This window comes from Colossoma macropomum, unplaced genomic scaffold (assembly GCF_904425465.1).
Source record: "Colossoma macropomum unplaced genomic scaffold, Colossoma_macropomum, whole genome shotgun sequence".
NCBI lineage: Eukaryota > Metazoa > Chordata > Actinopteri > Characiformes > Serrasalmidae > Colossoma > Colossoma macropomum.
Window position 1 is genome coordinate 16,094,154 of NW_023494799.1, and position 72,089 is coordinate 16,166,242.

Consider the following 72,089-nt stretch of genomic DNA (forward strand, 5'->3'; position numbering starts at 1 on the left):
TTTTAGAAAATGTAATGCCTATAGGCAAATCCAGCTTAGACCCGGAGTTCCTAATATGGGCACAACACCAGAATTACGCATGACTTCTATAGAAGTCATATAGAGGTCTATAGAAGCAGTTAAAAGCATGAAAAAGAACTCTACTCGTCAACTTGTCCCTGTAGAAATCTGGATATGTTTGCACAATTGTCCCTACTTATTTCACAAAAGAGGATGTTTATGACATGCTGGACATCTCTATTTGCCTGATTAAAAAACACACAACTGCTTTACAAAGTGCAGCTTTTCATGAACTAGGGCAAACAGAATTCCGTTTGTAATCTATATTATTTGAGTGTACATGAGGGCGAGAGCCTGCAGCTGTGGATGTTGTGTCTCACACCACTGACAGCATTAAGGCTCCTGCCTTTGTTCTGTCCTGTTGGCATGGCAACTAAGTCAAGCCTGTGTTGTTATCAAAGCAAACCTATTGGGGCAGAGCACGCCAGCGTCAATGTGTGTGTGTACATGTGTGAATGTGTGTCTACTGTTCTGCAGAAATGAACACTCTGCAGTTGTGGGCAACATGATAGTAAGATGCATTTAGGCTCACCATCAGTTATGCCATTTTGACAGGCGACACATCGGTCTGCACTAAGGCAGCATGTAACATTAAGACAGCAAAAGGGAGGACAGGAGGTCACACTGCTGAACACTGACCAGCCACAGCAGTCCAACAGCCAGTAGAAGGAACTAATCCAAAAGGTTATGCACGATGCAAGATGATTTGATATATAACAGTCAATAATGATAATGAATGAATCATAGTATGGTGCGTATGTGAGTGGAAGGTGGATGAACATTACAGTAGTTTACCTCATTCTGACAATAGACAAGCTCATACTAGAAGGAAACTTTCTTTGCTGTTTCCAAACTGTTGAACATTCAGGGCCAGATGTATGTACAAGCGCAAGAGCAGCACAAAATGCGACTTTATACGACCACAATATGCACCCAAGATGTGCCTGTAGCTTAACGTTCGATTTACTAAGACTGCAGCTCATGCAAACTGAGTACAGGACTGCCTACTAACCATTTATTTGTTAGGGTTTAAAACAGTATAGTATAACAATAGTATGGACTGCATTCTATTGTGGCCACATCACCACATATTTTGTGCTGCATCTTCTCACATGCGTACATCTGGTCTTGAGAATTTAAAGAATGTTATTCTCATAGTAAACATTCTTTCAGGATGTGTTTAAGGCTCGTGCCTCTGTCTAACCTCTGCAATTGTTAAAGGAAATCTCTTAACAATACATCTTTTGAGACCCTAACATTAATTTTCACCCGCTTTTAAAAGGCAGAAGAAAATAGAAGTAAACCCGGCTGAATTGCTCAAACTTTAGGAAATCCAATACATAATCAGCCTCTTGTGTGTCTTCACCCACTATCCCTGAAATGCATATGCATGAGAAAGAGAAGCGAATTTTGCATTTTTGTCCAGGCAAAAGGCCCATTAAGTGCATATTTAAGCTGGTGTGGACGTTTTGTATATAATACATGGGCAGAATGTGTCCAATTTGTACTGGCGCAAACAGCTTAGTGCATCCCCTGTGTTTCAATGTACACTATGCAATGTAATGTTATAGTTTACAACTGAAGTATTTCATAATTCCACTATCCGGTGTAGGCCAAATGAGGACAGATTCCTCTTTTGGGTCTTGGTTCCTCTCAGAGTTTCCTCTGCTTGCTCTTAGGGCGTTTTCCTGTTACTGTTACCCTCAGCTTGCTCATTATGTGTGAGGTGGATTCCTGTAAAGCTGCTTTGGGACAATGTCAAAAACACCATACAGTCACACACAAAAGTTTGACTTCCCCCTTGTCAAATTACATGTCTTGCTGATTTTCTAAAGGAAAATAAGATAACACAACCACTACAGGAAACCTAAATTTCTGCATATCTTAATGCACATTTTCTATTTATTTGCTAAATTTAACAAATTGGAAAAAAAGAAAACATAAAATGTAAAATGTGTCATAACTAATTTTTTTTCAAGTATGTTAAATTCAGGGCATAAATAGTAATTGTTTGCATGTGTGTTATCTGTAGAAGTTTTTATTTCTTTACATCACTTGAAAATACCAACTGCCCTCAACATTGTGTGCATTTAAAATGCCCATATAATGGAAAACTGAATTTCCCTTGCTTTTGTACATTCAAAAGTTTGATGTAGTATGTAAACATTGTTTAGGTTCCACTACCAAGTCCATAAATGGAAACTAAGCTGCAAAAACAGCCCGTTCTGAATTAGTTGTTTCTGCGATGTCACAAGAACCAACTCATTTACTTATATCCACCTAATCCGCCTACAGCAGTTTAGCCCCGCCCATTCATATTGAAGTTCTAAGGAGTGTTTCAGCTCTGAGTGCTTTTTGAATGAGGTACAATATAGAGCAGCTTAAATCAGTCTTAAAGGCACAGTAAAAAATATAGCCAGTTTAATTCTAAGGGACAAAGAGAGTTTGGAAAATGCTCATATAAAAATTAATTATAACTATTTTTGGTACATAAAACCGCTCAAATGTTATAAGTGGAAAGAGAAGGACAGAATAAAGTAAAAGTAAACTGAAGTTAAGAACATTTTCTCTATCTCTAATAAAGTTACCATTTTGTAAATACAAGGTTTTGTTACAGGATTAATGGTGTGTCAAATGTAGGAGTGATTACATCATCTAGCCTGTCTGCCTTGACCCCAGAGGCGGTTTCTGTTTGTTTCCAGTGTGACGTAACAAGTAAATGACTCGATAATCAGGGCATTTTACGCTTTTGTTTAAACTGGAGTCATCCATGCCAATTGAAGACTAATCTTTTGTTTCTTGCTGGATTCGGTTAGTGTTATTAAGGACCCATTTGCTTTCATATTCCCCTTTCACCTTGTGTAAATAAGTAGAAGCAGGTCTTATGTAAATGCACGTCATTCTCAATTACTGGCCCGAGTCTAGAAAAGGTGTGTCTGAGAGAGAAATAGTGAAAGAGACGGAAAGAGCAGTCTGCTTTTAATTAAATAATACACTTCCACGCTGGCATTTCCCAGAAGCTATGTGACCGGTTGCCATGGGAATGGTGCGGAGAAGATTCAGTTCGGCTGCCTTTGTGCTGCTGCAATTTTTTCTCCTGAAGAATCGCCTACGAAGCAAAGGATAATACATATATCAGGGCTTCTCCTTTCACTGCCTGTGTTACCAAAGCAATCTAGTCTATGTTTGAGTCTAGGTGTTACTCTTATGTGGCATAAGTCTGAACAAATTGCCTGTTCTGCTTCAGCAAATACTCTAGTTTGCCTTTAATGTGCATTAGGTTGGCAGTGTTCGTTGTTGGCCTCCCAGCCCCCAATGCCCACCCCTCCACCTCTTTAGAATCCATGAGGTGCTGGACATTTTCTCCCTATACTCTCGTGCAAGTGGAGGCGCATTTTTACAGCATTGCATAATTTCTGGCTGCAGCGAGTGACCTACTTCTCCTGAATCATTGCTGGGCTTGTCTGTGTTCGAGGGAATGGGGAGAGATCACACCACTCATGCGAGACAGCTTCATGGACTTTTATAGCAGCGAGAGGCGAAGCTGTGCTGAGACAGTGTGAATCTTTTACTGCTTCTGATGGAAGAGTAGTTTTATAACCATGATGGGACAATGAACTTTGAACAGCAATTCTCAATTTATCATTTCATATACTCAGAGAGCACACAGTGCACTCACAGAACTATGCAGTCACCTGGGATAACATAGCAACCACTTAGCAACACCCTAGCAACCATCCGGAATACAAGAGCAATCACCTCACAACGTCTTATCAAATGTGTTCATTTGAATCTGGACTGGAATCTGGAATCTGTTTTACAGAACACTACCAAAAATCCCCTTCAACCTAATAAAAGACTGTAGCGCAGGACTCAGTAACACAGTTTTTGTCAAAATATGTAAATTACTCAAACTGGACTGCTGTGTGGCCACTACTTATGTAGTCTCTACATAACATTAAGTGTCCAGTTTAAATACTATGCTACTGAGTCAGACTTTGTTGTTGCAGCTAGGCAGGTTGGAAAGGACAGCAACAAAGAATTTCCTACCATGCTAACTATAGCTTGATATCACTGGATCCATCCTAAATGTATGAGCTGCCACATGCAAACAAAATAAATATTATATGAAATTAAAATGAAACTCACATTTAGGTTTTGTGCACCACAATTTATTTTTTAGGTCAAAAGGGTAACAGTTGCTATAAATAAATGCATTTGTAGACCGAACATGAATAGGCCAATTAATTTAATATTAGTCCATTGCAATAAAAACAGAAACAAATAGCCTAATTGTCTCTTATTTCCAAAAGCAATAAAACATACAGTTAGAATAAGAATTGTGTTTACATTATGATAATAGATGGAAGACAGCAAACCAGACATTACATGTTTTTGAGTGAATCAGTGCCGGAATATTCTGCCACCACCAGCGGCAATGGCAATGCACCGCAGTTCCGCCAAGACTTCAAATTTCCCAACTTTGGCCAGCCACAGCAGTGGATTAGACTGGTGATTTTTTCAGAAACGCAAGAGCTGAGCCCTAATAGTTCATGTCCAAGTGTAACCATTTATGTGCAACAAAACCAAACTTTAACAAAAACACACCACTAGAAATATTATTGTGAGTTCAAAACATTTTTAGGACAAAACAGTGGCGAACATCATCCTGTAAATGGATAGGAATACCACAGTTATTCCAGTAATGCTATCACGTTTAAACAACGTTTGAGATATCAACACAGGATCAACTCCAGAATGTCCAGTCTTATTGTAAGATGTTGGCCTGTACAGAGATTTTTTATCTGACATGACAGTTTTTTCCTATAGGAGTGAATGGTGGAACTATATGGCCAAATGTTTGTGCATTCATCTTATGAGACCATATTACAAGTACACTAGTTACTCCCTAGCAATCATGTGGAATACCACAGCAGCTGTCTCGCAACACCTTAGCAACCACCTGGGATACCACAGCAACCACCTAGCAACACCCGAGCAACCACCTAGCAACCACCACAGTTACAATAGCAACTGGTCAAGAACACCCTAGCAACCACCTGGGATGCAAGAGCACCCACATAGCAGCACTGCAGCAACCACCTGGGATACCACTGCAACTCTCTAGCAACCACCTAGCAACCACCACAGTTACCATAGATACTGATCATCAACACCCTAGCAACCACCTGGAATGCAAAAGCAACCTCAAAACAACACCGCAGCAACCACCTGGTATACCACTGCAACACCCTAGCAACCACCTGCGATACCACAGCAACCACCTAGCAACACCCGAGCAACCACCTAGCAACCACCACAGTTACCATAGCAACTGGTCAAGAACACCCTAGCAACCACCTGGGATGCAAGAGCAACCACATAGCAGCACTGCAGCAACCACCTGGGATACCACTGCAACTCTCTAGCAACCACCTAGCAACCACCACAGTTACCATAGATACTGATCATCAACACCCTAGCAACCACCTGGAATGCAAAAGCAACCTCAAAACAACACCGCAGCAACCACCTGGTATACCACTGCAACACCCTAGCAACCACCTGCGATACCACAGCAACCACCTAGCAACACCCGAGCAACCACCTAGCAACCACCACAGTTACCATAGCAACTGGTCAAGAACACCCTAGCAACCACCTGGGATGCAAGAGCAACCACATAGCAGCACTGCAGCAACCACCTGGGATACCACTGCAACTCTCTAGCAACCACCTAGCAACCACCACAGTTACCATAGATACTGATCATCAACACCCTAGCAACCACCTGGAATGCAAAAGCAACCTCAAAACAACACCGCAGCAACCACCTGGTATACCACTGCAACACCCTAGCAACCACCTGCGATACCACAGCAACCACCTAGCAACACCCGAGCAACCACCTAGCAACCACCACAGTTACCATAGCAACTGGTCAAGAACACCCTAGCAACCACCTGGGATGCAAGAGCAACCACATAGCAGCACTGCAGCAACCACCTGGGATACCACTGCAACTCTCTAGCAACCACCTAGCAACCACCACAGTTACCATAGATACTGGTCAGCGACACCCTAGCAAGCACTTGGAATGCTAGAGCAACCACAAAGCAACACCTCAAACAACCACCTGGGATACCACTGCAACACCCTAGCAACCACCTGCGATACCATAGCAACCAACTAGAAACCCCTTGGCAAACTCATGGCATACATATTTTGAGCTCTGCTTTAATCACAGCTGTATGATTTGTTGGTTGTATTTTGAAGGTGGTGTTTTTTGTTGCTCTCTTCATCACAGGTGTGCGAGCCCCAGATGAATGATTAATTCATTGCCTACCAGGTAACAGAAATGAGATGCAGCACTGACTCTTTGTCCCCTGGTGCTGAGCTCATCTGAATAAAAGACCTTGGAGTATTTAACTTTAATGACACATTGAGTTTCCGATCACGAACATCACGGTCTGTGGGTAAAGATGGATGGATTATCTCACTGCACATTACTGAATTCTATTATGGTTTGTTTTGCACAACGGTCGCCTAGTAACCTCTTGCAAGACCATTTGTGTATCACTATCATGCTCAACTGGGATTCTCTCTCTCTCTCTCTCTCTCTCACACTCTCTCTCTCGCTCTCTCTCTCTATCTATCTCTCTTCCTCCCTCTGTCTCTCTGCTGGCATCGTGATAGCAGGAGATAATCATCCCACACACTCCTACACTAATTCTGCCTTGGACGGACAGTTGTGCGCAGGAGGCATCTCACCCACACAACCACCTCACTGTCTGCCAGGACCAACTCAGTCAAGCGCATCAGGCTTAACTGTAGCTTCGAAGTACAAAACCAAGTGTTCCAAATTTATACACTTACATATAAACATGTATGTAGCCACTCAACAGACCCACTTTTTTGGGAGAAAATTGCTAGTACAGTGTACTTTTATACATACTATACAGTATAATACACATATATATAAACATATGTGGCTGCTGAATGTAACTGCATTTCGGGAGAAAATTGCTAGGCCTGAGTCTCATCTGTGTGTTTCTACAGAAACATTGTGCTTCTACAGATACCATGCAACATTTCAAATTTAAATGTGTACATATAAACACACATATATATAGCCACTCACCCACATTCTGCTAAAGCAAAATTGCTAGGCCGAAGTCCCCTTTTGCCTCAATGGTTTGTTATTGTATCTTTAGAGATATGCCTATGTTGGGCTTGTGGCCATTTCTGGACGATTCCTTCACTGACATTTGATTGGCCAAAAATCTGGCACCGTGAGTAAACACATTAATTAGTATGCTGTGTGTCAGATTGATAAACGCTGTTCAATTACTTACATATGGTAATGAGTAGGAGACTAAGCAGAACACATGCTTGCAGCATTCCATGCTAGCAAAACCTCATTCTGTGCTTCCAGCAGTTTAAGGAATTATCATTTTCTTTGCTTCTTATGTGATGTCCAAATCCGTTGTATTTGGCAAGAGTAAAAGCTAAAAGAGAACTGATATGAAACTAATGAAAGAGAAAGTATAGCCTGGTCCTTGAATGATTGGCTAGAAATCCAATAAAGTAGACAAACACATTTACTAGTATTCTGTGTATCATTCCCTATTAATAATGGTACATGAGATGCTCAGTTCCTTACATATGGAGTTGAGGAAGAGACTTAACATGGTTTTTATGCTAGCAGCATTCCATGCTAGCAAAACTGCAGTTTGTGTATAAGGAGCTAACACTGCACAAAACTGTCACACATGCAAGGAGAAATTCTGTGTCTATGGTTTTTTTGAGCCTATATATTTATTATTTAGTCTACATCTTTTGTAGAATTAAATGTTTACATTACAATGACATATTACATAGCATCGAGCCTTAGTTTTAGCTAAAAACCATTTCACTTCATGTTTGCAACTGTAAACACGTTTGTATCTATAAACACACATGCACTTGTGAGATCATGCTGGTGTGGGGTCATGCCAGTTTCTTCTCTTTCAAGGATGCACACAAAATTGATTTGAGTGCTAATTGTGCCTCCTTGTGGGGAATCTGAATTGAAAATGAAAATTTGTTCCACTAATAGCAATCAATACGTTAAAAACCATAATTTTTTTTTTTTTATTGCACTTGCAACTTTTCTAGCCCCAGTGCTACTTGCTCAAAAATGTTCCACTAAGCCCCACATTTTCTTCTATTTTTATTAAATTCATTGTATTTACAACCCGTTTCCAAAAACGTTCGGACACTGTGCCAAATGTAGATAAAAACAGAATGCAATGATGTGCAAATCATTTAAACTATTTAAACAAAAGTTGATTGAAAATAGTACAAAGACAACACATTAAATGTTGAAACTGAAAAAAATATATGCCCATTTTGATTTCAATACCAGCAGCAAATTTTTAAAAAGTTGGGACCGGGACAACAAAAGACTGGTAAAGCTGTGCAATGCTCAAAAAAAAAAAAAACAGCAGAACATCTCACAACTAATTAGGTTTCACTCTGTAAAAGCCTGTCTGGCCATTAGCGCAAAAACTCAAGAATAATGTTTCTCAATGTAAACTAGCAAAGAATTTGTTGATTTTGTCATCTTCACAGAATCTGGAGAAATCTCTGCATGCAAGAGATATAGTTGAAAACCAATATTGGCTGGCTGTGATCTTCAGGCCCTCAGGACCACTGCATTAAAAACAGACACAATTCTGTAGTGGAAATCACTGCATGGGTTTAGGAACACTTGCATAAAACCACTGTCTGTTCAGTTTGTTGTTGCATTTGCAAATGCAAGTTAAAACTCTACCATGTAAAGAAGAAACCATATATAAACAGAAACGCCACCACCTGCTTTGGGCCTGAGCTGAGGATGGACTGAGGTGAAGTGGAAAAGTGTCCTGTGGTCCGATGAATCAAAATATGAAATTCTTTTTTAAAAATCATGGACACTGTGTCCTCCAGGCCAAACAGGAGAGGCACCAACTGGTTTGTGCGCAATTCAAAAGATAGCATCCGTGATGGTATGGGGACGCATTTGAATACACGATTAATGCTGAAAGATATGTACAGGTTTTGGAGCAACATATGCTGCCATCCAGATGACGTCTTTTTCAGGGAAGGCCTTGCTTATTTCAGCAAGACGATACCAAAGCACATTCTGCACGTATTACAACAGCATCACATCAGTTTTGTAGTAAAAGAGTCCAGGTGCTAAACTGGCCTGCCTGTATTCCCGACCTGTCACCCATTGAAAACATTTAGCACATTATCAAACAAAACATACGACAAAGGAGACCCGAACTGAGCAGCTAAAATCCTATATCAAGCAAGAAAGGGGAACACATATCACTTTCAAAACTACAGCAATTGGTCTCTTCAGTTCCCAAATGCTTACAGAGGGTTGTTAAAAGAAGAGGTTATGGAATGTGGAACAGTGGTAACATGCACTTGTCCCAGCTTTTTTGAAATGTGCTTCTGGCATCAAATTCAAAATTTTTGAGAAAAACAATAACATTTCTTAGTTTCAACGTTTGATATCTTGTCTTTGTACTATTAACACATCATTGCATTCTGTTTTCATTTACATTCTGCACAGGATCCCAACTTTTTTGAAAACGGGGTTGTAATGAGAGTAAAAAAAGAGGCTTGGTTCAGATATGATGCTAATAAAATATGGTGTGTAGCCTATTCCTTTGCTGAAGTGGAAAATATGACATTTATTATAAATATTTATATGTGGGGTAAACATATAAAATTCTATGTGTCGCATTGATAAGTGCTGGCAAAAAGATAATGTGGTAACAAAAAGGAGACAAAGCATGGCCCTTATGTAAGCAGCATACATGCAATGCTTGAGTGTTTAGTGGTTAGCATTTTCTTTACTTTTTTATGCAGTGTCCAAATCCACTGCATTTAACAAGAGTAAAAGCTAAAATAGAAACTCGGTTTTGATATGGAGCTAATGAGACAGGGTGTAACACATGCTAACCCTTAATCATGCCACATGTTTGTGCACTAGCCTCAGTTTGAGTGGCTTTTACTGTAAAATGGGCCACAGGAGCAGTGATTTGCAGCCATGCTGTTAGTCTTATTGTCTGTTCCGCCATGCTACCCGCCCTGGAACAGTGCGTTCCTGTGAGAGTGCTGTTTCTCTCCCTGTCTCATTTAAACTATAATTACTGATAATGTTCTCGGAGGCACTGCATTTTTATGACGTGCTGGCGCTACGACTGAAAAAAAAACAAAAACAAAGGGAGAGTGAGAGAGAAATAAATGAAGGAAAACAGCAGCAATCTGAGGCAGTGGCTCAGGGGGGGAGCCTGACCACATTAGTGTCACACAGGGTTACCTGAGCCGCTCTGGTGTAGCTAGCAGGGGTGTCACTTTGGGAGCGCTGTGTTACTCTCCTCCACAGCCGGCCCTGCCACTACAGAGGCGCAGCGACACCCCCTATGGCTGAGGCCACCACAGGATTAATTAAGAGTTCTGAAGCCCTCGCTCATCACGGCTCACAGTTTAAAGCGGTGATCAGCTAAGCACGCTAGCCTGTTAACGCGAGTTTACGCGGTAACAGCCCCCCCAAGTCACAGTAAAAGCTCAGTTAACAAAAACGTCTTTCATTTATTGATTTTTTGGTAACATTATAATAATGTTCTTTAATAAATAAACTAATAATTGACAAACATGAACAAATCATTAGTTCATCAAGTTTTGAAAATGTACAAATGTGTTTATAAATAGCAGTTTCCAGTGCATCTATAACAAACTCTTTCATTAATAAATAATGAGTTGTACAACATCCCTTCATGTATACAAATCACTGCAGCTAATTACTGAAATGTATTACTTTCTAATAGAGACATAAGCTTTAGGCTTTATTCAGTATGATCAGCATGTCTCTGCTCTTGTACAATTTGAGTTCAGGCAAAACAGCCTCCAAAAAAAAAGGCATCAGCCTAAGTGGCCACAGACAAAACAACATCAGACCACAATGTTCATGTGACATTCTTTAATACTATTTTAAAGCTACACTATGTAAGATTTGGGGATTTGGAGACCTCTCTGGTGAAAATGTGCAACTGCACACAATGTATAGAACATTTTGTAATGTCAGTTGTGCTTCTGTCCCCTTCCTCGAACGGAGGAATTTGATGACTGTGAACACTCGGAAAGAACTCAAAGAGAACCTGGTGGAGGACACATGTTCCAAGGATGTAAGTTAATTTCTATTATGGTCGTCATATCTTCATCAGCATAAAGTTGATTTTGCGTGTGGTTAATACATTAAAACGCATGATGTGGTCTGAAAAACTCCTATAAAATCCAAGCCAATGCCTCTAAATTTTACATGAGTATTCCAGGCTTTACAGGGCAACACACGTTAGCGCATTTTTTTAACAAAAAATCTTACATAGTGCAGCTTTATTTACAGTTTCGTGGTCACACCGAAGATGACAATAAACTTTAACCACAACTTTTACTGAACTGCAAAATTGTACCCTTACCCAAATGTAGTTGAATGTAGTTTGTCAGCTCAAACATGTCTGGCATCCAGAATTTGCTTCTTGAGTTTTGAACAACAAGTACTAGACAAGACTAATGCAGCAAACAAGTTATGAAAGCTAATGAAAACCAATTAGCATTGTGCAAATGCATGCATAAATCATACTTTTGCCTCAAAGCCTTAAAAAAAATAAAATGTCAAGCAGATTGCTTGTGTGGTTTTTGACATAGCTTGACATACAGCCAAGAAAAAGATAAACAAAAGTAGGCTGCCTAGCTTAAAACAGCAATAGCATCCATCTTGATGCCTGAATTTTGTCTGTATTAGTGTGAAACTCAACCAAGTGTATTTAGATGTGCAATTGGGGTACATAAGCTGTTTGTTATCTACATTAGCCCTGTAGCCCCAGTGCAAAACTAAAGAAGCAAATTTCAGACACATCTTAGCTGACTGACTACATTTGAGGTTAGAGGAAAAATTGTATAAATAGATTTTTCACTGAACTGTTATTTTAGAAATATAGGGAGCGCCAGAGTCACCCTGTTCAAGAACATCACAGATGTCTCTCAGCAATTATGAAAGGCTCTGAAAACTCTGATTGAAAATGTGAATAGACTTCTTAGTGTGAAAGGGGTACTGAGGTTATTCCAGTGCACGGCAAGACATAAACAAGCGTGCGGCACATTGCACAGGAAATACTGAGGGATAGAAACTGCTGGTGAGTTGTTTGTCTGCGTAAAGAGCTCAAAATAGCTTCGCTCTACCCTCCCCCAACCCTCCTCCTTTGCTTGTTCACAGGCTCTGAGCTTTAACCTATTTAAGCTCCTGCACTGTGGCCCAGTGTCTGTTCACATAGGCTGTCATTTCCTCGCAGCGCGTGACCGAGTGTTGGGGGAAAATCAATGCGCCTAGCACGTAAAGCCATAGAGGACGTATGGTCAAAAGAGTGTTCATAAAAGCACACTGCATAACCAATCATGGGTGTTGGCGGGGGCGGTGCATGTCGCTCTCTCACACATTTCCAGTAGCAGGAGCACAGATAGATCAGGCTCTGAGCGAGAAGTGAACTTGGTAACCTCCTTAAGCAGGGGAAGTCCTAAGCTCGTGATTAGTTTTTTTCTTTGAACACTTTAAGCTTGTCCTCGCCTGTCGCCAAACTCTGGGAGCCCACACACACCAACGTGGGATGATTGAAAGTGCCAAGTTAGGGGATGCAAACCACATTGTTAGTGAGTCCATCCCGATTGCCAAGGACAAAAGAGAACGAGCCTTTTGTTATGACTGATGAATGTTGTTGATAGGATTAAGCCGATCTTTTGCTTAAGCTCCTGAGGACATCACTCGTTCAGCCAAGGCCATACAAATACAGATTAAGCCACACACAGGCCATGGAATTCAGGTGACTAAGTATTGTCACATGAACTGAACAAAAGAGACCTGTCAGGTCATTTTTTTCGCTCAATATTGTATAGCATATTTAAACATTGAATACTATAGGTTTAGCATGTGGAGCGTATTTATATTATATATCTAAAATAAGTACACCAAGTGAATATGAATTGTCACATGACCATGAAGTGCACCTAGCAGGTCATTTTTGCTTAATATCAGTTAAACTGTTTAGGACTGTTATTATCAATCAATCAATTAACCTGTTTTTTAGGCTTGACTGAACAATACCGTACTATGCAGAGCTTTCCAAAGATTAAAAAAAAAGAGAAAAATATATAAACGAAGCCTTAGAAAATACCTCATACAATAATCATTGAATAAAAATGCATAGAAATATGTGCGTCCCTCAGTTTTTTACTGTTAGAGAGAGCAGCAGGCTAATAGAAAATACAGAAATCTTTACATTATAAGTACCACCACTAAGATTACGCTAATTTCTGCTACCACTTTTATCATAATTTCAATGTAATCTTAGCACCAAGCTTGCAACACGTTTCAAGCATGGTGTGCATTCACTTCCACTTATGCCAGTTCTAAAACACAGACATTTGAAACATTTAAAGCTTGTAGCAGACATTCAAGTGTCATGTTCTTTACTTTGTATGTTTTACAGTGAATCTTTGATTAAGCCTAACTTTGAATATTATTGGTGTAGCCTGTTAGCCTGTTAGTTGTCTGCCAAGGTGTTCAGTCTAGACCTAATGGAGCAAAATATACATTTTGCTCATATACACACACAATCTGTAACAGCAATCGTTTCCATTTGGAAGATCCTGCTGGTGTGGGTTTCCTCTTTTTCTGTGATGCTCACAAAAGACTTGACTGTCATAGCTCCCACCTTGTGGAAAATCTGCTACACACAGCTTTATAATGACCTGCGGATAGCCTGTATATTTGTTTTAATTGTTTTTAATGAAGTAATCAATTTTAACTGAGAAATCGTGACAACCTCACAACTATTAAAGGTTGCAGATGTCGAATGTTGGGAAAATATGGAGATTTCTGAAAGCTAACTAGATCTGCAGTCTCAGTCTTTTCATAACTCCAGTGGCCTGTAAGCAATTTAGATCCATATTTTTCTAACAGTGAGGTATACACATAGTTTTGTGGTACTGTACTTCTGACGGATAATTTCCCTGGGCTACTGGATTAGGAGAGTTGGGTCTAGGGTCAAGGATTGGGGCTGCACCTAAGCCCTAGGCGTGCAGTTCTAATCCCTGTGTCAGTCCTCATTAGTGCTAATGAATGGAGAAAAGCTGACTATGAAACCACGACACAGTGGATGTGGGGCTTTACAAAGACATCACTGTGACCAGAAGGCAGTGAAAGATATGCTGGTGAGAAAAAAAAGGTCAGAATTGAATAGACTGAACCATGTCCAAAAAAATATGAAAAAGTTTTCTTGCTGTAATAACATTTCTGCTGGACCGCTTTTGAATAAATTTCAATGGATGGACCATTTTTGTAAATGATGAGTAAGTGTGGAGAGTCTTTTGAGTTTAAAGAACCTCTGCATAATATAAAGGTTGTATGCACTTTTAAAAATAAAGGTTCCTATATAGTTATTGGCTTGGATGTACGGTTTTGGGAACAACTTTTAATTAGTATGGAAATTTTACCTTATGTAGAGGTTCTTTAATCTTTATTTTTTAATCTTTAAAAGAGTTCTTTACACTTGCAAACTCATTGTCATCAACAAATGGTTGAAATGTTTTTTAGAGAACAGAACACCTTTGATGGCATTGCCTCAAGAACGCTTTTGGCACCTTCAATATTAGCAAATACTGACTTTTTACGCCATATACTAGTAACAGTGGACCTGAAGGATGGTCAGTACGTGCTTTCTTGCTTTCTTGAAAATGATCATGCTAATATTTATTTTGGGTAATAATATGGTGGAGAGTACAAAACTTACTAATTAGAGTGAGACTGTTTCCTCTGCAGGAGATAAATGGATGGGTCTGGACACTATAGTACACAGTGTGGTCAGCCTCTTCCTTTTGGCACTGTCCAGAACCGCACAGTGGCCACAAATCAGAGCACGTCCCACAAAAAGAAAACAAAGGCAGCCTGCATTGTCTCAGACAGCTTGAAGGGGAGCTTTACACAAGCAGCAAGAATTTTCCAACAACTTCCTTATGGCATATTCAAATTAGGACTTTGCACAACTCTGCAGCAGTCGTCGTTTATGCCACTTTGTCCAATTCATCCCTCTTCCCTTACACAAATACAAAGCACAGGCATAGCATAGCAGGAGAAGGCTTTTGTAATTTCTTGCTGGTTTTGCAGAGTTTTACGTCTGAACACGCTGCGGTGAGGAAGCAGAATGTAGTCTGGCTGGATTCCCAGAATCAACAAAGCTCTTAATAACATGTTCAAATATAAAATTGCTGCGGTGAAGAAGTAGATCTAATGCCTGATATATACACATTGGTATTAAAAAGTACTCGGAGCTGTTTTGATTTGGAGCAGAGATGTGGGTAGAGGCACAGCTGGGCGTCCATACACAAGCATCAGCAAATCGCTGCGGTCTCCAGTGTCTTGCTGCATTGCTTACTGTGGAGAATATGGCGAGAGAAAGAAAAGGCATTGCAGATCCTAATTTAGGAAAGAGCAAGAGAGGCTGAGAACTGTTATAAATCATCGTGACCATATGGTGCTTCAAACTATGCACTTTATGAACTTTGACAAATTCAGGAAGAATACAAAAATGATGAAATATATATTTCGAAAGATAAGGCCATAGTAACTTAATTTAATTATGCCAGATATCATTGATGAAGCATGACTATTTACACTAGGCATTCATCATCAAAACTCCGTCAAAATATAAGGAAAAATCACCTCTAATGTAATGATAATGCTGATTTCTGCTAGCACCCTTTTGGGATTTCTAATAGTATGTTAGCACTAAGGTAATGCTGGTGCACATGAACACTTTTTGGCTACCATAGATTAAACAAATACATTAGAAGCTTGTGAAAGACATTAGTGTATGTTTTATGTAGCAGTTCTACAGTCTTTCAGTAAAGAGTTTCCCATTTCTAATAACTGACTGATGGCTGGTTAGGATACTGCTCTTATTCACATTCAGTGACATCCAGAAGGCCAAGACTGATGGTTTACTCACAAAGTTAGTCCCACCCATTGGAAATCAAAACATGATAGGTTGATTCCTCTCTCACTTCCTAAAGGGACACTCTGGCCAAAATAAAAATAACCGTCACTACATCAGTTGTAAACAAGGCTTCTCATGTTTTACAGTGGTGCCACATTAGTTTCTAGAGCAACGTGTTCTAGTTTAAAGACCAGAAAAAACGTCTTTCTGATGATGTATCATGAAGGTGGAACTTTAAAAAACTACAAGCACTTTCGGCCTTTGTTGATTTTCTATTCAACGTACGGAGAAAAGAAGTAAAACACACAATGTGGCCAGTGCAACAGTTATGTGTAACATTAGTCCAAGTAGCCAGACACTCGCGAACGTAAAAATTCAAAGAGTATTTATTAACAATGAACGGCTTTATAAAAGGAGTGTCAAAATCAGGCCAATTCAGAACAGCATGGAGTAGAAATACAAGCATCATTGCTAACCGAAAAGAGAGGGTCAAATACATGCATGGGTCAAAGCCAAAACAGCAATCAGTCCAAGCTATACTTCGCAAAGGACAATACGAACAGACAGGTATTTATACATGGAGTGGTAACAGGGCACAGGTGACAACTGTTCAATAATCAGGTGACGTGGATCTAGGAAGTGTTTCATGGTCGAGTCTATGGTGTGAGAGTTCAGTGAATCATGGGAATTGTAGTGTGTGGCATCGACGGAGGCATGGAAAAGACCCAGAGGTGTGACATGTCACATTTTAGATTAATGTGTTATTTTTCCAATAGGTTAAACTCAGCAAATAAACAGAAATTCTGCACTAATACCTGCAGAAAAAATATATTTATGTGTGTTCTCTATAGAGAAAATCAACAAAACGTCATCTGAGCAATGTGTGCACATTAGCACCACTGTGAAGGAATACTGATCAACAGAAACACGAAAAGGAAAATGATGAATTCTGTCAAACTGATAAGGCTGAGAGATGCAATGCTGTAAATCAAAATACTGCATGACATAACACATAACATATAAGACATTAATACTAGTTTTAGGCTGTGATGCTGCTTAATTATGTTGGGAGTTTTGCTGCACTGACTAATGCTTATAACATGAATTTTCCGACTTCTGACTAAGAATAACCATGCCCCATGAACTGAGAGTTCTTACTGAAAAAGTCAGAAAGGTGTTCTCAACTCTGAGTTCAGCTTTAGACATCATGTTCACTTTAGATCAATCAATATACAGACACAGTAGTTGGTTGAATCTGACCATAAAGTTTGCTGTTTTGAGAAGGTAAATACATCACGAATGTTAAAGCTGTCACTCATATCACTAACTAGCTTGCTGCTAACAATATTCGCTTTCATGGATGCAGCCATGTTTTCTCCCACTTTGTAGCTCAAACTTGCAGCGATAAATTACAGAATTTCAAACTCCAGCTTCCCAAAGTTAAGTTGAATGCAGTATAAATCTACAGTGTAATCTCTTCTGTCTAGCTTCTGTAGGACTAACCAATGGCAGAGCTCACACAGCTGTATTTACCTAGACACGATGGGGAAAAAATCCAGATTGGGCAATTTTCAGTTGAAACAAGAGAGTTACTGGAAATCTTGCATAGTTTAAATACAATAAAAATGAACTAAAATAGATATTTTTCCCCAGAAATATATTTCCAAGAATCATTGGGCCTTCTTTTAAGTCCTCGCTTTCCATTCAGTTAACTAAAGTTGATTCAGCATACATGCAGATTTCCTACATACTTTCATATTTTCATACTTTCATTCATTTTTTTTCAGTGTTATCTGATTTTCCATCAATTTCGCTGAGAAACAATGGGGAACAATGTATTACTATTATTGATATCAAAAGTTGATCTATTGCTCATTCCCTTGCTCTTCCTCTGCATGCTTTACGGTCTTTTACGCTCTCATAAATATGCTCCCACTCTTGCTCATGAAGAAAAAAGAGGAGTGATCAGTCCTATGCCATCATTCCACACTGCTGCCTGCCAACAGTGAGAGAAAAAAGAAACACTCCAGCTCTTCCCCACTGGGACGCACTCCCCTCTCCTACCGCTTAATCTGTCCAATAAGACGGCGAATATATCAGGCCAAACAGAGCGATAGAATACAGCCTGAAAGGGAGATGAACTCACTCGTACATAAGCAAGAGCCTCCAGAGAAATGTTGCGAATAGAACCGCATTGTTTACCTCGTTCAAAAACCTAAATCGACAAGCTTCGCAAATATGAAGGTGGATCACCACGATCTGAACTCGCACAGTGGAAATAATGACGGTGGTAACAGTGGAGCATTATACCAATAATCTGAATTTCCATTGTAAATGCGCAGCCATGAATATGCAGAGGCAGCAGGGCCTAGGCTGCTTTTGTTTTCAGGCCCAGAACGCCCTGTGGTGTGGTATTTATAGCTGACATTGCCAGCCAGTGTTGGGTGTAATGTAAGGACACATCAACTGTGCAGCAGTGCGATTAAATGTCTGAGTAATTGGCAGTGGCCCTGGAGGTGGAGAGAGAGAGAGAGAGAGAGAGAGAGAGAGCGTGAGCAGGGAGTGTCTTCATGGGAAACTGTATTTCCTCCATGAGCATTCAGTTTTAGACCTCCGATTCTTACATCTTAAGATAGACATCTCTGCCTGCTGAACAAGAAACATTGCATGGATCACATAGTTCCACACGTAGTGGTAATCATATAGTTCCACAGTATTTTGAATCATCAGTTCATTACAGGAACAGCATGTATAGTCAGGCAAATACGGGTATTTTGCTTCCAGTGTCAGCCACTATATCTTGTGAGCAAATTCATCAACACCGCTAAATGTCTTGTGTTGTTTCTGCCTGATCACCCCTTTCTGTTTGGATGGGTTTCACATTTTGATAAAGTTAGCTTCACAGTTGTGGTGCTACCATTCTGAACCATTCTAAAAACAATTATTTCCACAACTGAATTTTCTACATTTTTATTTTTGTGTTTCAAAACAACACTATGCCATAGGGCACTGAGAGCTTTTACCAAGAACTGTGAAGCTGCTCCAACATAAACTATGGAACATTACACTAGTATCTGTACTGTTCCACCATAAAAATGAATCTTAATTAAGCCTAATCTTCATGAACTTGCCATGCCAGTCCTTATATAACAGTGCTTGATGAGAAAATCTTTACTTTATTAGTAGCCGTTGTTGATCAAAAACATCCATGACTTCACCCAAGATTTCAAACTAATAGCGGTGGAGTCTTTTTTCCCCCACATTGGGTTCAATACTGCATGGCTCAAGTCTACACACAGACTGGACAAATGAAGACTACAGATATTTGGATACATTTTTTTACCTTGTATGTTCCAGACATACAGTAAATCATTCAGTAAATGTTTCAACTTAAAACTAAACTGCTTGTTAACCACTTAAAATCCCAGGCTTATTATACACTAAGACTTATTATTCAGTAACTACAATGCAGACTGGTTTAGCTATTCTTAAGCTATAGAAGTGTGTAATAATAACTGGTGGGCCCTGTTCTGTCTTCTTTCATAACCTACATGCAATGCAAGCATACATGTATTCATGAGACTGAACATTTTAGTCCTTCTCAGAGCTGAGTGGGAAAAGTGCAAAAGACAGCATAGAGTAGCATGGCTGGTCACCAGCAAAACCAGCATACGCTGTTTTTTAGACGCTGGTATGGTAGTCAACCAGCTAAACCAGCACCAGACCTGCATAAACCAGCTTAAACAAGTGTGGAATTCATGCTGGTCTGTGCTGGATTTACAGCAGGGCTGTCTGCTCCTCCATTCTGCTGTGCTGTGGCTCTTCATGTTGTGATTGATTATAAGCTCTGTGTCTCGACTGACTTGCAGTTGGCGGTATTTCAAAGTGTCAAAGATAAACCAAAGTCTCCTTAGTTGTACCTGACTGACTACCTGTGAGCAACCTAGCTAGCTAGCATTTTGGTCCCTTAACCCATGGCGAAATTACTGTAATACGCAGCTTCTTGAATGAATTAAGTTAAATCTAGATAATTGATTAGCTAGTCTAATTTAGCCAACAAATGCTCACATTGCTTGAAAGAATTATTACCTATCATAGCCACCCAGCCACAGTACTTTGCTCTAGCAAACGCTGTGTTTGACCAAATTCCTACTTGCTTACCTAACATTTACTACCATGATTACTGTCCTGTCCTCTCCTGTTTGAATGTAACTTTACCTCCGTAATCATCCCTTCATATCTCACATAGATTCAAAGACTGACTTCCAAAGTCTATGCAGTTTGAATTGCCCATACAGTCTACATACAGAATGCCCATACAGCCCATACAGAAATTGAGCTTGATTGGTTTTTACTTTGATTTGAAATATGGTTTTGAATGTTTTTTTTTTTCTGAACCACCAGTTAAATTTGATAACCTATTAAAAGTTCAGCTTATTACAGTATTGGTGGTTTCACACAGTTGTAGTACTCGAGTTTTAAGCTGCTACGCTAATATACAAATGAAAGCCATGTGTAACAGCAACTAACAGAAAAAAAAATGAATAATAATGGGTGAATTCCCAAGTAGAACACAGAACAAAGCAGAGGTTTTTCCACCCAATAAAAGTACTACAGCTCCAAGAAAAATACATTCATTATCTTGGTTCAACATGTAGATGAATGAATATATCTGGTATTCACCCATGACAGCTTAAAGTGATTTGTTGATGGTCTTTCCCAGCACCCCACCAGTTCTGTATTAGGTCCCAACCAACATATTGTTTGGCTGGTGAGTTTCCACAAATGTATCAATATGCAAATATCCTACTACCAAAGCACAAATATTTAGGCTGTAACAGCTAAATATTATAACCGACTTGTAATGTGAGGAGAATGGCTGGTGGTTGGTATCCCTGGTATCCCTGGTGGTTGCTAAGGTGATGTTAGGTGGTTTTTGTGGTATCCAAGGTGGTTGCTAGGGTATCTCTGTTGGTTGCTTGGGTGTTGCAACGTGGTTGCTATGGTATCCAATGTGGTTACTTAAGTGTTGCTGTTTGGTTACTATGGCATTTTAGACAGTCGCTAGGGTGTTGCTAGGTGGTTGCTACGGTACCTCTGGTGGATACTAAGGTGATGCTAGTTGGTTGCTTTGGTATCTCTGGTGGTTGTTAGGGTGTTGCTAGCTGGTTGCTATGGTATAATGTATTTCATGCCAGACATGGGGCACGCTTAAAACCATGTCATGATCTTTAAAGCCATGCGTTTATGTCAGCCTTATATTATACTGATAGTTTTAATTTGTCGAGTGAAGGGCTCATATCTCAAAGCCTTAAAATTTACATAGCAAATCATGAGGCAGTTTTCACCACTCAGAAGGATTTCACAGCAGTTGTTGTAAAATCACAGAGCCTTGACCACAGCCGGTGGCAAATATACAATTTTTTTTTGCTGTGTCACATTTCTCAGGGCAGCGTAAACCATAGCACAAACATTCATGGCAATGCTAAGCTTCATTCTTATTTTGTGTTTTGTTGCTCATAGTGAATTCTCCTGCCTCTCTATGCCCTGCAGGCCTTAGTAGCTGCTGTTAATCTGAGAGCAGTGCGGAGGAGCTCCAGCAGTAAGATCAGGATCAATAGCACTCAGAGCCCTTTTATGATAGCAGGAGAATGGCCTGGATCTGTCATATACTATTAAATCACTGCTGGCTCCATGCAGGCCTCCAGAATCCCCAAAGGGTCGTCTGCATACTCTCCTCCTCGCTACCATCCTGGTCGCTCTGAGATGGCCCCTATTACTGCTGGAGAAGACATATGCTGCATCCACTCTGAGCAAAGCATATAACCATATCCAAAACATGAAATATCTGCTCCATATCAAATGTCTCAGTTAGTGGATTATTAATGCTTTCTATAATGGACCAAGACAGTTTCCTAACATGAGTAATTTTTGGGTGGAATACATATTGTAGACATATGTCCATAAAGTAATGTTACCACACTGCATCTATGATAGTTATAGAAGATTTGCATGAAATATGAGATTTCTGTATAAATCTCAGAGATGGCAGGGTCTACTCAATCGTAATTTCTACGATTTCAACCATCTACCTAGCCTGCTGTCTTTATTGTAAGGCATCATCATAAGAATTGTCATTAGGGAGTTTACAGTCATCCATCAAAATCACCACGTAAAATCTACAACTACTTAGGGTTATTGCTGTCCTATTTCAAGTTTTAGTGTTCGGTGTTGTACACTTGGCTTATGTCAAAACTTACATAAATAACTATTCCATTGAGTGATTCTATTATTAAGAAAAAATGCAAATGCTAAACTAAACATAACAGAATATTTGCCATCATGGCAAGTCAAAAGGGAATGAAATAACGTTTTTTACAGTCCAGTTTATGAGCCGCTGTAATCTTTACAGACATGAGCATGTCAAGTCCATAAAAAGTTACTGACTGACTAATATGCACAGGACTAAAATCACAGTGATACTCTGCTGTTAATTGACAATCAATGCTCCACCCACAAATGCATTCTTTTGCAGCAGCTGTTGCCAGGTTGGACAAGCTTTACACAAATTTGCAAAAATTCTATTCCACCTACAAACAAAAAGAGTTTTTTGTCAAAATACAAAACGTCTGTTATTAATTTCAAATTGTGTTATTTATTTTGTGTGTGAAGAATAACACTATTAGGTTACATTAAGTTTAATCTCAGCCTCAGATGCTCTTCGCTGACATATATTGAGTGTCGGACATCTATTGTAAGAGAAGCTTCCACTGTGGCTGTCTGCACTGCCATGAGATATCTTTCTGAGATAGGTACAGATATAGTAACTGGGTTGAATAAAAGCTTATGAAGTTCATGATATAACTTTTTTCGAAAGTGATTCAAGAGTTTTCTTTGAAGCCCTTAAGCGAGATGTCTCTGTGTGTTTGTCTATGCATATATCAATTTTTTTCCTATGTGGATGTTTTTGTTGTAACCCTGCTTTGAAAGTAACCTTCCTCTACTAGTCACAGTGTGTGACTGGTTATTGCATGTCAGTCAAACAGCCTTTTCCTGTCAAAGTAAGTGGTTCTGCCACGGTAAACTGACGATAGACAGTCTTGCTTGTGAAACTAGATTGGGTATAGATTCTTTGTTGTGTAATCTAGCTAATGTTACCATAGTGGCCAATTTGTTGTTGCTTCCATCCTACCATTTGCATTTCAACCTCATAGAGGGGCATTTTAAACTTGAAACTTAACAACACATAGTGAATCTAAACTCCAACCTGTATTCATCAGGTGGAATGGGACTTTTTGATAGCATTACAGGAAACTTGTCCAACTGCCCATTCTAACATGCCCTTGAGGAAATCTTTGACACCATCTTAAGTGTTCCATTACTTTATTAGCTCAAGTAAAGTGTGTTAGATGGGCCTTCAGAGGGATCGAGTGAACATCAATGTCATCTTCAGCAGCAAAACATGCCCAGAAATCACTACATCTGACATATATTTCTTTTTGAACTCAAAAAAGCCGTGGCGATTAAATATTTTAAAATGCTTATTTAAAAGCCATAACATGTGATTTGCTATGTTCAGATTGGGTTTTAGGTAGCAAACTGCTCCATGTGTTATACATGACTGCTGATACAGCTTCTTTACTTCCTCATCTAGCTTGGTAGTAGTTTTCTCAAAGCCATCATAGCCTAACATTGCCTAACATGGACGTGAGTGTGATGAGGCCTGCCTGAGGAGCCTGACTTACTCAGCGTTGTGAACTCCCGGCCTTCAGCATGCAAGAAGCCATGGGCCAGATGGTGCTGAGCACATGAATGACTATTATTCGAATTTCTCGTTCCACCTTAACTTGTGCAACAGTTACATTCAGGCGCCTGCGCCAGAATGTGTCGCAATTAGGGCTGTCAAAGTTAACGCTATAATTATGCAATTAACGCAATCTCACTTCAATGCAGTTAAAACAAAATAGTTCATCTCTTTAATTCTTTTTTACCCTATGAATCAAACGTAGTTCAAGTTGCTAATTGAATGTGCACCACACTAGCCTTCAAGTGAATCAGATTGTACTGGAAGTCACTCTACACTCTTTGAATCAGTGAATGATGGAGAAAGGCCTCTTGAATGGGAAACTCCATTTCAAACTTTTGCCAAGTGGCTTGCTCAACAAAACTATGGCTGTGTGTAGTTACTGTCAGGTTTAGTTATCACCGGAGTACAACCAGCCTACGACATCACATGCAAGCTAAGCATCCATATAACACTAAAAGTGTTAGCCCTGGTAAAATGCGACAGACCACACTCGACAGTGTTCAGCAGAAAACAATGGAAGTGTCAACCTCCAGCAAATTAACGGTAGCAATTGCTAAATGAACAGCCACTGCATTCCATCTGATTTACATAGTGGAGGACTGCACGTCATAATTCGGATTGTGCCCAACGACTCAACTTATGAATTAACCTTGAGAACCACAGTTGTCACTAGGATACACAAGCTGTATGAAACAGAAAGGGCAAAACTACTTAAGGAGTTGGAGCTAACAGTGACGCTCATGCTGGACATCATGGGGTTATATTGGTGAACAGTGGAAACTGCATTCACATGCTTTGACCGTCATGAAAACAGAGGTGATACATCATGCTGAGGCATGCGCTGAACATTTTATGGATGTAGAAAATCAGTGGAACTTTGAAAATAAAGTAAGCACACTCAGCACAGATATACTGCTACTTGGTAGTTAGCAAGCTAAAGGCTATACAGCTAGCAACAACAACAAAAACAGGCAGCACACCACTGTTCTAAAGCAGAGCTTAAAGCTAGACAAAGCAGGTATTCACGATATGTATATGCACTTTATTCAGACCTCTCAAAAAATGTCCTGCATTCCAAACTGTACATTGCTAGCCGATTAGTTCATTGTGGCTAACCTACTGGATGACTACAGTTACAGACTGCGCTTGTGTTGCAGTGCTCTGTCACTTGGATGGAATGTTTTTTCTTTCCATTCCCCAGAGACAGATGACATCTGCTAATTCTAGCTTTTCCTATCTTGGTGCTATACTGTATGTTCATGTTTAAATCATATTATTACTTCATCTATAACTGACAATTAGTGTGAGCGATGCACTTTAATATCTTCCAATTCCATGATTGTCATTAATGATAATAGCCATGGAAATGAGAGCGATCATCTTTTCTAGCGCCCATCTCTCAAGCATGTAAGACTTTAGCAAGACTACCTATGGCTTTGAGAGTGAGAGTGAGAGAGTGAGCCAGTAAGTGCTGCTACAGTGTCCCGTACAGTCAAAGGTGAATCTGAAGTGCAAGAGTTCAGGGTGAGATGAAGGAGGAAAACCTCAGGCAGGCAGTCCAGTGTGTGCATGTGTGGTGCAAAGAGTGTGTCTTCACTCCCAAAAAACGCCCAGAGGAAAAAGGTCTTATCAGGAGTCACATTTCTCCTCTACTCTACTCTTTCTCTGAAGCTTCCCAGAGATGTAGTGTGGTAATCTCCCCGCCTGTGTGTCTGACTGAGGGATTTATCATCAGTGTTCTCATGCTGAACAGGACTCAGCCATGCTCTTTGATCTGGCAGAGTATCAATCTCACACATCCATGTATAGACACATGCATAGATATACAGTGCTTAGCTAAATATCAAGAAATGTGGCTGTTGTAATAGAACTAAAGGAACTTTACTTTTGTGGTCAGAGGTTAGATTAATGATAGTAAGTCAGAAGTCACCAGAGTAACTTATTTCCACCGTTAGCTTTCACAATCATATGTTTACAGCACAAACAAACAGAACATGAGTTAGCTGAATTTTCATCACTTATAAGTAAAATAAAGCATTGATTATCAAGCGTTAATCCAAGTTTCCTTTCAATGTTCCTTCCTCTTGTGTTCACGGAGCTTTCCTTGGTTCTGTCGCCCTTGCATGCTCATTTGGGACTTGGACCCTGATTCCTATAAAGCACTATACAAATAAATTGAAATTGAATGGAATTAGATTGAATTGAATCAAATTTAATTGAATCGAAACACTTTTATTGAGACACATCATGGGTCACAAGAAAACAACAATAGGTCAGTTTATTTTGATGGTCATCTATACATGATCTACATATACTTAAATTATTAACAAGCTTACTAGTGATGGATAGTTGATTATCAACAACATTATAGTTAAGGTTGGGTTCAGGAGTAAGTGTAGGTTTTGTGTTGAAGTTAAGCTTGGGGTTATGGTTAGAGTTAGATCTTTCACACTCATTTTTAAGTTCAGTTGCATTTAACAGATGCAGGGTAGCACTGCATTTTGGTGCATTTACAAAGCATCTACAGTGGGCTATTAAAATAAGGTATTGCAACATTGTCTGTTGTCAGTTGAGAGCTACTAAGTATTGACAGCTAGGAAGCAAGATAGCTAATCAGCTAATTTGGCCACTCTAGGCTTGTACTAGTACTTATTACTTATTAATTATTGTTAGTACTTATTACTTGTTATTATTAGTTGCAGACAGTGAACAATAAACTGTTCAACATTGGTACTGAGCTTCAGCTAGAATATCATGCACGGCCTAACAAACCTCTAAAGTCATTTTGTCATTGTGTAGTTGACGTCATGCCCACATTAGGAACTCTGAGACCCTGATTAGACCCTGGTCAATTCATGTAACTAGTATCTGGATCGTATCCAGATAAGATTTTAGCCACATGCATTTACATTTGGAGGTCAAATACGTCTCTGGTTAGTCAGACTGAAATCTGATTGCTTTGTGAGTTGGAATATGAAAATCTGCTCATTACCTGGCAATCAACTACCAATTGTTTATCTGTTCAGCCTCTTCATCTGCGGTTTGTTTTGCAAAGTAGTGTCTGTCCATTTTGCTATTACGCATTTTGTTTCATCCAGTCCTCAACCATGTGAATTCCAGTTGTACTGGGAGGGGTTTTGGTTGTCGAATGTGTCTTGGGGAGACAGATGCATTTACACTGCTATTACATGGGGCTCAAATGTGCCTCAGACTACCTCCTATAGAGGTTTGAACGATTGGATTTCTATGTTTTAAATGCGTATTGGGTGCATTTACACTTGCATTTTTATGTGGCTTGGCCTTAACCAGATATAACTCTGGTATTCAAGATGCATGAAGTGATCAAGTGTAAGTGGGTCTAAGTCTTAAGACCTAAGAACCTAAGATTTCTTTATGGCAGGGTGCCCAACCCTGATCCTGGAGATTTACCACACTGGAGAGTTCAGATCCAACACACCTGGCTCCAATATTCAGATGCCCCTGAAGGCCTTCATTACCTGGATCAAGTGTGCTAGATTACAGTTGGAGCTAAACTGTGCAGGGTGGTAAATCTCCAGGACCAGGACTGAGCAGCCGTGCTCTATGGGAAAAATGAATGGCTAGAGCTGCTGTCCTTTGCTAAACGTAGTAGTCTACAGTTTAAATAGCTGATGTTGATAGTACTGAGGTTTAATAGCAGACTCACTATCATGCGACATTATTTCAGTGCGCAGGTCTGTTAGCTTATTTATAGCTTGAATGTAGTTTTTATATTTTGACAGCTAAGCAACCCCATAATTCAGAGGATCTGGTGACACTCAGACAAAATGTTTTAGATTTGGAATATTTGAGTTTACCCAGCATTCATTTTTCTTATAGAGGAAATCTGCTCAAACTTTCAAACCTCTGTAGTTGGTCATTACATCACTACAGAGGTCTATTTAACAGTGGTAGAAGGAAATGCTCTGAAATATCAATGACTAATTTGGACATTTTCATTGTATCTTACAATGTATTTCATAAAATATCTCATGGTTCCTTAATAAACTCAAACTTTAACAATTAAAAACCGAATGTTCTTCTGTTCACCATTTACTGGCGTTTGTTTACTAATTAACTTAATGGTCAGCCGAACGATGCATCTATCTATCATTTGATTAAAACGTACATCATAAAGTCTTGGAAGTTCAGCAAAAAAATGTACATGTTTCAGAGTCTGCCTATTTTCCCACAGTTTTTATAGACCATTTGAATAAATTTGCTCAACAAATTGGATTTTTTACACCATATTCATATTAGTTTGTGCTGCAGGCTGCTTTCTGATTATATTAATTACTTCTACTCAACCAAAAAGAGCTTTAGCGATAAGTATTTCTTTCCTGCTTATGAGCATATTAAAGTAGTTTACTTCAGGAGGGTCATTTTTTTGTTCTGCATTAAGTTGCAATAAATATTTCCTGCCAACAAAATGTATTAGCTACGAAAAAACAACATTCACTCTGTTGGTATGGTTGCAGAAAACTATGCTTAATTTGAATAGAGAGCAGCTGTTCAGACCGTGTCATTTGTTTACTCTGTTTTAGAAAGATCTAGAAACTTTTTCTTCTTGGTCATGGATGGCAACTGGAATTTATTGCTATGAATTCCTTAGTTTTGATGTGACATTTTGGCCTCAAGAGCTTGGTTAATTAGAGGCAGTTGTTCATGTTCGTGACCCTTGACCTGAATATTGTGAATAACTTCCATCCTCAGCATTGCATTTCTTTATCTTGTGTAAAATGCTGTCTAGTAAAAGATTGCTTCCTGGAAATCCTTTTGGGAGACCCTAAGATGAACTCAGAGGTTCAATTTGAAGCTGATTCGTATACTAGAGAATGGCTTATTGCAAAGAATAAAAGTTTTTTTCGCCAGTCTTTTTTAGATTACTTTTTCAGATTGATTCATAAGTATCAGATCTTTTCATGCAGCTTCTTTGGCCTTTCTTATATGGTTCATTGAGTCTATGAGCGAGTGGCTGATGTGATTAGGCAACCTCTAGCAAAAAGCCAATATTGCCATTGCTTTCTCCTGGAGGAGAGCATCTTTTAAGATGCATCTGCATTAAGTATTTAAAGCAATGGCATGACCATGGAACAGAGAGCCTCTTCTTTCTTCTTTGAAAGGGAGAACATCTGAGGTTAAGTACATTTTTCCATTAAACCATCAGAATATTAAGAAAAATGGCTATTATGGAACGGTAGTAGATATATTAAGGTTACTTGGTGTGAAAGCTCATGACTGAGAAATAGCTTTTATTTCTGCAATGGTTAGAGTCTTCCCATTTTAAATTATGACAAGCTATGTTGAATTGTGTACATTGCAATGTCACATCCATGCTAATTAAGTTGGCCATTTCATTTTCTTATTATTTTTATTCGATGGTTAAAAATTTGCAGCATTACTCTCCAACAGCTTTAAAGGTAGAACCATGAAAAATCTGCAGGATCATAGTGCGTATTCCCAAATAGGTTGCTTGTGCTTTTTTAACCAATTTTTTCCTTAGAAATAAAGGAAGAAATGCTCTACATCCTGAAACTGAGTCATTCCACGATAGTCAGTATACACTTTGTAGTCAAATGTTTTGGGCACTCCTCTTATCATCACCATCTCATCACCATCATACAAGTATGCTAGTAACACCTTAGCAAGCAGCCGAGCTATCAAATCAACAGCCTAATAACACCCTAGAAACAACCTAGGATAACATAGCAATGGCCTAGCAACACCTTAGCAACCACCTGGGATACTATAGCAAGAGCCTAACAATACCTTAACAGCCACCTAAGATATCAATGGCCTTCTGAAGTGCTATTAGCTGGCTTTGTCAACTTAAACTGTCCACTGACTTTGCCAGCTTAAAGTTTGTTAACAAATTTTCCCTTTATAATTCTGCTTGTTCACTATAGCTAATACAAGCTGCATAATAGCAAGGCATCTTATCAAGGATAAGGATCTTGTAGTTCCCAGTAGTTTCTCAATATCCATGAGAAGGAGTCTACAATTAGCCACTTTCTTAATCCTCTGTGAAGCCCTGTTTTAAAGGTTTGGCTCAGCTAAGACATCCTTTACATTTGGCAAAAACAATGAAGGTTGATTTTTATATAAGATTTTACAAGGATGGAAAACACTAGCAGTCAGCCAAACCAATGTGGCTTTAAATGAACCATCTACTGTAATTTGGAGGAGGGGAGCTGGGGAGCAGTATTCAGCCAACACTGAATCACCATTAGCGTATCACTGGAAATGTATTTCTCCTCAGCATTTGGCAAAGCCTAACCACTCGACTTGATTACTCAAACAGAGGATTGGGCTGGGCTTTTCACTGGAAGAGGAGACAGCTGAGACAGCTCTTCTAATGAATGACCTTGGGCAGACTACTCTTGTGCAGTACAAACACTGCATAATCTATGGAGAGGAGAGAACGTGGAAAGGGAGCAGCTTAGAAACTTGCAGGAAGTTATTGTATTATACTTTGTAAGTCATAAAGAAACCTTGATGCAACTGTAGTACAACTCTTAGTAAAAGCTGCACTATGTAAGTTTTGGGCCTTTCAGATGGAAATGTGTGATTGCACACAATGTGCCGAAAAACATTTTGTAATGTCAGTCGTGCCTCAGACTCCAGAGCGGTTGAATCTGATGATTGCGAGCGCAGTGAAAGAGTATCCCAAGAGAACTCAGTCAAAAATGATGAATGACACGTCTTCCGAGGATGTGAGTGTGAGAATTATCTACTATTGTCATCATGTGTTCATCCATATAGTGTTGATTTTCCATTTGGCACTTAAACATTGAGTCAGACCTTCTTTTTGAGCCTGTGTGTGAAATCCAACCCGACACCTCTGACTTTTAAATGATTATTTCAGGCCTTACAGGGTGACTTGTAGCAGTGCACACACCATATTTCAGTGTTTCTCCTGATGCTACTTCTTTCAATTTTAACAAAAATGTGCAGGGTGCAGTTTTAAAAAATAAAATAAGATTTCATTGGATTTCATATGAAAGCTGCAATCACTCAAACCTTTTCTAGGCCTAACTTTCAAGCCCCAGAGAATCTAAATCCATGATTACTTTCTAATTAGGTTAATGTTGGTCTTATGGGCACACAATATTCATGCACAAAGTAGGTCCTATGAATAACTTTCCAAAGTCTACATGTACGTCCCCAGAATTTCTCCACTTACAATGTAAATTATGCAATCTTGGTTAAGGCTTGCATCACAAAGGCTAGTTTCGCTTGTACCTCCTACATAACTTTCACACTTTTCACAAAACCATGCTTTTTCTCTTAAATGATCTCACTCTTTTTGAATCTGAGCAAACTACTCAGCAAAAGCCAACCTGGCAAATGTAGCCTACTGTGATAATCCAAAATTTGCAACAGTAAGTTCCTATAAATATAGAGTTGAACAAACTCTATTCTCTGCACTTAGGCCACTGTGTACAGATCTGCGTGCATAGCAGACTGGAAATTTAGACAGACATATGTCAATCAAGCCATGCCCAAACTGTCTAAATACAACACTCTGCAGAAGTCAGAGACCACCCTTCAAGTACGAGTCATTCATTGTTCAGCTTCTCTGTTTGATTTGTAATTTTTGTTTATTTTGTCATGCAGTGGAAGGATGGAGAGAAACCCTTGTGGATTTTTTTCAGAGATGAAGCAAGAGTGGAGCTTCATTGTCCTGTCTTTTAAAGGTTTAAGTAATGATTATCTGATAGTGACAATTTTGGTGGTCTGCCAAGTCTTGTATGCACATTAGGAATCCCATTTCCTCTATATTGTTTAATCATTTTTTGAACTCCAGTTTTAGAAATTCCAAATTTCCTCTTACTTATGTAAGAGGAATATCTTATCTCCTCAGAAATATTTATTGATAAATAACTAACTTACACTTAATGGCCATTTTGATTGGAAATGAAAGAAATGATGGTCTCTGACGTTGCAATGTTTTTGTATGCAGTGTTTTGTCTTATCTCTGTCTTGTATTATTCATTCAAATATAGCTGGATGTGTAATACTACACTCAAGTTTTGCATCATACAAATATTTTTTATATTTTACACTACATTTCCTGGGACTTCAGCATGTAACTTGACTTTGTGAATTCCTACAATTTTGCAGCCATGACACTGCATGCTCTCTGTCTCCTAGGGGGATAGTAGCTCAGCAGTTGAAGATCCATGATGGTGACTGGAGGGTTGTGAGCTTGAATCCCTGGACCAGCATGGCTTGACAGGAGAGGGCCTGGAGCTGGTTCCAGCATCACTATCCTGCCCTGAGTAAAGACCTTAACCCCTTACTTCTTCAGGGGCAAAGTGGATGATTCTGTTTGTTGTATTATGTCATATCATTGTAGGACCCTTCAGTAAAGCCCTTAACCCCTAACCACTGATCTTGCACCTTGACCCCAAATTCCCATCATATCTCAGTGTTTTAGTGGATGGGACTTGTGAAGATACAAAGATAGCAATACAACAGTCTAAAAAAGTAACTCCAACATTGCTGTTGTTTAGGATATATCAAAAACAAAAAAAATTATGTTTTACCTAACAATTTTATTTTTTTGCAAATATATGCCAATTCCAAATGTGATGCCTGTGACATGTTCCCAAAAAGTTGGGACAGAAGCATGTTTATTACTTTTCCTTTTAACAACAATTAATAATCATTTGGAGACTGAAGGCACCAATTGATCCAGTTCTGAAAGCAGAGATTTTTGCCATTCTTCCATTATTCAAGTCTGCAACTGTACAGGACATTTATTGTTGTATTTTGCACTTCATAATGTGCCACACATTTTCAAGTAGGCAAGTAATCTATTCTAGCACCCACACTGCTGTTGTAACATATACAGAATGAGGCTTGGCGCGGTCAAGTTGAATAAGCAATGGACGTCCCTGAAAAAGAGGTAGTCTAGAAAGCAGCACATATTGGTCCAAAATGTATATATTTCTTTTAGTGTTAATGGTGCCTTCACAGATGTGCAAGTTACTCATGCCATGTGCACTAATACTAAACCTCGTAACATGACAGGCCCTGGCTTTTGAACTTTACACTTGCAACACTCTGCATGGTCTTTTTCTTCTTTGGATTGGATAACACAACATTCATTATTTCCATAAACAATATAGAAGGTTGACTTGTCAGACCACAATTCCACTGTGCAGGTCACTTTAGATGAGCCTGAGCCCAGAGAAATTGTGGCATTTTAAGACGTTGTTGACATATGGGTTCCGCTGTACATGGTATAATCTTAACTTGCATTTGATGATGCAGCGACAAATGGTGTTTATTAACAACGGTTTGTCAAAGTATTCTTGGTGATTCAATAAGCATTGTTCTTAAACTTCTGGATTAATTGCTGCTGCAGAGCCTCAACCTATCTTTAATAGGACTAGGCCTTTCCTGGATGCTCCTTTTTTATCTAAGCATGAATGCATTGCATGTTTAAGATGTTTTTTGAACATTTCACAATGGGCCTCATTCACCAATATCTTCTTAAGTTTTTTCTGAAATTTGTTCTTGAGAAAGGTCCTAAGAAAAAGTCTACGTCAGATTCATGATGTGTTCTTAAACCACAGAATTGTTTGCACCTTTGTGCTCTTGACTGTGTATAGATTCTGTTCTTAGTTAAGAACAAATCCCAAATAAAAAAACATTGGCAAATGGTGAAAACTGCATAAGTGGGCTTGAAGAAATTTCTGCTTAAGAACACTTGGCAAATGATGCCCACTGTTCCTAATCTTAAGTTGCTCAACTTTGTGTAGGAGACACTTTCAGAATTAGTTGAACTTGATAAGGGTTAAATATCATTTAAAGACCATCAAAGTGATTTACAGATCACGGCTTTCTGTTTTTATTTGCATTTCACACACCGTCACAACATGAAATAAATACAAACTGAGGTTTGTATTTTAAATTGTATTTAGAATTGTATGAATCATTGTATTTTAAAAATAAAAACCATTCACTTTTGACGTAGTAGGTCAATTATATGATAAAATGGTGGATGGGCATGGGATGTTGTGCTCTTAGTCCAGTGCTGTGTTTCCAATCATAAATCCTTGCCCAATAAGCCAATGGCTTGCCTTGCTGCACCAAAGGCAGTTCTCATTAATGCACTGACGGCTGTTCTCGTTGCCTCTGTGTTTCATCACCAGACATGCCCTTGAAAATTAGGTGTGCGACCAACATTAATCATTGCTTCTCAGCAATACAACTGAAGATTCTTCATTCTTGATGCCCCAACACTCTCCCTCCTCTCTGTGTGTGCTACTGCTTGCTTACATGTTCAAAGACAAAGTGAGTCATTCTGGCAGAGCACCCCTGCGAGAACAACGATTTTGAAAAAGTAAAAAAGGAGGGTGGGGTGGATCGCTCTTGGGAGCAACCTAACAGGCAGTAAATTGTTTGGGGTTGGCCAGGGCATCTCTCTTTTATCATTCCACTTTGACTCTGACTCCAACTCGCATTTTTCCCCGTTTCCAACTTGGCTGCATTCCTCAGCTGTCATATCTGATTCATTTAATATTCTAATGCTCTTCTCCTCACCTTGCAGATGGCGCAAATGTACCCTGTGTCTTAAAACGGCCACTGGCTTCCTTCCAGTTCCACGCTTTTTCTGCCGTCATTGATTTCCTATTCGCATTTATTGCTGTCACTGCCTAGGGTCTGGGAGAAACTGGGGAGCCATCTCTCAGGCTCCAAGGACCAGTCTCATGTGTTAATCAGCCATGCTGGAGTCCAAAAGGCCAAGTGCAGCTCGGAATTAACTGGATTTATTCTCACTCGCTGTGTACGGCACACTGCAAATCAATGAGCAGGACACATTCGGGCCTAAATTACTGCATGGGGATCAAATGAATCACCTCAGTGATTGGACCTGAGCAGTGATTTAAACAGGATATGGGTTATAATCATAGGTTATGGTGATTATTACTGTAACTGATCAATCACATTTACTGTTGTTTTGGAAGTAATTACAGCAACACATGATGTCTGAATTAGATCAATGGCTTATATGAACCCACCAAAGTGTTTCAACTGACAAAACCAACACAGGTGTTATAAGCATTAAGATCTATTAGATGTTGTACTTTTTTGTCAAATTGCATAATAAAAATGAACCATTTCTCTCTCCTGTATTTTCTTGCTGTCTCACACTTTTGTTATGAATAAAAGATCACACATTATTTGGTATAAAACAGATGTGGCAGGGGGGAAGAACAATTTTTGCGATGAACTCCAATAGGGGTCTGAGTGTGGTGGGCCGTGCTTTTATAACCCTGCTGTTTTTTAGTTACTCTACTTGTTTGCAAGTTGACTTTCAGGGATGATTTCAGCACTTAATGCATGTTCTGATGAGCAATTTGTTGGCTGTATGGAGAATTTTTTCACAGTCAGCATTTTCTCTTGGGTTATTTGCACTTGTTAATAAGCTTGTGTGTTGTGTACTTTTTAATATTACATTATTACTCTGCATTAAAACAGTAATTAATTACATAATTAGTCTAATCAAACAATGTGAATGCTGCAAGCTTTTCCAGTAGATATACACGTAAAAGTATTGCTTCATAATCTGACCGAAGTATAAAGACACAGATACACATCACTGCATATGACGTGCTCAAGACTAACGTGGATTTCTTGGGTTGTTCCTGAAAGGATTCAAAACAAAGAGACTAAAAGCATTTGAAACAATAATAAATGTCTGGTAAAAGTCACATTACTCTTTACAGTCTGCATGGTGTCAATCAACACGCTGCTGCTTTGCCTAAACTGGGCCATGTTAGCTATAAGCATTTACTTGTAGATGTATGTACATTATTTGCACAGTATATATTACAGTACTGTGCAAAAGTCAGAGACCACTATTCTGTCAAAATGGCCATTAAGTCTAAGTTCATTTTTCAAGGTCTGAAAAAAAGCAGGAAAAGTATACACACAAATATTGTCTAAGCCACTTATCCTCCTGGGTTGTGAGGGGTGCTGAAGGCAGGAAACACCCTGGACAGGTCACCAGTCTGCACGTCTTTGGACTGTGGTAGGAAACTGGAGCACCCAGAGGGGACCCACACAGACAGCACGACCCACTGCATCACCATGCCACCTAGGCACCATATATTTAACAGAAAACACAATGAATCCATCACACATAATATCAAATCTAGCAGCATTTACTTTGTCTACTCTTTAGGTTTGGAGTTTCCAAAACAGGAGTTCAAAAAATTCTTAAAACATATAAAGAAAAACAACCCTGTAAGAACCGGTAGTCCACCAAAACTGTCACCATCACATAAACAGTACATCCCTGAGAGATTTGGCAAGCTCCACTTTTGCTTTAGATCTGAAAAAAATCACAGGTGGTTCTGTCCATCCTTCCACTCTGAGAAGACAACACTAGAACACCAAAACTAGTCATCTGAAGTATAGAGTAAGATTTTATTGCCTGACGAGTCTAAATTTGAAATATTTGGAAGTAACAGAAGGCAGGATGTGTGCCCCCGAAGCAATGAAAGACTCTTTGAACCATGTCTACAACCGTCAGTCAGGTGTAGGACATATGTTTTCTGCTTTTTTACTATCACTCAATAGTAGTGGCTGTTCTGACTGGAAATTAATCAAGCAACAATTTTTGCAAAGGAAAGTGGACTGAAAAACAGAATTGTAAATTTCGATGTAATATTCACATAGAAATTATTGATGCATCCTTTTTTCAGTGTAAATTGAATTGAAAATGAAACATTATGGCCGCACTGTGTTTCATAATCTAGTGTGTTAGGTTGTTCATATGTTATGATTATATCTACTTCTATTAGCCAAGAGTTTTTCAGCCAAGCGAAATATGCTATATATGTTGACCAGCTGACGAGGATAACAAGAGAGTGTGTGAAATGCTGTTTTGGTCTGACCCGCAGTAGTTGTACTGACAATATATTGTCTGGAAGGAGAGAATAGGTAGAACTTGAAGAGTGAGTGGGCTTTCACACCCTCTAACTGTCCTTTCTCATTATTAGCACTTGTGTTTCAGAAGATGTCCGCAAGCAGGGACTGGAAAGAGCAATGTGAGAACTCCCTCAGCTTTCCATTACAACAGTGCGCATAACATAAGAATGCTGTGTATGAAAAACTCAAACTAGCTGGCCTAGGCTCACTAATGTAGCAAAGAGAGCAGCAGTTAGCTAGTGATGGATGTTGCAGGGAATGTTACACCATGTGTCCTGCTCCATGAACCCGAAAACGCTGAGTGACTTCTAGAAACATTGCTTTTGACTGGGCCAACAAGGCAGAGGGGGTAGTAGAGGGAATTTTTAAAGGAATCGTGCCAGCATTGCTATGTGGACCACCCTTAGCCTGTCCAGGGTTATATTTGGAGTAATTAAGACTCATGTCTTTTGGACAAATGCAGGCTGGAAGCGCTCAAGGAGCAGCAGAAAGGGAGCTGAGATGGTGTTGGCTGCAGTAGCCTGCCAAGGAGAAGACTGGCACGAGTGGATGGGGGATGGGCATTGGGAGCATGCCTGAAGCAGTGGAGCAGATACAGCCGCTTGTGTAAGCCATTAAGGCTGCAGCTAACAATGACTGGCAAAAAGATGAGGGTCCAAAGTTTTCTCTGTTCAGCGTCGCTGTGCTGCATAGCAGAGGTGAAGGTTTCATTTCAGCTTTGGGGGGTCGCATTGCTCATATCACCTAATCCATAATACTTAAACTCATACTTTGCCTATGATGCTTTAAAAAGTTGAGCTTCCTTTTTTCACTGTTGTTTACACACGCAGATCAGTGTAAATGTTAGACAGAGGGCTGAGAGAGAGGTGTGCAATGCCGGGGCTAGAACGGCACTTTATCTACTTCAACAAATGGAATGTCTCTAGAGAGAGACTCAACCAGATATTGAACATAATCAACCAGGCATTGGACGACAGACATCAAAGCCAGACTTTCCAGTCCAAGACTGAACACCTAGCAACCCTAGTTATACCGGACACCTGGCAAACCTATTTATAGTTATAGAAATAATAGACATATGTAGATGTCAAACAAACTAGGCTACAGTATTAATATTTTTAGTCCAGCGGAGACCCATATCTGTGGTAGGTCTTATATTATCACAGGTAGCCTGCTTAGTTTATCTTACTTTTAACATCCTTGACAGCTTTGAACATTAGAAAAGTGGAGCTGGCTCAATATAAGAACATGAAATCTGTACACAGATTGTATTTCCCATTAGCCAAATAAAAATTGCAATAATAATTGAAAACATGAATTTAACCCCTTAAATGGCCAGGGTCCACCCACAGGCCCAAAGTTTTATTACACAAGATTGTAACCTAAGAAAAGCTCCACCAGTTAGCATTGAAGTCACTGAATAATAAGTCTTAGTATGTAGTAAGTCTAGGATTTTAAGGGGTTGAACCAAAAATCCTCCCTGCTTAAGCCAAAGTTGTTAAAAATGAGATGATTGTTTTCCATAAATGAACAATTTCAGTTTCTGTTTATACTGTGAGAAAAATCAATGACAAACTGACCAATAGAAATTTTTTTAAATGACTCAAAACCACATTACATTGACTTCATTTCAAAGTTTTTTTCTCAAGGAAACTTAGTCTTTTCATCAATTTGGGAGTTTATGCAACTATGTTTTTTGTCATTCTGTAGCACAATGGCTTGACAGTGTTTTCCAACAGCGTTACCAGACAAAAAAAGTTTTTGGGTCAGTTCAGTGGTGATTCTGATTCAGTTAGCTCACCCAGTGAGAAGAAATTCAAATTGTAAATGACATTCACTGGTGTATTTGCAAGTAAATCTTTATGATAATTAATCCATTTGATCTCTAGGCCTTCTGGAAGGGCTGCTCTCTATGCCAGAGAACATAAAAAGAACTCTTTATTGCCAAAGCTGAAATCAGTTCAAGATGGCACCAGAGTATACTTAAACACAAATTTCCTATATGAACCTAAAATATAAATATTATTTCATTTACTTGGAAAAACACCAATATAACCACTACCAGCCTAGACTATTTGATTATAGATGCCCTGTGATTCTGCTCAAAAGCAAGTAATTGCATGTCATTACCATACTTAAGTATTATTTAAGAAGATTTGTAATTTACTCAATTATTACATTTCTCAGAGAAAACATGTACTTTTTAGTATACAGTTTCATTTAGACCTCCAACATACTCATGACAGATCTCAATGTTAAGGGTTCTTTTGACTGTAAAAAGGTGGTTCATACTTCGAACAAAAATGGATCTCTATATGACAAACCAGTGTTTTTTTTTATTTAACTTGTAATTCAACATTGAGACAAGTCAGCAAGAGCAAAATTGTAGTTTTTGTAATTTTGTAAAAGAGATGTGTGGGAGTAAAGAACCGTTTTAAGCTCAGAAGAACCTCTACACATTGTAAAGGTTCAGTAAGAACCCTTAAATTGGTAAAGAATCTTTATATTATGTGATAGTATCTGATGGACCTTTAAGCCTTTAAAAGGTTCTTTACATTCACATTTTCTTTCCTAAAAAGGGTTCTATATGGAACCAAGAGTGGTTCTTCTATGGCATTGCACAAAGAACCATTTCTGGCACTTTAACTTTTAATAATGTAGTTTCACTTCAGAATGACTTCTGTGGACTTTTTCCACCTCTGCCCAAAAGCCTTTTATTGTTGCTTGTACTGTTTCTGCCTTCAATGCCATTTTTATTTCTGAATATAGAGAATGGGAAGCAAGATAATCAATCAGTTCAGTCAATATGTACATTAATGCTAATACACAGTGTTATAACAGTCTCACTGCTTGTGGAACAGGATCCATCTCTGTTATAATAAGTGTTTAATGATTCACTGAATGGAAGTAATTCTACTGTAGTGTTGCATTCAGCCATCATGATTGATATCTTTGCAATGATATCTGGATCAGCAACTATTTCACTGCAGAAATAAGATAGGAACTGGTTGTGCGTAGCAAATGTATCCAAGCAAGAATGTAACCTCTTTCTATGAATATCACAACTGGACACAAGAAAAAGGTCACAGTGAGGCAACGTCTACACTTACCGCAAGACCATCATGTCAACAATCTGTTAAACAGTAACCATTGTTGCCATAGTGACCGTTTGACGCAGGACTGTCAATAGAAATTCAGGAGAGGAAAATCAACAGTCATATGCTGGGGCAGCTGTATAAGAGGCTCTGTTATATGATTTGAGTTACGCAATACTTCCTTCAGCTATGGCCTCTGACTAAATACCATTAAACAGATCATCACTATCCACTGCACCACAAAAAGACATGTGATCAAGATCCAGTCGAGGAACATCAGTGCATCAAATGTAGCTTAAAGGACAAATGTCTTGCCATGCATCAAAGAGAGAGAGAGAGAGAGACAGAGAGAGGCAGAGAGAGAGAGAGAGAGAGAGAGAGAGAGAGAGACATCTCCATTTGGAGAGCAATCAGCCACATTGTACTGGGAGATTAGAGCTCATAAATTTGCCCTGTTATCTGTAGCACTCCTGTTTGAGTTTTGCCCGTTTCCACGCTCTAAAAATAGCCATGCTGAGCATGCAGTTCAGATATGCTGCTGATGCCACCGGGGTGTCTTACTCTTTCTGTTTCTTTCTCTTTTTCTATTTCTTCCCCATACCCCATAAATTGTAGCCACTGTTATATTGGGCTGTAGTCAAGAACACATCTTTGGAGTCTGAGGTAAGGCCAAGACTGTGCCTAGTCAATATTAAGTAAAAACCAAGTCTAAAGGGAGCTTAGACCGAGTCAAAAGAGGCCATAACCAGTCTTTAAAAGTGAGCTACAGGCATATGCAAAAGTTTGGGTACCCCTAGTAAAATTACATTACATTGTTGTTGATTTTCGAACTGAAAATAAGTTAACATATCAAGTTAACTTAAATCTGGTATTTTTCTGTAAATTGTAGTGCACAGTTTCAATTTTTAAGTTAAACATATTTGAAAAAAAAAAAATATATAAAATGTGCTGTAACTTTTGCACAGGCCATATTTTAAGTTTTATTTTCCCCCCAGTATGTTAAACTCAGCAAATAAACAGTAATTGTACATTGAAATGTGCAGAAACGTGTTCTCTGTACCAACGGCAATTAGCTAAATCAAACGTAAACAGATGCAACAATTTAGTTTTAAATTGCTTGAGTTAGTGCATGTTGAGAATGAAAAAAAAATTATATAATACTTTTTTAAATGGTCATTTCAGTCGAGACCAGAGACTACATTTGCAGAGACCAATGGCCAAGACCAAGACAAGTCCAAGAAAATACTATCATGTCTGAGACAATAGAAAAGATGTCTTGAGTCTGGACATTTTTAGGAATGATCGCTGTCCATGTCTCCAACATAATAACTGTACAAGAGAGAGCGAACACATTCTGAAACATTAATACAAGTTGTAAATGTAAATAGATTTTATTCCAAGTAATTTGAAGCATTTCTATTAGTCCATTTATCTTACAATTTGGCCCAATGTAAAGGACAGTTGCTGTGTACAAATGATAGAAAATAATGGAGATGCTTGTGTTTTTGTTTTTTTTTTAACAGCAACAAAAGCTGCTAGCTGAAAAATAACTGCTAGACAATTATGACGTTATTAATGCTGTTTTAAAAATTCCCACTATAACCATGGGAACAGTTTATTTCTTAAACAAAATCCACAGCTGAGAATTCTCCAAGAGTTTAACTTTTAACACGGTTTAACATACCCAAAAGGCTAATGGAGCATTTACAAAACACTCATTGAAACATTTGTGGAAACAAGGTTCTCTTGTCAGTGAATTTTAGTCATAAGGTTTTTCACTGTAGGTGATATTTCTTTGAAAAGGCTGCAAGGCCTGTAGGGTTCTTAGAACACCCATAAATCTGAACAAATAAGATCCCATAGCGCAAAATGGTTCCCAAAGTGTTCTTCAATTTCATTTCCTGTATAGCCCAAGTTCTTAGAAACTTTTTCCAAGAACTTTCTGGGAACATCAATAGAACATTGAAACAACATTCTCAGCTGCCTTTAAAAAAACATTGTTATTATCCATGCAGCCTTAGAAGAACATTCCCTGCAACGCTTAGAAACCATTACTAGAAGATCCTGAAATAATAATAGTGTGCTGTCTGAGCATTATGTCTCTACACATATCCACCATTAACTAACCGCCGCCGCCCTCCTAATCCTACACACACACACAGACACACACACATGCTTTGTTCCCACCTATTATGAATGCAACTTAGATACATTCTCAAAGACCATTTGGGAGACCAACCAATTAATTCAGCTATATTGTAAATGTGAACACGAGGAGGCATTATCCTCTAATGGGCAGTAATGAGAGCCATGGCTTTTTAAAATCAGACTTGTCAAGATGCTTTCCCCGCTGGCTGTCTGAGAGGGGGTGGACGAAGCTGGATCACCACAGGGATTCCTCTTCAGTGTAGGAAATTGCAAGAAAATTCAATTACACTGCCCACCACCACACCTCCAAGTGTTCGGCTAATTTCCAGTAAAAAAAAAAAAATGTCAAGGTCATTTACACTTGCTCACAATACCTTCCCTTCAAAAGGCATGAAAGCATTAACAATGTAGGTTGATGTGGCACTTTCAAAGACACATCAACCCTAAATAAAATAGTATCCAGACACTCCTTCGAACTAATTCAGCTAATTAAGGTGCACCCATCGCTAATACAGGCATTCAACTGCACACACACAGCTTGTACAATCTTAATATGAAAGCATTGCCAATGGAATCTGATGCTCTGCAGCAGCCGCACATTACCCAAGGTTCAGCATGCCTAATGCCGAGCATCAGTAGAGCAGAGGTTTTCAAACTTTTTGCATCTAGGGATCCTTTGTAGTCTGAAAAAATCAATGGACCTCAACTGTTCATATGTACACTTGGTAAATATGCCACACTTTTGGGTTTAGCAGTCCAATGAGCTACTACATTAGAAGTGCTCCATTCCAAGGTGGTATCTAGACACAACATTCACCAGCATTCCTCATTTGTCACTACGGTTTCTTTCACATCATTAATTCATTTTCCAAGTTTGACCTTTTGAATCATCTGTAGTTGTCCATTCTGAAGCCCAGCTGCTCGCATGCTGTATGCTGCTATGATAGACTGAATGCAGGGATGGGGGAGGAGCTAAGTAGCGCGCTACTTTTTGTAGTTAACTACAAATTTTTGTAGCTAATAGCTGTAGCCGCTACAGGTTTATGAAATGTAGCTAATAGCTGTAGCACCTACAAATTTTTGTGTAGCTATAGCGAAAATTTTCGCTACAATTGTGCTACAGGCTTAACTTAACTGGGTTAGTGTGCAATCCTGACTGAGTCGAGGACAGTTCGAGCAAACGGTCAAGTGCTGGCCCCACGCGCTGATCACCCCTTACTAGTAGGCTTAGCTAAGGGGTCGCAACCGAAATGTTAAGAAGAGCCATCTTATGTCCATTTTACCATCTTGGTTGTAAAGATGTCTCAGTATGTGCTGATGTACGTGTACAGGATAAAAATATAATGTAAACGAAAACGCAGACTCACTTTGCTCTGCTTTAACCTTTATCTCAGCTGTAGCCACTTTTATCGCATTTCAGGAAACTTCTCCATGAGTTTGTTGTAAAATGTCGCACAATGTTCAACTTTTCACGAGGCTGAAGTCGCTTCTCATTCTCCTGCTTCAGATTCGAATTGTTCCGTTCCACCTTAAATGGTGCCTGAGGTGCCAGATTGTACTGCTGCGCCATTTAAGGGGGAATGGGAAAAATGAACAAAAAGCAGGAGAAAGAGAAGCTGACTACAGCCTAGCAAGTTGTTGCAGATTGAACGTATCAGAAAACCAGCTGAGTGCTTAGAAATGCAAATAAGTCCATTCGTCTCTAAATTATCGATGTTCGTCTTAAATCTCTCTCTTTGCCGTTTCGTTATCTGCGTTGCTGTGTGTCCAGCAGTCAGCATGTCAGTCTTCAGCATTAAAGGTTGGTGAATTAGCAGTTCTACATTAAATACAGTATCAACTCTGTGAAAACTGTGTTAGAACTGTGTTATAACGAGCAAAGGACGATTATGTTATTTTACCTAAAAATCTAGTTCTGCTGTGGAGCCGCAACAGCTCTGCAGCAGTGGAGAGATTGTTCAGGCCTGATTCTCACCCCAAACAGAGTCAGGGTCAATGATGAGGATTTTAAGGCTGAAGTGTTGCTGAAGCTTAACAAAGGACTCTGAATGTCATGTCTGTACAGATCTTGCTGAAATGTTTAAATTGGAGCAGTTTCATTTCAACAGTTGACAGTGCTTTGCACAAAGTTGTTTGGTTTGTATGCAGTTATTTTTGTTGATTTTTGTTAGGAAGAACCTGGAATGATTGACTTTGCCTTTAGTCTTAATTTTTTTTGGATATCACACCGTTGGTTGTGTAAGTTTGATTGTTGGTTATACTTGAACTTACTTGTTGGTGATATTTTGTATATTTGGAGCTTTTTAAGTGTAAGTTTCTTTCTGGTTCATGACTAAATGCAGTGTCTTGTTCACACTATCAGTTGGGCTTGTTTGGTGTGTCAGGTGGAGATTCACAAACATTCTGACAATCACGCTTTGAAAGTAGCTAAAAAGTGGTGCACTACTTTTTAAAAAGTAGCTAAAAAGTAGCCACTACTTTTTCTGGAAAAGTAGCTAAATTGTAGCTAGCTACAAATTTTGGGAAAGTAGCTACAAAGTAGCTCACTATAAATTTTTCAGTAGCTATCCCAACCCTGACTGAACGACTGTAACCTTTTCATTCAAATACAGCTTTTAAATGGCTTTTAAAGCCATGCCTTCAGCAGTTTTGGCAGTCTGTGCTGGACAGTGCCCAGTTCTCCATGCTCCAGCACCCATTTAAGCCTCCACTGTAACAAGAATCTACAAGCTATATGAACAAGAGCGAGAGGCTACAATTATTCAAAAACGTACACAAAATATGTGGTGTATATGTGGTTATACCATTAGTCTACACCATATTTATTATAGAGTCTCGCTACTGGCTCTTTCGAAGTGCCATGTTTCCTGCATCTTCTGCTTCTGCTCCAAATTAATACCCATGATTTCAGAAGAAATGCTTTGATCAACTTTCAAAAATACAGTTGTATGCAAAGGTTTTGGTGTTGACTGTGACATTTACTGAACCAAGAAATAGGAAAACAGCAGCGAGTGTGGTTGGCTTGTGCAGACGTTATGGCACATTTTATGTTTTTATGTTTTATTTTTCCAATTTGTTAAACTCAACAAATAAATAGAAATGGTGCACTAAAATTTAGGTTTTGTTCCCTGTAGAGGATACATTAACTTATTTTCACCAAGAAAATCAACAAAAGATGTAATTTGATCAGTTAAATCAGTTGCACATGACTGTATATGATTTCAATTACAATCAAGAAATATTGCCAAAACGTTCCTAATCACTATATTTATTTGCTATTTTGTTCATGTCACAGTAATAGTCAATAACAAATGCCCTCTGCTAATTAAGAAAAACAAAATCCTAAAATGTTCTGTCAAATCTATATCCATCTTCATCGCTGGCTTCAGTGCATATAATGATCCTTTATTACAAGTATTTCGGCTACAGCACTAGCTCTCAGAGCTTAATGCATGATTCATGCTGACTCCATCTCCACAGGCAGTCTTGGTCCTCTGAGGCTCTCTCAGTCTAATGTGGCTCTAATGACCCTCTGCAGTTACTATATCTGTCATAGCCACTATCGGCCCTTTATAGAACTTTACCTCTGTGTCCTTCCTGAGAGTGCGCACACTGAGTTTAACGGATAAAGTAAATGCCTTTTAATCTAGCCGTTGACTGTGACATTTACTGAACCAAGAAATAGGAAAACAGCAGCGAGTGTGGTTGGAGTGTTGAAACAGTAAACATCAGTTATATTCCAAACTTTGTGTTACACTCATTTAAGTGCAGTACAGTAGCAGTAAGTAGAGCCTTGCTTTGACGTTTAAGGTTTGGATCTCAGCTATTCCATGTGTCTTTGGTGGCCAGAGGTCTGCGTAAATGAAGTTGTTATACCCCTTAAAATCCCAGAGACTTCTGCGCAAACTGCCTGAGCTTTTCTTAGGTTATAGATGTGCGTAATAAAACTTTGGGCCTGCCAGTGGGCCCTGGCCTTTTAAGGGGTTAATTTACAGAAATAGAATGTAAATTTACGAAAACACATTATTGTCTTTATTTCACCGACATTTACATTTATTTTAATGGTTGTCACTGTTGTGATGGTAAAATAGTGCATGCCAGAATAAGTAGCTGAATGAGTGAAACTGTTGAAATATAGAAAGTATTTCTAGGAAATTAAATAAATGTAATTTTTACAGAATTTTACCATCATTGAGAAAACTTACTTTTACTGTATATCAACAGGTTTTGCATCTGCTGTCAGACTTTTTACTGTTTTGTTACTTTTTTTTACAGTATATAACTATGTATTAGTTTTATAGAGCAGTTCATAGCAATTACTAAACAATACAGCTAAAAACAAAGAAGTGTAATAAGTCTACATTTAATTCAAATCAGAATCAGAATCAAGCTTTATTGGCCAGGTATGCTTACACATACAAGGAATTTGGTTTTGGTTACAGGAGCTCACAGTGCACAGTATCAGACAAACATGTACATGTAGTAAATAAAACAAAAAAATAAAATATAAAATACAACATGTATTCCTACGATCACTCACTTATACACACATACACACACAGGCATCTAGCCCGAAAAAGGCGCACAGTGTAATGTGATGTTGTTAGCTGTGTATTTCTTTCTTGGTGCTGAATAATGTGTCTGAGTTGTTAGCTGACTTTTAGATGTTTAAATGAAGTGCTTTAATTAAGAAAATAGCTCATTTTAAAGCTTAGTAATTTTAAAGGAAAAATTATCAGATTGATATCAGAAAAGGAAAAATGGCATTGTGCCAGCTTTACTGTTAATAAATTTTCCTAGTTTGCCCCTTCAAATCATCTGTAGTAGTCTAGGCTGAAGCCCAGCTGTTCATGTGCCGTATGTTGCTATGACAGAATCCATAATCTCATTTAAATACAGCTTTTAAATGGCTGATAACCGTTACCTTCAGCACCTTCGGCAGACTACACTGGACAGTGCTCATGGGAAACAAATGAACAGATCGACAAGCGGCAAACTAACAAAAGCAACAGCAAAGGGCAAAACTACGGCTCCTTCGGCAGACGCTTTGTTTTGAATTTTTTTTACAATTTGTGTCCCCCCAAATATTACATCTAGTAAATAACCAGTGATTCTGATTGATGTGCAGAAGTTTGTTCTCTGTAAAGGATGTGTACTTATTTTCACTTAGAAAAGCTATAAAATGTCATTTGAGCAGGGGTGCCCAAACTTTCGCATATGTATGATTTATAAACTCATTGGCTGGAACACGCAGCCACTGTCGCTCTCACTGATTTTCATGTTCAGGCTTATGTGAACCCTGCATTCACAAGATGAAAATAATGTTACAGAACTTGTTGTAAACAAATTCTGCTGATGTTTATTTTGCCCTCATATATCTATAACAAAATGCACTGAATTTAAATAGAAAAAATTACATTTGAGCAAATAAGATAATTTGTGGTCAATTGCTACACAAACGACTCAACATAATGCAGTCATGATTAATAATTTTAATTATTTGTCAGCCCCACACATTTTTAATGTCAATTTACACCATGCTTTTGTTATTGCATCATGTCAGGTAGCTGGGAAAGATGGTGATGGCACGTTTTGCATGTGTCATAAGCTGTGTAGGTGTTTTATGTTGGCACACCATCATAATATCATAACAGTGAACTACTGATTCACAATCTCTGACACCAACACGAGAGACAAGGATAAACTAACCGATTCTGCTCCATTACAAACTACAGGGCAATGCAGGAGCATTTGATTTCAAGGAAATATCAGGAAAAGTAGTGGATAAGGACATTCATTCAGTGGTCTCTACCGAGGGGGTCTTTCTTTGAAAACTAAGCAGGTTCAAAGCATTGCCTCCAAGCAGAAAGAACTGGCTGCAAAGATAACGTGATCTGTAATTCTATTAAACTTAATCGCGTCTCTCTCTCCCTCTCTCTCTAATACACACACACACACACACAGTTTATTCAGATAAACCTAATCTTTTCTTGAAGATTTTAGGAAGATTACAAGTTGTTTTTTTTTCACTAGGAAACTTTTAAATCTCTTAAATATCCTTTAAATTCATTAAAATTCATATTTTAATACCAGACTGATTCTACCCTCTGCAACAGTGCAGTAAATCTTAACCACATACATCCAATTGCCTGCGTTCCTACTGGCTGTAAATCCAGAGAACACTATGTAAAAGAGTCTGTGCTTCTTCCATCAATAGATGAGCAAACAGGAACAGAGAAGAATGACATCAGTGCCAGTGAAAAAACGTGCTTTTCCAGGAAGACACAAGGACAAGGCATTTATTAGAGTCTATGGTATGTGTTCATCTTCTGTAATGTACATTTCCATCATGTATCACTGCTTTGTGTTGTGAAGGTTTGTTGGACAGAATACAGCAATGTGCAGAGGTCAGACGCTGCCCTTCAACTTCATATTTCGATCTCAGAAAAAAGCAAATCATTGAATGTGTTGATAACAACAGCTACACATTCTTTCAGACCCATAGTGTTCAGCTGTGTTCTCACAGTGGAAGGATGGACAGAAACACCTGTGGATTTTTCCACATCTAAGGCAAGAGTGGAGCTTGATTTTTCCTCTCTCTCCAAGATGAAAACTACACTATATTGCCAAAAGTATTCACTCACCCATCCGAATCATTGAATTCAGGTGTTCCAATCACTTCCATGGTCACAGGTGTATAAAACCAAGCACCTAGGCATGCAGACTGCTTCTACAAACATTTGTGAAAGAATGGGTCGCTCTCAGGAGCTCAGTGAATTCCAGCATGGTACCATGATAGGATGCCACCTGTGCAACAAGTCCAGTCGTGAAATTTCCTCGCTACTAAATATTCCACAGTCAACTGTCAGTGGTACTATAACAAAGTGGAAGTGATTGCAAACAACAGAAACTCAGCCACGAAGTGCTAGGCCACGTAAAATGACTGTCAGGGTCAGCGGATGCTGAGGCGCATAGTGCGCAGAGGTCGCCAACTTTCTGCAGAGTCAATCGCTGCAGACCTCCAAACTTCATGTGGCCTTCAGATTAGCTCAAGAACAGCGTAGAGAGCTTCATGGAATGGGTTTCCATGGCTGAGCAGCTGCATCCAAGCCTTACATCACCAAGCACAATGCAAAGCGTCGTATGCAGTGGTGTAAAGCGCCGCCACTGGACTAGAGCAGTGGAGACGTGTTCTCTGGAGTGAGGAATCACGCTTCTCCATCTGGCAACCTGATGGATGAGTCTGGGTTTGCTGGTTGCCAGGAGAACGGTACTTGTCTGACCAAGAGATTTTGGTCAATTTCATGCTCCCAACTTAGTGGGAACAGTTTGGGGATGGCCCCTTCCTGTTCCAACATGACTGCACACCAGTGCACAAAGCAAGGTCCATAAAGACATGGATGATTGAGTTTGGTGTGGGAGAACTTGACTGGCCTGCACAGATTCCTGACCTCAACCTGATAGAACACCTTTGGTATTAATTAGAGCGGAGACTGCGAGCCAGGCCTTCTCATCCAACATCAGTGTCTGACCTCACAAATGCGCTTCTGGAAGAACGGTCAAAAATTCCCATAAACACACTCCGAAACCTTGTGGAAAGCCTTCCCAGAAGAGTTGAAGCTGTTATAGCTGCAAAGCGTGGGTCGACATCATATTAAACCCTATGGATTAAGAATGGGATGTCCCTCAAATTCATATGCGTGTGAAGGCAGATTAGCGAATACTTTTGGCAATATAGTGTATGTTAATCTGCTGGTGACAGTTTTCGTGGTCTACCAGGTCTTGCACAATTAATAAAAGTCCCATTTCTCTAAATCTTTCGATAATTTTTGAACCATAGTTTGGGAAACTGCTGTTTTTTTTAAACTTGTTTTCTTTTAACTTTCTTCTTCCTTAAGCAAGTGGATTATTTAATATCTAAGCTCCTCAGAAATATCTCCAGAAAAGAAGAACTTTTGACTGGAAATGAAAGGTGGTCTCTGACTGTTGCACTGTATTGTATGTCAATATGCTTTAATGCACTTCTACATTTTACCTGCTCGCTGTACTATCACTGAATGTCTGTAGGTGTTTATAGAGAGTCCTGCACTTGCCACATTTCTCTCTTTCCCAGCGCTTCCCCCTTTGACTTCCCAGCATTATGTTACACTTATTGATCACCTGTGCATTTGGTATTGATTTTCTGCCCACCCCCTGTCAAAGCTGCCTGGGGATGCAGTGACCTCAGCACCAAGGTCATCTCTGGGTGTCTCTGGCTTCACATAGTGAAACGGTGCTTGTGCTTTAAAAATGTAGTTTCCCAGTTCAGCTGACAAGTTCTCACATTCAGTTTCTGTTGTTTTGCAGTATTACTTGGAATGAAGCCACACTTTGCTGAAAGTCATTTAAACAATAATTATACTACTATTACACTATACTACTCTTTATGTATGATTTGCTTCCAGTGCTAAAAAAAACAATGTTCTTCATGTGATTGCTGCCAAAAACATCATGAAAATAAAAAAATCACCGGAAGGATCCACCTCCATCATCTCTGATTGGTCAGAAGCTCAGTCCTGGTTGGTCCAGGAGTTATTTGTGATCTGTAATCTCTAACTCAACCTGCCCTGGATCAGGTTAGGTGTGCAGCATAAGTCTTCATGGTGATGAATGCTGATAAGAATTGATCCACCACCATGAGAAAATCCAGGGTTAGATCAAACTAACCTTACAGTAGTCCTGGTTTGTGATACAGGCCCTCAGTCTTCATTAAGCTTCTACAGATTTGTCGATGTGGTTTAGGACACTATGGGCCAGATTTATAAAATGCAGTGTCAGATTTGCTGTGATGGTAAGAACAAATAGCATGCTGGTAACATGTTTACTCATTCATAAACAGGGATTACTGGTGAGTTTTACTGCTGGTGGCCTGTGAGGCGTGGCCATGCTATTATCTCATATAAATACGGCGCTACCGGTTCATAAAAACATAAAAAAATAACACCTCAGCCACTCTGACAGTAAGAAGCTGAAGTAGATTTAATGACATTGTCTACAATATTTCCGATATATTTCAAAGACATGTTTGGATGGAGCAGCATGGTAAACCTCTTCACTGCTGTTGTAAGACTACAGAGGAGAAGAAAGACTTGCTTGAGCAGGATTTCAGATCAGCAGATCAGATCAGTAGCTGTGATTAAAACAGCTTTTTCTGCCTGCTTCACATTCCATGTTTGGTGAATGTGTGCGGGAAGTGAGATTCTAACTGCATGTCTTTTAATACTATTTTTCAATTTACAAGTAAAATGTGAAAATTATATATTTACTGGTAAACATGAATTTCTTAAAATGGAAATAAAAATTTAATTTCATTTAAGTTTGAATTTAAAAGAAATATTTAATTCTCACATGTGCAAATCAAATTCATGAATAAAAATAGTAAATAAAAGCTACAGTGGTTTGCCATTTTAATTAGAATTTCAGCATGTCAGTTACATTTTTAATTGTAATAAAAGATACCAGATGTAAAAAATCATGTTGGTAAACATTGTTACTGTAATAAATTGGAGAAAGGAGGCTTGAATTTGTGTTGTTATTATTATTATTATTATTATTATTATTATTATTATTTACTTGCAACATTAAATCTTGTGTTCGAATAGAATTCCTACAATTAAAAGTTGAATCTCATGTTATAATTACATTATTTTATAAACGTTTAAATAATGATAATAGAAAACTTTGTTTCCTGACTAAAAGTTAAAAGCATCTCTAATAAATAATTTACTATTATTTATTAGCATTTTTTCCCTTAAAATTTGTAGCTCTGTCACTAATAATTTTGGTTTTCTTTGTTTCTTTGTTTTCATTTCTCTTGGTTACGAACCAGAGCTTCAGGTGGTGGTGGGTCTCTAATTGGTATGACCATATGAAAATAGTGCTGCACTAAATAAAGACACGAGTGCACTAATCAACACCACTGTGACTTTATATATAGCTCTTATTTAGTGTGCCACACATTTTGCTTGGCCTAGTGCTGTTACCGCTGAGTTTTATAAATATGGCCCACTGTGTCCTGAACCACATCAACAAGTCTGTGCAACCTTAATGAAGACCTGGATGTGGTTTGAGCAGGTTGTGAGAAGTTTTGGAGATGTACTTACAGAAAAGATTTGGGTGACTATTGACTTCTAATGTTTTTTATAATGTAACATTAGCATCTTTAGCTTCAAAACCCCAGCAAGAAAGAAACAAAGTGTGCACACAAAACATGTCTCGGCTGATCAGTGACAACTGGGGGACATGGACGATGGAGCAAATTAATTTTTTTGGCCAAATCATTCCTTTCATATCTAGAATCCTACGTTGTCAGTTGCTGTCTATATGGATTCTCTGTTTATCTTTCTCAACCCCTGTGGAAAAAACATACATAGGCATTTATATGTGAGATGTAGATCAAATATATAGTTTCATTCCAAAATGTATTTTGAACACTAAAGTCTTTAATAAATACACTTCACATATATTTCTTTTGGGAACCGCGAGCTGCATTGCCACGTCACTACACAATTAAATAAATAACTAAATAAATGTAGACATTCTTTTTAGGACTGTGTGGCTACTTCTAAATTATATGGTTTGCTCAGTTTATATGCATACTGTTCTGCTCAAACAGCTGAATGTCAAACCACCTACATGTTCCAGTAAAATGTAAGCTACAGTATATTTATCTTTTTCCATGACTCTCCCTCCTGCTCACTCACTCACTCTCACGCATTTAACTACATTAGAGCTTGCTAATGTAATGTCCCTCCCATTACAATATAAAATCAAGAATAAATGCTATTGAAATACTTTTTTATTAACATTATAATGTTAGCAACAAATATCTCTCTCTGCACCTCCAGCACTATTCTCTTCTAGAGTGCCCTGTAGATCATATCCCCTGGCAGGAGTTAGTGCTGATTCAGGAAGTGCTAACAACACCCTTGTAAGTAAGGCATGCTGTAGCCAATATGCTTAATGTGCTCAACAACCATCTTTTGATTAAAGTCCATTTTTAGATGTTTCTGATGTGCCAGCTTTCTTTTCTGAAGTGACCATTTGCAAAATTATAATTGAAATGCCAATCTTTTCTAAACGCTACTTGCTCCATCAAATGAAGGAAAAACTCTGTCAATAGTGTCAAATGTATGATGCCCATTTTCTTGGAGCTGGCCCCTTGACTTGGCTACAGATAACATAATGAAACTTTGAAGATTATACCAAGTAACATCAGGTAGCATAACCAATGATTACAGGTGACTAATGTTTCAGCACATCTTACCATCAGCCTATTTCACATAATGAAACTCTGGGAAACTCAAAGTGACGTACAGAGAAAGTCATTACTGTCACAATTCTTTGAAAAGAACCATTTTCAATTGCTTTTTTAAATTCTTTGTCAAAAGTTTAATTCTGGAGCAGAAGTTATCTTGTTCCTCTTTTCCCAAGACTGAAGGTGGCTTTGTATTCGTCAGCTTCTTCAACTGTGCCGTTCCACCATAACCCCACCAGCAGGCCCAAAGTTTCATTACACACTTCTGTAACCTAAGAATAGCTCAGACATCCCTGTAGTTACTGAATAATAAGCCTTATCATGTAATAAACCTTGGATTTTAAGGGTTAAATGATGTAGCAGTTATGCTAATGATGCGCTGGCGGCAAAATATGACACCAGCACCATTTAAGGTGGAACTGAAAATTTGAATAAGAAGCTGGCAAGGAAGTAGCCATCTTAAGCCTCATACTCTTTTCCACAATGTTCTGTAAAAAAATATTTGTTGTTTTTGGTTTCAATTTTCAATACATTCCCTGCACAGAATTTGTGCTCACAGTGGCTGGAGAGCAGCCTTGCCTTTGGTTAAACTCTTTTCTGCTTTACACACGCCTGCGTCAAAGCGTCCCTCGAGCCAATTACAGTGAAAAAAGCACACTGGAGTCATTGGCCAAGAGTCGGCCCAAATTCCCAGATGTGTTGGAGACAAATAATCAAATATTTTGGAATCAACCCCCTTCATTTCCTCACAACAAACCTGCAGTGAGAACGGAGGTGGCAGTGAATTACTCAGAATTATTAGACTAAGAGATGGAGTGTGGAAAGGTGATGCAGAGGAATGCATGATGCCTATCCTGAATAAGCTGAATAAGTTTTGACTTAGACTCTGTGGAAGACCAAACTAAGATAAGATAAACTTTATCTGGGTTAGGATCTAATATGCTTAACAATTAATAACATAACCAAAAAAAAAAATACTAAAATCAGTTGACTAGCTAATTAGCTGTTGATAGTTAGCTTGATTAATCAGTCAGTTTAAACAGGACTGTACAGTGCACACATTCATGATTGAAACATGCATAAAGATAAATATTAATTCACTTGTACACAAGCCATTCTTTGTCATGTTTCATTAAAGTTCACTACAAGATGACAAGTCCTGCCCAGCACTGATTAACTTTAGTGTTAGCTCATCTGAGGTAGGAGCTTCCATCACTAAAACATCCTCCTTATTAGATACACTGCTTACCAGACCTGCTGCTTGAATGTCAAGTGGCTAAACAATTTCCCTGCTTTGATGAATCTAAACAACGCAGCTAGAAAAATCAGCATAGACCAGCAGAGCTAGTTACCAGCAAAACCAACATATATTGTGTTTTGAGTGTTGGGATGTTGGTCAGCAGCAGTTGATGTCAATATGCTGATAACCACCAAAACCAGATTATGTTGTGTTTTGGATGCTGGTATGCTAGTAAACCAGCAATAGACCAGCATGAACCTGCATAGACCAGCTTAGAGCAACTTGGAGTTCATGCAGGTCTGTGCTGTTTTTTCAGCAGGGAGGGTTTCCAGAACTCCTGTCTGTTTGCTTTGGTTATTAAGCTTTTGGTTAGTATTAATTTTTTATCAGTTCTTAAACATGTAAGTTATATCTGTACTGCACATGTTATAAAGTCAGTTCATTTTAACATGTGCAGTACAGACATAACTTACATGTGTAAGAACTGATAAAAAAATAATATTAACCAAAAGCTTAATAACCAAAGCAAACAGACAGGGGTTCTGGACTGCACATGTTATAAAGTCAGTTCATTTTGACAAAGAGTGTTTTAAATATACTCCTTTGTGCTTTTCAATTTTCCTTTGTTTTGAACTTTTTAGAACAAGTGCTACAGGTCAGGTAGCCTGAGCCGAACAGTTTGACTAAGGGAGAATTTTTAAGCAGTAAATTGTTATTGGCTAGATTGTAAATTTGTGTAAATTGTTATTAGCTAGAATAATGATTTGACTACTTGTTTATTGGAAGACCTTTCCAAAGATTTCAAAATAAAGCAAAAATAAAGCAAAAATATGGATTGTATTTATAATTGAGAATAAGAACAAAATAATGTACACTGATGGACAAACGAATGTCAACAATAAATACTGTTAAATATATAGATATAACCACATATTGCACCATTTCATGTGTGTTTTTTCCATGCACAGTCTGAAAAAAGATCTGACCCAAACAGGAACTATCACAATATATGGTTCTAGTTGTAGTTCACTTCCCACCTAACCATTATAATCACTTTAACATGTCTAATTTGGCTAATTAGCTATCTTTCTAGCTAGTTAGCTTATTGCTTTATATGAAACGATATACTGTTTTATGATCACAAAAATATTTACATTTACACAGTATCCTAAGAATGTGATCTGATGAGTAAGCTATAAATCTGGCTATAGCTAAGCTTAATAATGTAGTGACCCGCTACTGGCTGGCGCTGGCGGCAAGAGATTCGGGAGTTGTGGCAACACAAGCGGCCATGCACCCTCCTGAAGAGGGACTATTTATGTTGTTCATGTCGTTATCTGTTAGTTAAAGGTATGTAATATGTGTTATTTGTGATATTCTGTGTCAGGGGGTGTTGGTCTGTGTGTCTGGGGGCGGGTTTCCATTGAGGTGAAGTGTATGGTTAATGATGACCTCCCCCTCAAGTTTGGTGTTCTCGATGTGCTGGTGTGTTTAATAAAGAGCAGGCGGTTCATGGCCATCCCTCTGCTTTACTCACGGCTGATGTCACAATATTAACATTAAATTAAATTATTGTGCTGACAGGAAATAAAACTGTGCATTTTTCTACACTTACACAAATGACTACATTTATACAAAATAATGTGGAGAATCAATCCAAGCTGATGTTTTTCTCTGAAAAGTGTAAAAATATGAACAAGAACACTCATTCTGTGGCTGCTAGCATCAATGCTAATATGTTTAGCTTTCTGGCTAGCTTGTATCACCTCAGTTAATTTCTGAGAAAGTGATAATTCCCAAAAATCAGCATATCAGCATACCATTCTGGCTTATGGTCTTATGCTTATTGGACATATAGCTCTTGGTGCCTTTATGTTCACCTAGAAGAGAAAAGAAAAAAGAATTTGCCAAATTGTCATTAGCTTCAGCTGCATGTGTCACTAAAGACAGAAGATAACTCCCTCGAGTGTCATTAGGTCCTGTTGGTACTAACATTGAGCTTGCACCAAAACCAAAAAAGGAACCTTTGATTCTGGGCTGATGGCCAGTGGAAAAAAGAACAGTTCCAGGTTTCTTGTGCCAAAGGTTCCGGTACTTTGTGCAGTGGAAAACGCCTGATGTGTGAATTATACCCATAACTAATGAATGACATATTGTGAATGTCCTAGCATTCTTATTTAACACTGTGTGATTAGCTACGCATTTAGACCTGTCAGTGCAGTGATTTACCCTGGGTGACCTTGTGGAGGTGCAGAATGGGCTGTATGATGATGGATACTGTATTTACCTCTGCAGAGTCGGTGAGACAGATGTGTTGTCAGAGCTTGGTGCATGAGGAAGACTAGGTCTGGAGGTCTGGCCCTTTGGGTGCAGTAATCATTTAACACAACAAAAGAGGTCATTGTCTGGCCGCTCTGTTCTGCCCATCCCCCGTCTGGGCTGCTGTGTCAAGATCCCTCAGGACTGAAAGGGAAAATCTGTCTAGAAAACAACACGCTGGGTGATTAAAGAGCCATTACACCAGCAGAGGAAAATATCATCAGCGGAACCGGTCTCTCTGCATCATGCTGTCAAAAAGCAACATTTATTTTCACAGTATCAGATGTTTCTAATGTATTTGAACTGATTCATTTAATTTCATTTATTAGTGTATTTAAGGCTATGTGCTTAATATTTCTTAATCAAACTCATCGCTGCTGTTGGAACAAAACCTTGCATCACCATTTTTGTCGTTATGTACTTTTTTACAGAATTTGAAAATGCCAGCTGACCTTTGCAACGTGCCAAAATTTCACAATGAACGGACAAACAGAAATGCTCCAAAATTGCTTGGAAAAAATCTAGTTCTATTGACTTCCATTCAGAATTAAGAAAGTTTTTTAATTCTCCTGTAAAGTGACCATTTTGGAGATACGAGGTTTCGTTCCGACACCAGCGTTATAAACATTAGTGCAGCTTGATCAGTAACTTTTTTCTCTAGGACTTCTATTACATGCCTGTTTGTCATTTCTTCTCATATCAAGTATTAAAAAATACACTGGCCTAACATATCAATCTCTGCTGGAAAGATTTTCCATTCACCATGACAATAAACAGGATCCTGATGGTTGTGCTTTAGCCTCGGTGAGCTCATCTCGGAGCTGTTATCTGAGCTGATCCATTGGTTTTTGGCTTACTCACACTCTGAGACATCTGCAAAGTTGCACACGATCAGACGAGCACTGAACTTGAAGGCCACGGATTAGTTATAATGTGTTTTATCATGGACCACAAATCTGTTTATTTCATCATGGTGTGAAGGGATTCTGGGCATACTTTGCTCTACACGGATCTAGGTCCAGCTCCTCCTAAATCCTGAGCCTTCATATGACACACTGGGGCGTTCGCGTTAACGTAAAAGGCTGGGTTTTATCACTGCGGAGTGCCTCCCTAACATGAAGGGGAGTTATATATGAATCTGCCAAAGCAATGCAATATGCAAGACTGACTGGCTTATAAAGAAATTTGTGGGAAATGATGCATCGCTGCAGCAATTGGAATTGAACGTTTTTATTGATGTCTGCTCTAATTATCAATGTTTTAGTCTTGCTTGCTAATGTTTTTGGAGAAGTTTACTCCAAAGAGCCCAGTTGATCATGTAAGGAAGCGCTGTAGAAAATGAAATTGCATTTGAAGTCAGCCTGCATTACATTAATCATAATACGACAGCTCATCAGAGATCTGTATGACAGCTTTTATTTAGTAAACCCAAACAGGCTAACGGTACATGATGTGCAGTGTTAGCTCCTTAAATGGATACTCTATTAATAGTCATGTACATACTGTCCCACTTACAGCTGCCTTAAACTGCCTTCCTTATCTTATCCAATGAATGTTCATTCATTTCTGTATCATTTATTGGAGACTGCAGGAACATCCTCCAGATATTTTCCTGGCCTGATGGAAAAATTAGCTTGCCACGGTGCCAGCTGGCACTGATATTGTTTATCACTAATCTAATTGAGAAAACTGAGATCAACAACAAAAGCTGCTGTATACTGTCTGTATCTCTCTTTCTCTCTCTCTGTCCCTCTCATTGCAAAAGAATTGGCTTCTGTGCTAAAGTCAGACACTGCCCTTCATTTATTTAATTCCAGTTAAAACAGCTATTAAGTACAAGTTATTCTATCTACTTCACCAGGAAAAAAGAAAACATATTTATCAGAAAACAACACAGAAGCCTCAACAATTAACCATAATATATATTTTCAGTACTTGTGTGGCTTTATTACAGCTTCCATTCTTTTTTTTGGGAGACTTCTTTTCAGTTTTTGTCTGCAGGGGTATTTTTCCACACAGAAAAAGTTCAGTCTTAGTAATTGGCTGCATTTTTTGCTTCTCACGATCTTAGTAAACCCAAACATATTGAGTGATGTTGAGCTCTGGAGAGAAAATGATGATGGCTCCATAGAATTTATTCTTCTGATATTTAGTTTAGGTCTTAAGTCTTCACTTCTCCCTTATTTACTTACCAGTCTAGAAGAAATGCTGCGAGTTCAGCATCAAACTTTATCCCTTTACATGCCAAGAACTGTCTCCAGCAGTGGAAGGCAACACCAATGTTAACTCTTTTTTGCTTCTCTTAATGGTAATTCTTTTGTCGTTTCTGGTTGGAGTGGGTGTGCTACTTCTTCATCCTCTTGTGTTGGACTGGTGGCAGACTTGATTCTACAGTGACTCACTCTTGAGGTACTAAGTGGTATTATGAGATCGGATTGGCCGGGACTAGCGGGTTAGCATGCTAACTTCAGAAGATTCCTCCACAACACAATACATATACATCTTTGACTGAAACTGGTATTTCTTCTCATTCTGTTGATAATTTTAATTGGGAAATTAAAAATCTTGGCTCATTCATAAGCCAAAAATTGGCAAGAGTAAACAAATGCCTTTACGCATGCCTTTAATACAATCTTCTTTATTATTTGCGCAGCAAAATGGCCAACAGGAAACTAATTGTATAATATTTGTAGAACATTGTTGCAATCTGCACCACTCAAATACTATGTTTTTGACAGCTACACATTCTTTCAGACCCATAGCATCGAGTTGTCTTCTCACAGTGGAAGGATAGACAGAAGCACCTGTGGATTTTTTCAGATCTGAAGCAAGAGTGGAGCTTGATTTTCTCCTCTCTCTCAAAAATGAAAGCGTAAATACTGTTTAAATACTGTTTATCTGATGGCTACAGTTTTGGTGGTCTATCATTCTTTTTACTCATTTTCTATTGACTTTCACCTTCATTCTGCAAGTGGATTATCTTACACCTTCCTTAGAAATAATCTCTCCTAAAAAATGAATAACTTGTATATAATGGCCCTTTAGACTGCAAATCAATAACAAGTGTGGCCTCTGACTTTAGCACAGTACTGTATGTTCAGTAAATTAAGGACACATTGAAAATGTGCATACATATTCATTTCACACTAGATGTATTGTAATATGGTTTAAGGGCATGATGGACGTACTGAAAGATATATAATTATATGACTATATGATTTATAGTTGTTTTCAAGGAAAGTGACCTGAAACTACTTACGCTTTCTCCCTTACAGAAAAACTGCCCTGATTTTAATGGCCCATATAATGGCCAAAATTTAAATATCTTATAAAAAGCAATGGAAAAATCCACTGACTTCTTGAGTTACTGTACCCTACAATTGATAGGTTTGTTTTTTACTATGCTTTTAGCCACAATTTATTTTCTTTGTGATTGCTGCTCAGACGACGAACCGTTTTTTTTAATATTCCTCTTTGAAATGTGGAGGCAGATTTTGATATTTGACTTCAAAAGGTTAATCATCCTATTGCTAATTCTCCTGCATATCTCATCAAACATCTGCCATTTCAGTCTCCAACATGAGCCAATTATAGTTACTAATAATATTACCAGCCTTATGCCCCATGTGTGTGAGCAGATTGAATCTGAGAGAGAGAGTGTGTGTGAGTTTCAGCTAAACCCTCTCGTTCATTTCACATGAAGAACTCATAAAGTATTCATCCCAGGCACAGTTCTAATTCAGTACACTTCCTTTTTTTGGCCCAACATCACTCTTCCATTTAACTCTGTACTGAAGACAAAGAAAAAACATAACGATATAGTTCTTACTCCTACCAAAGTAGCCATCTTAAAGTTTGGTTTAGAATGTCTGGTGCTTATAATGCATTTTTTCAAATTAAAAAACAGGGGGAAGGTTTTCCATTTAAAAGAGTTTCTTTGTTTAAATTACATCTCAAGTTTGAATCTTGACAGCTGTTGAGCATAAAAGTCGCTGGATTGCCTCCATTCTGCAGATTTGCTTTTACTGGATGAAATATGAGGGCAAGCTTTAGAGAAGACATAAAGTGAACTGATTTCATTCCCCTATGGATTAACTAGAGGCAAGTTTTCATTAACTCCCACCATGAATCTAATTACTTCCTACTGGGAGTCATTAAGGACCCTTGGTGTACCTGGGCACCAAGTGTGGTGAAACAAAGCGATTTTATACCCACCCTTTTCTTCTAAAACCCACTGTAAACTGTACAATAACAGCAGTCTTATATGTATATGCTATGTCACAGCTGAAATTCTACAGCTAAAACCTTGGCCACAGTCTGTGGCATGTTATACAACATCAATTATTTTTCATATGTGCTGCCAGTCAGATTATGTGATGATCTACAATGCAAGCAAATGACAACATTCTGCTGGGTCATTCATCAGCACATTCTAGAGTTCTGCAAAAAAATGGGGTCACATAAACACAGACTGGCCACTTTATTAAGTACACCACCTTGTTGTCCATTATATCAGCTCCACTTACCATATTGGTGCACTTTGTAGTTCTACAATTACAGACTGTGGTTCATCTGTTTCTCCACTTACTTTGTTAGTCCCCTTTTACCCTGTTCGTCAGTGGTCAGAACCACCACAGGACCACCACAGAGCAGGTATGACGTGGTGGTGATGTATCAGTGTGTGTTGCACTTGTATTAGTGGATCAAACACAGCAGTGCTGCTGGAGTTTTTAAACACTTCAGTGTCACTGCTGGACTGAGAATAGTTCACCAACCAAAAACATCCAGCTACCCGCATCCTATGGTCAGCGTCCTGTGACCAATGATGAAGGGCTAACTGTGCAGCAACAGATGAGCTATTGTCTCAAGGTGGACCTACAAGGTAGGAGTGTCTAATCCACTCGTACCAGCACAACACATACTAACACACCACCACCACACCAGTGTCACTGCAGTGCTAAGAATGATCCACCATCTAAATAATATCTGTTCTATGGTGGTCCTGTGGGGGTCCTGACCATTGGAGAACACAGTAAATGGGGTTAACAAAGATGCAGAGAAACAGATGGACTACAGTCTGTAATTGTAGAGCTACGTGCACCTATATGGTAGGTGGAGCTGATAAAATGGGCAACCAGTGTAGAAAGAAGGTAAGTGTACTTAATAAAGTGAATGGTTGGTGTAGTCATGGCTATATTATGCCTTGAAAAACACAAATAAAAAAATGTGTTTCTGCTTTTTTTGTCACCACTACTGCCATCTATTTGTTGCCATCTGAGTCATGCATCGTTCCATGCTGTTCTCTAGCTTGCAAAGCTTTTTAGATGTGCTTTATAGCAGCAGATGGATTCAGAGATTTTGGTTCAAGAACTTGGGACAGTGTCAGAGCTCACAGGCTGTCTTTGGTCACAAAGCCGCTATATTGGCTGCTGAGTTTTAGCTCATGCTCAAGGCATACGTTTACAATTTGTGACTTTTTTCATGAATTATCATGGGAAACATTGTAAAAAAACACTTAAAGCTATGTAAGTTTGGGGGATTTGGAGATTTCTCTGGTGAAATTGCGTAATGGAAGGCAATGTGCGGAAGAACATTTTTTAAATTGGTTGGGCTTCGGATCCCTTCCTGATTGTGAGCACATTAAAAGAGTTTTCAAAAAGAAAATATCAACTTTTCAACTATTCAACTATCAACTACTTTGCATTTCAGACCTAACTATCGAGCCAGACCTTCTTTTTGAGCCTCTTCATTTTACCGACTACAGTTTCATTCAATATAATTAGGCTTCAAGTTTTGCTATTTCTTGAAGACTTAAGTGTAAAACTGCCACATAGAAAGTAAAGAATGTGCTGCTTGAATGTCTTACAAGCTTCAATTGTCTGTATTTAAGACACAGCTGCTATAAGACATATTAAACTCAATTTTGGGAAAGTTAACCTGCACCACTGTTAGCTTGGTTAGAGTCATTTTAATGGAATCTTGCTTGTAATCACCTTTTTACAATGTATTTGTAGTTTTATTATTATTTCTGTGATTGTAAAGGAAAATACAGTTACCTTTTTTGTATCCTGTTTGCATATGTGTCATTACATCCAAAATCTAAATAAATACAGTGAGCGGAAAAACGCATTTGATTTTTCAGTGAACCATTGCTCTAAGAAGAAGAGCAAGCGTGCAGGCAGCATTGTACTCTTGCTGCGGTATTCATTTCAATGTGTCCTGGATCTTTCTCTTTTGTACAGTTTAGAAACCCTGCCTTTGAGTCAACTCTGTTTACTTCAGCGCAGCCTCAACTTTATTTGCACTGCTAAAAATCTGACTGAAACAGTTAGCAATTGCATACATGGACCAGTTATATGAATTTCCACCGTGTTCAATCTCAGTGCACTGAACAGTTGAGAAGGCGTTCTTTTGGTTTTCATACCCTCTGTGGTCTTTAATGTGTGACCAAAACAAAACATGCCCCAGATACATCTGTAACTCTGCAGCTCTTTTGCCTGTGATGGCTCATGTGAGACTCAATCTCTAGTTTTCACTCTACACGATTCTGACTGTGACCTAATTTACAAGCACTTAGGGCTGAGTCTGTGCACTCCCCAAGCCCATCAGCACTCAGAAATGGAAAGGGTATCTACTGGCCCATCTGACTTATTTATGTAAGCACCCAACAGAAAAGCCTGGCTGGATGAACAATGCTGCCTGGCCGGCTTGCTCTGTCTTCACAGGCAAAATGCCCTCAGATAACCTCTGCATACAGTCAGCATTCATTAGCCAACTCAGCTGAGCACAAACGGACTCATTTACGTTTGTTTGCTTTCTTTTTCTCTCCGTGTTGCTGGTTGTTTTGTCATCATTCATCTTACTAACAGTTGCTGCTTCATGCATTCATAATGATTACAGATTAAAAAGAAGCACAATCCATCTCTCCCTTATCTTTGCTGGCGATAGTTCTTCTATGTCATCTTGGTGTGTCCAAGCCCTTAATGTAGCTTATTTGTAAAGCAAGATAACTTTTCTTCTTGTCTTTTCCTGGTGAGCAATTATTTCAGGCAGAGATTCATAAATGAAAGACACAATTCTCTGTAAATTGATAAGGTCGCCTTCATAGGGTAAATGGAAGCAATGCTGGTTTTGTAGTAGAAACTTACTCAACACAAGTACCTAAACGCAAATGCACTTGAACAACGCCTGGCCAATGCATTGCAACAGAATGGCCTTTCTGTTTATGTGCCCAAAGTGCATTCTTACCTTACTGTGTGAAACTTACACAGTAAAAACTCAGTATTCAAGGGGGCGACAAAGAACATATCACAGCATCTGTGAACAGGATCTTCCAATAGCCTCAAGAAATGAATATGTCAACAGTAGAGGAGTGTGTGTTACTTCTATTAGAATGAAAAGGCGATAATGTATCATATACACCTATGAGCCAAAATATTGTGGCAGCTCACAGACAAAGCTAATAATGTTGATGATATCTCAACAACTGCGCATGTCAAGGTCTGGGAAGTAATAGATGGTAATCAAACAGTCAGTTCTCATAGTCGATGTGTTGGATGCGTAAGAAATGGCCAAGTGTGAAGACCTGACTCACTTTGACAAGGGTCAATTCTTTTTGGCTAGACACCTCGGTCAGAACATCTCTGAAATGGCAAGACTTGCGGGGTGCTCCTGATCAGCAGTAGTGAGTACCTACTGACAGTGGTTCGAGGAGGGACAGACCACAAGCCGGTGACAGGGTGCTGGGCACTTAAGGCTTACTGATGTGTGAGGGCAGTGAAGGCTATCCTTTACGGTCGAAACCGAGAGAAGGGCTATTATGGCACATTTTACAGAAATATTAAATGATGGTTATGGGAGGAATGAGTCACAATACACAGTGCATAGCCACAGACCGATCAGAGTGCCAAGGCTAACCCCTATTTAACGTCAAAAGTGCCTACAATGGGAGCAGCTGAAGAAGGTTCCCTGTCTGGGTACAGGTGTGCCGCTTACCTGGAGAAGTGATGGTACCAGGATGCAGTGCTGGAAGAGACAAGCCATGGAAGGACTTTGATGCTCAGTGTTCTGCTGGGAAACCCATTTGGGTCTGGGCAACGATATAGACATGAGTTTGACTTGTGTCACATACCTAAACATCCTTGCGGACCACGAACAGCTCTTCATGGCAGTGGTATTCCCCAATGGCAGTGGCATCTTTCAGCAGGATAATGTGCTCTGCCACACTGCACACATTGTTCAGGAGTGGTTTGAGGAATATGATGAAGAGTTCAAGGCGCTGCCCTGGGCTGCAAATTTCAAAGATATCAATCCATTCAAGAAGCTGTGGAACGTGTTGGACCAAGTCCGAACCTTCAGAGGTCATGGTCGAGTCCATTTGGTGCTGTTTTGGCGGCACATGGATAACCAACAGCATATTAGGCAGGTGGACGGAACCTCAGTGAGAGACTCTTGTGGGGTATGCCATGACAGTTGACCAGGCGAAAGCATGCTTGCAGTACAAGACAGCTGGCTGCCGCTATAGTGCCCCTTGCAGCAATGCTCAGAATGGCCTTATTACTTTCATTTTGCTAGCTATTCAAAAATAATTACGCAATTACATTTTAAATTTCATAGTATGTTACACAATGAAATACGTTTACATCCAATTTACTTTCTGTATCAAGAGTTTTGAGGCTACACTTTTTTATGTTTGTTTCAATGTCATACAAAGATAGAAACATGGGATAAATATAAAGAAAGGTTTCGCTTTATGCACAGCAGACTGATTGCACAACAATAACTTTTCATTAAAGTCAAATCACAATAAAATATCTCCTCTTCTACCAACATGAAAGCAGTATCAACTGAAAGATTCAATTCTGCAGTTCTGACAGAGTTTCTCTGCTTGTCTCAGTGACCTAAGAGTAAGAAATAGTTAATATCAAATTTCTCAAAGCTTTTGTAATCACAACAAGTGTGACATCTGAAGGTTAATAAAACAATGAGAATGCTAAAGCTAACTAGTATAGTTTATCAATATTGGACCATTCGCTGTAAAAAAACACTTGCTTTACATGATCAATTAGTGAATACACTACAATGTACAGTATTCTGTACATGTGAATAAATGGTTAAAGAAAACTCTGTCAATGTCAAATGTGGGCAAATATGCATTCAGAATAAATTACAATGTCTCTGCTATTGTCTCTTCTATGGGTGACGAGAACAAAAGGAGAATTGAAATTGCACTGTGAGACCTAGATGGATGAAACCCACTGAACATTTGGGAGAGAACAAGCAGGTGTTTGGAAAAAAGAGCCTGCCAGGAAAAAAGTAGTAGTGTGTTCTGAAAGCACACACCACTCTTTTTCTTTTTTGCTAATGCAGTTGGTCGGCGATAATCTACTAGAGATATAAAGTGCAAAATCCATTAGAAAGCTTAAGGCCATAGCAATTTAAGTACTTATTGAATAACTTTGCTTTTGGCTTAAAATGAAAAGCAAATCACCTAACTAAAAGTGTTGAAATGAAAATTTAGAAAAATTAGCAAGTTCAGTTATGTGTCGTATGTCTTTTGTCAGTAAATGACTGCTTTGAATCCCTACCCTGATTTGTGTAGCCCTCTGTTAGGAAGGCCATTTTTACACACTGTCTTACTGTGTAAGTATTCAAACCCCATAATATGTAGTAGAGCAGTCAATTTCATATTTGTCTTAGCATATTTGCAGCAGTTTATTCAGCCTGAAGGGTGCTTGTGGACTGCAGCTTTCAAATAGTGGCACATAATGTGTGACTAAGGTAAGTGTGACTAAGGTCAGAACTATTGGATCACTGGACATTCACTTTTTGACTTTTGAGCCAGTCCAGCAATGCTTTGGCCTTGTATATGGGATCATCTTACTGTAAGGTAGGAACTCATTGCCAGGCTTCAGTTTCCTAGCACACTTAATCAGGTTTTCTTGGCATGTTTCCTTGTACTTGGTTCACTCTTCCTTCAGCTTTAACAAGATAAAGAAGATGCACATAAACATATCTGTGCTTAGACTCATTAGTAAGTGCAGCTCACAGTGGCCATGATGTGTACACCAAAATCTCAACCATGCTTCATGCAAATCTGTGGAGCTGTGCATCAAGCAAATGCTGACTGGCTATCTGGTAGTGTGGGGGCAGGACAAGATCAAAACAATACTCAATTCGAACCACAACTAGTGCATAATTAAGGATTAATTAATTTGAGGATCAGCTGCCAGAGGAGCTGAAAAGTTACAAACATTTATACAGTCTACCTTTAAAATATTAGATAGAAAAAAACACAAGACTTTCCTCTTTGTTTTCTGTACATTCTGATTTAGACACATCCTTAGTGTACAAGTTCGCGTTTCAATGCCCACACATTTTGGCAGATAAGCAGATGCAGCGCAGAAGTATAATTTGATCTTGCACTTTTCCTTCAGGTTCACATCCTTCAACAGTATGATTTTTATCTAGAAAACGGTAGAAACTGTGCAATTATGTGCAATTAAAAAGCAGTTGTGTCCTTGCTAGGGATTTTTTTTGGAATGGACCTGCTGCACCATTTAGGGTGGATCGGGAAAATGCGAATAGTGAGCCAACTTCAGCTTCATCAACCCTGAGGACTATTCAGAGGAGGAATATTTGGAATGTTGCTTTCACCTGAATGTTTTCTACTGCACTCCGTCATCTTACATGCACAATGCTCTGTGGGCAGTCACTGTCTTTGTCTCTTGTGGAGGGCAAAACAAAATGTGGAGAGGGAGTTTTTTTTTCCCAATTTTCTCCCCAATTTAGTCATCTCCAATTCCACCCACTAGTTAGGACTCTCCCAATCACTACCAGCGCTAGAAGGGTGAAGTCTAGCACAGGCGTCCTCCGAGACCTGTGAAGCGGCATATCTTTTTGAACTGCCACTCATGCAACGTCACTGGTCACTGCTCGGAGCAAAGCGAAGGCATCAGCTAACAGATGCCTGTGCTGACTTGCTTCAGGTTGAGTGATGGTGGGAGACGGGGGAGAGCAAGGCTGTCTTGGACTCCCGGCCACGGATGGCTGTAGCATCACCAGGGATCGAACATGCATGTGTGGCTGAACCGACTAAGAAAACAAAAAACAGAGAAGCTCGGATTACAGCCCAGAGGGGGTGTGACTTTATTCTTTACTCAGGGCGCCATTGCTCCACTATATCTTTACATAGAAAGAGTTGTTTACTGCTACATTAATGTTTAAAATGTCATGCACAGAACCTTTAAAAGTGAAATATTTTGAACTCTGACTTCCAATTTGGTAGAATGATCTTTAAACGGCCTATCTTGACAATATCACAAAAAAAATAAAGTGATGTGAATATTGATTCTTGTAGTGAGATAGAAAAACTCTAGACTTTCACCTTTGTTTTCTGTACATTCTGGATCTGTACACATTCACTGTGCATGTATGTTGGCAGGCACCTATGTACACGTGTGCATACAATGCCCGCACTTTTTGGCAGGTAAGCAGACGCAGAGTAGAAATATAATTTGGTCTTTAGTCATAATTCTTGCACCTTTCTTTCAGGTTCACAGCTTGACCAATGATCCTTCAAAAGAGTGATTTTTATCTAGAAAGCGTGGCAGTTACTTTAATGGTTCACAGGTAGCAACCAATTATGTCCAATTGAGAGGCAATTGTGTCCTTGTTAGGAATTTTTTCATCTGTGTAAGCTTAGCAGAAGGATTTGAATACTTGCAAGCAGCGTGAATCCATTTTTTTTCTTTTTACTTTAAAATATCTGCAGAAAAGAAACTTACTTCGGCTTTGAAAATGTATGTCAGAGCATAAAAGCTGACAATAAAAGTGGTCATTGGAAAATTATAGCAGTTGTAACCTAGTAAATGTTAACTTTTTGCAAGTCACTGTGTGCACTGATTCTGTCCCTTTTCCAGAGGTTCACTTTGAAGCACCTTGAGAAGACTATAACCATGCATATGACACAAATAACAGGCATGTCTTTCTCAGTGGTCGGGTCTAGGTTGCTCGCTGCTAGCAGGTCTAGACAATGAAATTGGTCCCTGGGGAGATATAAATGCTGACTCACTTCAGCCTTGTTAGGGTGCGGAGAAACAGGCAGTGTGGCGATGTTCCCATCTATCATCCGCCTTGTGATTCTATAATGACCCGCTCCACTGCCTGCGAACATCAACAGCAACTGCAGCAGAGAGCCATACAGTTGCGCTCAGAGCAAGGGGGCTCTCAGCTATTTTATTGCCAGAGCTGTCTTGCTGCTGTCCTATCTTCTCTGTGTAAGCCTAGCAATTGAAAATAACTCACGACTGATGCAAACCCTCAGCAAAACGAGACTACCACTCAACCGACAACTGTATTGATAGCCTACAAACACATGTAAAGATTCTCAAAGCTTTAATAAGCTGTAAGAGCGAGAGGAACAGTAATAGCGACCTTCAGCAGCTGCATCAGTCGCTCTGTGCCGAGCACCATTGAATAACGGTCTGTGCTGCCATGGCAACCTATTATTTTGCTCAATCAATTAGTACCTATCAACCATCATCCACAGCGCCGTGTTAGGTCATCTTAATGGCTCAACATTGCTTTAGGCCTTTGGGGAAAACACAGGCTTTTGCTTTATTTGACTTGAGCATTACACAGAAGTATGGCTTTGAAAAGTTAATAAAAATATGATTAATAGTTAATAAAGAGCTGTATGCATCCTACAAGAATTACTATGAAATACTACATGTATTGTCCACTGAGCGTAATTAACAACATATTGCAGGACCCCCACAGGACCACCACAGAGAGGTACTATGTGGGTGGTGGATCATTCTCAGCACTGTAGTGACACTGACGTGGTGGTGGTGTGTTAGTGTGTGTTGCGCTGGTACAAGTGGATCAGACACAGCAGTGTTGCTGGAGTTTTTAAACATCTCGGTGTCACTGCTGGACTGAAAATAGTCCACCGACCAAAAGTATCCAGCCAACAGTGTCCTGTGACCACTGATGAAGGACTAATTTACTAGTTTACCCTTTGAAACTTTAGCTTTGCAAATATTACAAGTTGTTGTGCTACTAGCAGCTGTATCAAGCATGAAATACCTCCAAATTGCAGACATTTGTTATTAGCCAGCATGAGTCGTGCTGCTTGTCTTGTTAGCTGACATTTAAATTGAGGAATTTTAAAATGAGACACCCTTATTATTCATTTCACATTTAACTACTTCATTATTTTTTTCACCTACATGAAATTGATAATATTGCAAAAGCATTAAATAGTTTTTCAGTTGCAAAGCTGATACAGTACAGGGAGAAGTTGCTGCATGAGGCTTTTATTCTGACCCACCGCAGCATAAAGAAACAACTGTGGCAGACTTGCTATTGTATATGCAATTCCCACATTGTTTATTTCTTAAACAAAGAAGTTTGCCTGTAATGTGATCGTTTGTAATTATTACATGCATGAGCTTTCTGTTCTGTTAACTAAGACAGAAAGCGCTTTTAATGTTCATCACATTTTGGAATAACAAATTTTGAGTGAAGAGCAACTGCAGCTAACAGACAGTATCTGATGTGTATCAGATACATCTGGCCAATATCCAAAACTTGGACTGGATTTGCAATGACAAATTAACTTGCCCTTTATGTACAATCATCTAGCTAGTTAGCTGAGTTATTTATAAGCCAGATATCCCTTCAGCTGTTGAACTCTCTTCGCCCCATAAAAACACCTCCAAGGAACATGGCCTGACTCTTCAGACAAATCTTTTATGTTTAGAAGCTTCTCGTTCCTACTTTGTTTAATTTTATGGCAGAGACAGAAAACACTGGCAAATATAATGGCTCATGATCAGCTGCACAGCAGCTGTTTTCTGTCTAATATCTGTCTATTATTTTCATGCTGGTCTAGTACTGGTCTGGTGCTAGTTTAGCTGGTTGCCCAGCATAGTCACCAGCGTACCAGCATCCAAAACACAACACAAGCTGTTTAAGCTGGTGAGTAGCATATTAACTTCTATTGCTACTGTAAAGCATACCAGCATCCAAAGCACCACATATCACTGTTTTTTTTTTTTTCACATCATTTTTGTCATTTTTCAGTTTTTGAAATAATTTGAAAATTCCTGTTGCCTTTTACATTCTGTGTAAATTTCATGATGGACCAAAAGAAACAGCCCAAAATGACTTGTAAAAAAGTCTGGTTCCATTCACTTACATTAAAAGTAAAGTAGGTTTTTTCCTTTTCCTGTAAAGTTACCATTTTGGAGATACAAGTTTTTCTTCCGACAACAGCGATATGCTGTTTTTCCTGGTGGCCAGCCATGCTGGTCTATGCCGGGTTTATAGCAGGGTTGCCCAGTGTAAACATATCCTCACTGTTGGAACAAAACCTCCTATCTGCATGATGCTAACTTTAAAGGAGAAGGAAAACATTAATGTAAGTTATTGTAGCAAGATTTACAATTTTGGGCGATAAAATGCGATACAAATGGAAGTAAGCTTCCAAGAGTGACAAACTCACAACCTCAATCCCTAGGCCAGGAGTCGGCAACATGCGGCTCTTTTACTGTCCTGTTGCGGGTCCACAGCAGAATTAGATTTTTAGGATAAAATATAATAGCCCTCCTTTCCAGTAAAGATTTGCTGATCGTTCAAACACAGTCTTAAAGCTAAATTGTCTGAAAAACAGGAGTGCAGGTATAGCTGCAAATTCAAGCTTTAACCCTGAAGATTGGCGCACAGATTGCTGGTCTAGCATAGCAACGCAGACAACAATCTCACCTAGCTAGTAGCTAATGAAAGGGCAAAGAGAAAGACTTAAGACGAACATTGATAATTTAGAGACGAATGGACTTATTTGCATTTATAATCACTCAGCTTGTTTCCTGATATGTTTAAGCTGCAACGAGAAACGTCAAACACTAAAAAGTTGCTAAGCTAAAGTCAGCATCTCATTCGCCAGCTCTTTGTTCAACTTTTCACGTTGCATTCTGGCACCTCAGGCATCATTTTAGGTGGAACAGGAAAATTAGAATAAGAAGCTGGCTAATGAGAAGCTTGATCGTCTTAATTGAGAGACGTTTTGCAA